The 72,089-nt window shown below is 40.7% G+C and overlaps 1 non-coding gene and 1 pseudogene across 1 annotated transcript; both read right to left on the reverse strand.

The window, feature by feature from the left end:
* Nucleotides 1-9,213: 9,213 nt before the first annotated feature.
* On the reverse strand, nucleotides 9,214-9,630 carry LOC113607231 (NADH dehydrogenase [ubiquinone] 1 beta subcomplex subunit 2, mitochondrial pseudogene; annotated as a pseudogene).
* Nucleotides 9,631-22,399: 12,769 nt separating this feature from the next.
* On the reverse strand, nucleotides 22,400-22,528 carry LOC113607342 (small nucleolar RNA SNORA19). Its single transcript, XR_003427917.1, has one exon. It is a non-coding gene; the product is annotated as a small nucleolar RNA SNORA19 (small nucleolar RNA).
* Between the last annotated feature and the right edge of the window lie 49,561 nt (nucleotides 22,529-72,089).

The following is a 72,089-nucleotide window of genomic DNA, read 5'->3' on the forward strand; positions in this document are numbered from 1 at the left end:
AGTATCAAAGCCAGGCATTCCAGAGCTATGAGCACAAAGGGAGCCAGAAAATATTTGATGTGCTGGGTGGAAGGTGGGCAGGCTGGGGAAGGGAGAAGACCCTTTTGTGCCACTGTCCTCAGCAGAGTCTTATGCTGGTGAAGCTCAGGGGCTCCCACTCATGGTCCCACTCACTGTATCTCATCTTTGTGCCCGCGTCATCATGATGAGAGTGTCTTATTTCTTCTCTGATGCTTGGTGAGCCTGCTACTGAGTTCTATGATTTTCCTTGAAAGAGGAAAACATTGTTTCCTCAGAATGTAATCACTAGTATCAGAATAGTGTAGGCAGTGGTTGATTGTAGTTGACGTATGTAGTGACACTAGCACTGCCTTACACCTAAATGCTGTATTTCTTTATTCTCGCTCTAAATTAGCATCCTGTAGATACTCAGGTAGCAATTAATACATTAGTTAATCTAAGGTATACCTAAATGAAAAGATTTATATTTTCTGATTTATAATTACAATGATGACCACATGAAAACCAAGCTTCTCTTTTAATTATTTTCTATCTCTCTCTCTCTTTTTTGTCCACAAGAGACAGCTCAGTGACAGAAAGGATATAAACTCTATAGTTATTCACACCTGGCTTAGAATCTTTGCTCTGCCAACTACTAGCTTTATCATCTTGTATAATTTAAACTGTATCTGAATTTCTTTATCTGTTGATGTATATTATAATACCTGTGTTCTAATGTGGAGGAATTACATGAGATGTTAAAGCAGCCAGCATAAAATTAGTGTTCAAAATAGTAATTCATCCTCCTCCTTTCTGCTTTGGGGTCTTATTATCATTCCCAGTTGATGGGTGAAAGCCTTCACCACTGAAAGGAATGATGATCCACTAATAGTTTTAGACACTTAACAGGGAAATTCTGGAACCCAATCTGTTAATACCAGGTGAGCTTCAGCCTACATATATTTTTATTCTGCTACAAAACTTCTAGTCAATGGTGAAAGTTAAACATACAAAGTAAATCCAATGTCAGAGAAAAAGCAATCCCTCAGTCTTGTTGCTTCATTCTTGAACGATTGTAATGTCTTCCAGAGCATGGCCTTACTTTCAGGCTTTTCCTCTATCCTGCGCTCACATCTCTACCAGATTAATATTCCTCCAGTTTTCTTCTCATAGTCCCTCTTCTTGCTCACAATCTTTCAATGGTTCCCTGTGCCTAAGGATAGATGTTCCAACCTGTTCACTTGCCATGTGAGGACTCTTCATTTGGTCAACTCAACTTTCTGCCTTTATACCCCATCATGTTTTATTAAAATATTCTGGTTTTGCAGGAATGAAGACTCTGACCTGTGACCACACATTTAATGTTCCTGTTTCATTGTCTTTGCTAATGTAATATGTGGCAGACCCTGAAATTTTAACACTCCATAGATAGTGTTCGTCACCTGACTTTAACCTTGGCAGGTGTCAGAGGTAGCTAGGTGCTTACTTATAACAGTAGCTGGATAAATGGGTTCTTGGATCAAAAATGTTTGCAGGGAATGACTGAACCTTAAAAAAGGTCACAATTGTACTGTTAACTCAAACAGTTATTACACAGCAAGCTAAATACCAGACGTGTGGGTAATTAATGGAAACTGAATTCCTTCTACTTGGTATTTAGTGGTAATTCTTGATCACCGTATCAGGGTGACAATAATCACTTTATTCCTACCTGGACCCTTTTCTCCATGTATTTACCTCATTCTGATAATTCTCTTCTATGAGTCCTTTGTGATTACAAATCTTCATGACTATTGTCTTGGCATTCTTTCTAGTTAGAATTTACATTTTAACAGATTTTACATTTTAACAATTCTTGTTATTAATAGTTACATTGAAGCAATTCATGTGGAGTTTGAATTTTGTAGTTCCTATTTCTGCCAAGGTTTCATCAAGTAGTATATGTACAGGAAGCATGCACATAGTAAACAGAGTTTTCCAATTTAACCCACGATTAAAACTAAAACCACCAGGAACAACTTATGTACCCTTTTTGCTCATCTTTTCCAGGTTATAATTAACAACTCCATTTTGGGGGACAGCATGCAGAAAGCTTGCTTAAAAAATGAGTTGTGCTTGGACCTAATGGCTAGGGACAGTTAATTTCTTGTAATCTCTGTGGTGGCTGTGTAATAGGGAAGAACAAATCTGACTCCGTATTAGATCTGTTCCTTTTACTTTAACCTCTATGCTCTGTTGTCTGTGCTGTCATGCTGGCTCTGCACCTTTCATAAAAGAATGTTGCCTATAGCCTGAAGTATACAGGATAGCTTATTCTCAAGGCTCTGACCTTAAAGAGTCCATTCATAAACATATAAAACATTTCAGAACAGAGAATAACATTTGTATTGTTCGAGGTTTACAGGAACATCTTGACCTGACCTATGTGGACAGCTGGAAAAACAAAAGATTCCTACACCAAGAAGGTCATAACAACTAACCACACCCTTCCCTCACTTTGCTTTGCCAAAACCTTCGAGGAGTTTGGGGCTTAAGCCACTGATCTCCTTGCATGGTCCTGCAATAAACCTTTCTCTGCTCCAAACTCTGATGTTTCTGTTTGTTTGGCCTCACTTTGCATGGAGCACATGAACTTGCTTTTGGTAACAGTTGGGTGGTTGGAGAAGTTTTCAAAGCTGCTGCTCCAGCCAGTCTCTAGATGTCTGAGGTAGTTTTCTCACTGTGTGCATCCCGGGAGGTATGCAAACCTCCAGGTTACTAGTCAGTAGGATCTGTGGGAAACAAATGTAACAATAGGTTGAAGGCTTCTGAAATACAATTTAAAAAAATAGACACTGAAGAACCTTGTCATTGAGAATGTAGACAGTAGTCTGAATGCTCTTACTATGTTTTGCACCTTGTAAATTTAGTTGTTAATTACATCATTTGGTAATACTGTTAAAAGAGTTTAATGAATCCTTTCAGCAGCAATGAGCTCAAATATTAAAATAAATGTTTGATGACAAATTAAGTACTAAAATTAGTCTCTCAAGAATGTTAACAAACATGCACAAAATTCAGACATAACAATTATGAGGGCTATATTAATAACCACATAAAAACTAGGGGACAGAAATCAGCAGATAATGCATCAATATCTATTTCAAAAGTAAGTTCTTATTTTAAGAAGACTGCATTCAAAGATGATGTTTTAACAAATGTATCTTCAGAAGGAACACTTATTACTCAATAAAGCACAACTTTTCATTTAGATCAGTTGACTCATTTTCCAAAATAATATATTTTTAATTCTAATATTTCTTGCATACATGCTAAAGGAAAAGTGATTGATGAAAATGAATTGGCTCTGTTATGAGAAAAACGTTTCTATCAGTTGAATAATATGAAAAACAGAGAGAATTTCTAACAAATAAGCCTATACCAAAAGGAGAAATCTAAGTGAAAAAAATTTTAAGCACAAGGATAATGACCCTACAGGGAAACACAGAACTGCAGGAGAAGATAAAGAACAATAGAAAAGGATATAAAAAAGAAACATGTTTTGAGGTTTTAGAACTATTGGAAAAAAGGTAAAATTACTAATTTTTGTTAAAATAAGTCAAGAATGCCTATTAGAATATCTAGGATAAATTCTGAATGAAAAATGAAAGCATGTATAAGTCATAAGTTAATAGAAAAAATAATAAAAATATCTAATTTATTTAGAAGGTAAACAGACAAAAGGGACCATTAAAGAGGTATATAGAAAACAAATAGTAAGATAATAGACCAAATGTGTCAATATTTATATAAAATTGTTTAAAGAGTCTATATAAAATAGCATGCTTTTCAGAAATGACTAAAGAAGGGAAATTTGATAACTTGGAGATTATTAATGTTAAAAAATTTTTTTGTTCTGCAAAAACCCATGTAGAGAAGATGAAAGACAAACTGGGTGAAAATATTTGAAAACCACATATCCAGCGGAGTACTAATACATAGATAAAGAACTCTAAACATTTAACAGGTTAAAAAATCAATTAGAAAATGACAAATACATGAACAGAAATTTCACCAAAGAAGTATACAAATGGCAAATAAGCCCATACTATGATGTTCAGCATAATTAGCCACCAAGGAAATGCAAATTAAAACCACAATGAGATATCAGTATAGATATATCAGATGGCTACAATAAAATTTAAAAAACTGTGGCAACACCAAATACTGGTGAGACTGGGGACTCCTATATTACTGTTGGAAATATAATATGATCCATCATTCTAGAAAACAGTCACTCAGTTTCTTGTGAAATTAAACATACAATTACCATACGACCAGCAGCTGCCATCTTGGGAATGAAATAAAATAAAAACTTAGGTTCACACAAAAAAATCATGCATGAATGTTCATGGCAGCTTTATTCATAATAGCCAAGAGCTGCAAACAGCCAAGCTTTCCTTAAACAAGTGAATGGTTAAACTATGTTAAAGGCTTACCATTAAATACTGTTCAGCGATTAAAAAGAATGAACTTGTGATAGGTGCAACGCTGGGTGAATCGTCATGGAATTTTGCTGGGTGAATAAAAAAGCTAATTCAAAAATGTTACATACTGTAAGATTCTATTTATGTAACTTTAAAAAAAGACATCATTTTAGAAATGAAGAACAGATTTGCTCTTGACAGGGTTCAGGGACAGGAGGAAGGTGGGTGTGAAGAATGTGAGTTTAGTTATAAACAGGCAACACCAGGGATCCTTCTGGTGATGGAGCTGTTTATTTCTTAGCAAAACAACAAATAAACAGCTGTGGTGGTGAATACCCAAACTTATCATGTGACAAAATTATATAGACCTCAATACACACACCACACAAAAGAGTACAAGTAAAACTGGGAAATGTTAATAAGTTTGGTAGATTGCATCTTGGCTGTGATACTATACTATAATTTTGCAAAATGTTACCTTTGAGGGGAACTTTGTAAATTGTACACAGGATCTCTCTGTATTATTTCTTGTAACTGCATAGGAATCTTCAACGATCGCAATAAAATTTTTCAGTTAAAAAGAGGAAATAGTAGTAAATGTCATGAAAGATGTTCTACTTCTCTACACTAGGGGCTATATAATACTATTACTATAAATGAAAGAAGAACAATGTAAATGGGGGGCATATCATGTTTATGGAAGGGAGGACTGGATATTGCAAAGATGTCATTTCCCCCCAAGTTATTCTATCCAAAGCAATCTTAATCAAAATCCCAACTTGTTTTCAGAAAATTGACACACTAATTCTAAAATGTCCAGGAAAATGCAAAATGCCAAGAACAACTTAGGCAATCTTGAAGAGCAGAAGGAATATTCTGGAGGACTTGGAACATCAGCTATTAAGGCATTTTAAAATTGCAATAATTAAGACTTTGTCCTAGTGGTGAAAGAACAGACAGATATATTGGAAAAAACATAGGGTCCAGAAATGGGTACACACATATACCATCATGTACTTTATGACAAAAGTGACACTCCAGTGTAGTGTATAAAAGTTATTTTTAACATATTGTATTAATTGGCTACCATGTGGAAGAAATAGTGTATCTTGACCCCCTACTTCCCAGCTTACACAAAAATCAATTTCAGTTGGATTGTTCACGTAAATATAAAAAGTAAAACTATAAAACTTTAAGAATATAACATAAATATTGGGATGGCCAAAATGTTTGTTCTGTTTTCTCCATAAGAGGGCTCTAATAGCACTTAGTTGTCTTTAACGTCATGGGAAACAATTTTGTTAGACTGTATGTGACAGCTGTCATATCAGCGTGCATTTAAAAAAAGACATCAAAATTGGTGAATTTTTGTAGAGCCCTTTTAATATTGAAGATGGAAGAAAAAAGCAACATTTTCGTTATATTATGCTTTATTATTTCAAGAAGGGTAAAAGCACAACTGAAATGCAAAAAAAGATTTGTGCAGTGTATGGAGAAAGTGCCGTGACTGAGCAAAGGTGTCAATGATGGTTTGCAAAGTTCTGTGCTGCAGATTTCTCGCTGGAGGATGCTCCAGAGTTGGGTAGACCAGTTGAAGTTGACAGCAAGCAAATCGGGACATTAATTAAGAACAATCAATGTTATACCACACAGGAGACAGCCAACATACTCAAAATATCCAAATCAAGCATTGAAAATCATTTGCACCAGCTTGGTTATGGTCATAACTTTGATGTTTGGGTTCCACATAAGCTAAGCAAAAAACACCTTCTTGACCATATTTCTCCATGCGATTCTCTACTTAAACATAAAGAAAACATTCTATTTTTAAAACAAATTGTGATGGGGGATGAAAAGTGGATACTGTACAAAAAAAATAATGTGGAACGGAAGAGATCATGGGGCAAGTGAAGTGAACCACCACCAACCACACCAAAGGCCAGGCTTCAACCAAAGAAGGTGATGTTGTGTATATGGTGGGATTGGAAGGGAGTCCTCTGTTATGAACTCCTTCCGGAAAACGAAACAATTAATTCCAACAAGTACTGCTCCCAATTAGCCAACTGAAAGCAACACTTGATAAAAAGCGTGCAGAAGTAGTCAACAGAAAATGCATATTCTTCTATCAGGATAATGCAAGGCCGAATGTTTCTTTGACGACCAGGCAAAAAAACTGTTATAGCTTGGCTGGGAAGTTCTGATTTATCCGCTATATTCACCAGACATATCACCTTCGGATTTCCATTTATTTCAGTCTTTACAAAATTCTCTTAATGGAAAAAATTTCAATTCCCTGGAAGACTGTAAAAGGCACCTGGAACAGTTCTTTGCTCAAAAAGAAAGTTTTGGGCAGATGGAATTATGAAGTCACCTGCAAAATGACAGAAGGTAGTGGAACAAAAGGGTGAATACGTTGTTCAATAAAGTTCTTGGTGAAAATGAAAAATGTGTCCTTTATTTGTACTGAAAAATCAAAGGCACTTTTTGGCCACCGATATATCTTCATGACTTGCTGGTAAGCAAGTATTCTTAAATTAGGAACAAAAGTGTTATTTTAAAAAGGGCTGAGGGCTTCCCTGGTGGCGCAGTGGTTGAGAGTCCACCTGCCAATGCAGGGGACACAGGTTCGTGCCCCGGTCCGGGAAGATCCCACATGCCGCAGAGCAGCTGGGCCCGTGAGCCATGGCCGCTGAGCCTGCGTGTCCGGAGCCTGTGCTCCGCAACGGGAGAGGCCACAACAGTGAGAGGCCCGCGTACTGCAAAAAAAAAAAAAAAAAAAAAAAAGGGCTGACTACATTAAAATTGAGAATTTGTGTTTATCAGAGGATACTGTTAAGTGTTAAAAGGCCAGTGCATAGAACAAAGATTATATATAATATATACATCTAACAATGGTCATTTGTCCAAAATATATAATACACAGCTTCACAGGGCAAAAGACATGAGCAAGCTTTGAAAGGGCCATAAACTTGTGAAAAAAGTGAAAAACCCGTTAATCATCTGGGGAATGTAAATTAACACACAATAATTGTAGTTAGATTGTTTGCAAACACAGCCTCATTAATTTCTTAGTCTCTGCAGGCATGGCTTTTTTGAAATGAGAATTTGCTTTTCCTCCCATGAAAAGATAATGTTACTTTCCACAAGTACAACATGTTTTCATACAAGACTCCAGAAGACCTTGAATCTGAGATGGCCTTGTAACTTGCTTTGGCCAGGAGAATGTGGAAGAAATGATGCTGTGGACCTCCTAGGAATGCTGCTGCCACCATGCAAAGAAGCCCAGGCCAGCCCCCTTGAAGATGACAGAATATCTGGAGAGGGAGGCAGAGGCGACAACAACTACCAAATGTCAGACATTTGAGTGTGGCCGTAGTGGACTGTCTAGTACCAGTTTAACCTCTGGATGACTACAGCAACATGAGTGTCCCCTGGAAAGACTAGCAAAAACACTGCCCAGATGACAACAGCCAAAACTTCTGACCCATGTAATTGGCCCATGTAGTAAAATAGTGGTTATTTTAAGCCTGTAAGTTTTGGTGTATTTTGTTACACAGCAATCACTAACCGAAACAATGATACAGCACTACACACCCACCAGAGTTGCTAAAATGAAAATCAGAGACAATACCAAATGCTAGCCCCAAAGCAGTGCATCTGTAACCCTTACACCCTCGTGGTGGAAATGAAAACTGGTACAGTCATTTTGGAACACCACTTGGCAGTATCTACCAAAGTTAAACATACACATACTAACTCTAAACATACACCATACTCTAAGCAATTCCACTCCTTAGTTACAGGCTCAAGATAAATGTATCCAAAACACGTGTAAAAATGTTTATTACAGCACTATTCATAAAAGAATATTTGGGATTACCCAAATATTCTTCTAAAGTAGAATGGATAAAAAAGTAAATTGTGATATATTCTTACATTGTACAGCCACAAGAACAAAAAAAACACAACTACACACAACTATATGCATAAGCATCACAAACATAATTCTAAGAGAAAGATGCATAATTGCATTTATATAAAGTTCAAAAGTGAGCAAAAATAGTCCATGGTGTTGGTAGTGAGGACAGTAGTTAAATTTGATGGAGGAGTGAGGGGAAGCAATACAAGGAGGCTTTCGGGGTGTTGGTAACACTCTATTTCTTGATGTGAATGCTGGTTACACGGACCTATTTACTTTGTGAGAATTCATCAAACTGTACACTTATGGTCTGTGCACTTTTGTGTATACATATACTTCAATAAATTTACAAAAACAAAAAAAGCATAATGAAAGAGAATACATTCTTCAGAAAAATACTAGTGTCTTGGTATTAGAGACAGATATGACTAAAAAATTGGTTAAACAACATGAATAGAAACCAAGGATAAGAATTTAAGATACTATTTTACGATGTCCACATAATCAATATAAATTTTGGGGGGTAATTTTTGCTTCCATGTTAATTTATATAGATTATACATTTTTTAAAAGTTGTTTTTGAATAGGACAGTATGGTGGCTCCAACAATATAATACAACTAACTTGTACTCAATAAACAGTTATCAAACTTTACTTCTTTTTAATGTTTTCTCTCACTCTCAAAGTTTTCCTATTTTGAACCAAAAATTACATGGTCACACACCTATCATGCTCCACCTGCTTTTTCATATACTAACATCTGGGGTTTTATTTCTATTTGCTGATGGTTGCTCAAAGTTTGCTCTTAGTTTTTTTTTTTTTTTTTCCTTGACCAAAACACTTTAATTTACAGCTTTAATATACAATATGACGTCTGTAATTTCTTGAAATTCTCACCTGGCTCTTGGAAAGAGTTGAGTCTACATTTTCAGTCTCATCATCAGGAAGGATACCTAATTCTTCATCCGTCCATTGGGAAGGATCTGGATATGGAAAGTGACCCAGCACGGCATCTGAGTCATGCCAAAATCGCCAGAGAATCCAGAACCACATGATTGCACTGAAGAACTCCACCTTGATCACCTGGGATCTGGTCAGCTGGGGAAACAGTCTGTACCGGGGCTCGATATGCACACCTCCCTCAGCATGACAGACTCCAGTGCCTTCTGCTACCCGCGCGCGGCAGCCCCTAAAGAAGTGGCCTCCAACGCCCGGGAAAGGCGTTTGCCGCGTCCGAGCCGACATGCCAACCCGCAACCGGACAGCAATCCCCAGGCCTCACCGCCGCCTCACGTCACTTCCCTTGGCGCCCCGCCCAGTCTTAGTTGATTTCTAAATAGTTTTTCTATAAAAGTTTTCTCTGTCTAATAAATTTCCTGGCTAGTTGCTCCACTTTCTAAACCCAGATGTTTTGGGGTGTGCCTCGTCTTTCAGCTCTCCCTCTGGTTCTTAACGTCTCAGAATTCAAGTTTCCCTACAAATCTCTTGAGGAAGTTGCATCTTCCCAGAGAAGACTGGGTTCTCCCTCTTCCACTCACACACAACACTTTCTTTCGGTGTTCAGGGCCATTAGGAGCCTTGGCCTGAAGGAATCCTATGGTGGTCCGTAGACCAGGTGCTGTTGGTGCAGCCCATTCCCTGGGCTGGGAAGACCCACTTCCCAGCAGAGCCTGGACGGTTGTAGGATGGTGTAGGGCTCTACGTGTGGCCTGGTAACCTCCTGGGTGGCCTCCTCCCACCCACACCCAGTGGTCTCCTCACCATTTCCATGTGTAGGGCTGGCTCTGCCTCTGGTCACCTCTACCTGTTCCCCCTGACCCTGAGGTTCTGGAGGAGCCCCACCAACTCCTTGAACTCTGCCTTGGCCAATGTGGAATGCTCTCTCCCTCCTCTGACTGTCTTTGCCGTTTGAACCTTAATGCATTTACCTCTTTGGTTTCTACTTATTTTTACCTGTGGGTTTCCTGTCTTACCAAGTTCCAGATTACAGCTGTGATTTGAGATAAACCCGTTTCAACAACATAATCACAATATCAAAAAGAATAGTTATATTTAGTGCTTAAAGGACACCTGACACTATACTTGATTTAAAAAATAACCCTTATGCCAACTCTTACTATGGTGATGATACTGGTCATGGATGAGGGAAGCGGTGAACAGAGAGGCTCAATTACTTGCCTAGGATGTCTTAGCAGGACGTGGCTAGAGCTAAAATATGTACTCTAGTCTGGGACTCAAGCACACACCCTGTTCTATCCACCCTGCCTCTATTTAGGCCATGGCTGTGTCTATCATTTCTTTTGTTTTTATATATATAAATTTATTTATTCTGACAGTAAGCCTAGCTGACTGTGGTGAATTAGTTCTTTCTCCCTGTATTGGTTCCTTTTCGTTGCTCCATACACCACAGCAGCCAACTGTTTGGCATCATGTGTTCAAAATTTTTAATTCCTGGGTTTACATGACACCTTTTCAGAACTCAGATAACATACAACGAACTGACCATCTCTTATAGAATTAATTAGTAAAAAGAAAAAAACCCAACAAATGTGCACGTGTACAGGTAATGCTGCATATTAGAGGCGGGGGGCGGGGCTTTATAAAAACCCCTAGGTGGAACCTGCCTCATACCGCTTAGATGGGCTCTCTGGGTGCAGGATCGGAGGTGTCCGTGTTACCGAACTCAGGTCCGGCTGCTGGCTGCTCGAAAATCAATCCCTAAGGGGCAAGTGTTGGTAGAAAGAAACATTGCTTTTAATCAGAAAGCCAGTAATCTGGGGAGAAGGTAGACTCATGTCCCCTGAAAACCAAATCCGAAGACTCTGCTCAGCCATGAAAGTTTTTAAAGGGAAAAGGGGAAGTAATCTAAGTTAATCACTGAGATAGGGATCAAACTCATAGCCATCCCCCACTACAAGTGCAGGCTTCTCTAATCCTTGTGATCTTGCTCTAGATGCTATGCTGTTCACACAGTTTGTTTAGGGGATTACTGAAGAAGAAGCTAGGGAAGAGATCTGATCATCTGTTAATGACTTATTCTTCATGTCTACTTCTTTGATCAAGGAAAGAACCAACAGTTTAGGCAAGGTATTGTGTGATCAAAAGTTTTGAAAATTGTGCTAGAGCAGGAGATGAGTAGAGCATGGGGATGCCTGATTTAAGGTTGGTTACAATATAGCTCTGCTAAAGTGATAAGACAGAAGGGACCTCCTGCAGAGAGCTCTTTCATGTAAAAAGCTGCTTATATCCATTGTGCAAACAGGGGTGGGAACCACCTGGGGGGGGGGTGTCTCATGGTAAACAGAAACTTCCGTGCCTCTGGTATCATTTCTTTCTTTTTTTTTTTTTAACATCTTTATTGGAATATAATTGCTTTACAGTAGTGTGTTAGTTTCTGCTTTATAACAAAGTGAATCAGCCATACATATACACATGTTCCCATATCTCTTCCCTCTTGCATCTTCCTCCCTCCCTCCCTCCCTCCCTATCCCACCCCTCCAGGGGGTCACAAAGCACCGAGCTGATATCCCTGATCTGGTACCATTTCTTGGAGTGAAATATTTCAACATAGGACAAAACTAATTGTGGTCCCACAGAGGTGCTACAGGAAACTTCTTTCTAGCGACTTTTAATGTTTTGCTTTCCCTGAGTGTTTTCCTCCCATAGAGGGAGAACACTCTGCAGGGGAAAAGTAGCTGCTAGACAGACACTTAGAAGAAGCTGAGTATCAGGCTTCCCTCCTTCATCAAACACACAGTAAGTACAGTGCAGTGTTCCAAACTCAGGGAGAAGCCCTGCAAAGAATACTGGAATTAAACTTATTTATCAATAAACTCTGCAGAAAATTCGGTGGGATTAGAGAGACAAGCAAAGCAGCATGTAAAATATATATTTATAAGTTCAGGATAGAACTTGGAGGTGAATTATGGAGGTCATAAACATGTAGCTATAAATCAGATCTGGCAAAAGGTCTAGCAGCAGAGGTGAGTGGGTGCCAGCCATCTGTGGCTCAGAGGCCATGCGAAAGAGCAAGGTCTGTGGGAGACGGGGAACCCTGCTGTCAGCATCTACTTTCTTGGTGCAGATGTGCAGAACCTTTCCTCCAAGGGCAAGATAAAGCAGCAGGTACAAGTACAGATTCCAGCAATGGAACGACTTGCTGGCTGTGTGAGCATGGCGAGTCCCATCACCCCTCTTAGCCCCTCTTCCCTGATCTGGAACATCTGGATGCTGATGGTACCTATGCTCTGGGGTTGTGGGGAAGTTAGACAAGAAGAGAGTCAGTCTTTTACATCAGAGAGCCTGGTGTGTTACCCAGTAAAGAGGAACCATGATAGCATTACTACCCATGGACATCACAGAATGAAGTTTTTCACACTGGATGGAAGGAGCTCGCTGCTCTTCCACACCAGAGACCCCATGGTTCCTCCAAGGGGGACTCTCAGTTTAAAGCTCGAAGGTCAGTGGAAGAAAAGGACACAGGACACAGAATCTGATCTCCTTGTTTAGCATCCTGGAGCAATCAAAACTCCCCTCCACCCAATCACTTTTGCATCAGCATTCCTAAATTGCCTGCTGTTTTCTCATTATCATCGTGATTCAAATTTTAATAATCTTCTTGTTGAAAAACAAATCAAGAAATGAAAAAAAAATGAGCTGGAGATATTGCATTTCTCTGGAAGGCTACCACTAATTAAGATGTTGAAAGCAATTTTCACACCGTTTCTCACCATGGTGAGGAATCTGACAGATTTACAAATTAGCATTCCGGGACTCTCACGCTGAATGCCCATGTTTTGTCAGATTCTCTGATGATCACAGACGTGCTTGGTAATTACTGCAAGTTGATACAATACCTTGCAAAAAATAAATCACACTCTCAGGTGATTCCAGGAAACTGGCCTTTTCATTTGCATTATAAACTATTGTTTTTGGCAGTTATGAGAAAAAGATGAATAGCATTTTGTAAGGCTAAATTACCAATTCTTCTTTCGATAAATTTCAGGTTCAAGAATTATTAGACACCAGTGTCTGTGCTAGGTACACAAGCCATGTTGTCTGCTTCGTAGGATCCTTCCAGTATATTTGGAACCCAAGACGTAGATGGAAAATATTTCACATGATGTGGGGTGACTCCAAATCGGTACTTTTCCAGAAAAGAAGCAGGTTAGGATAATTGCTCATCTTATTATGCACGGCAGCTGCTACTGGGCTCACTTAACCCCCATCTCCCACAGGAGAGGAATAATTCCAGGGGCTGTTCAGAAAGGTCATTTCCGTCAGGAAATTTTTGACAAATCAGCTAACATAAACCCTGGATTAGATTGCAACATTTTTTTTCTTTTCCTCCTCTTTCTTTTTCTTTTCTTCTCCTACTCAGGCTCCTCTTCCTCCATACCCCCTTTCCTTCTTCTTAGTATAAAGCTATCACGTGTTGGTAAATTACCAGTTAGGTAACAACTGAATAGGAAGAGAGACATTCAAGTTGAATTTCCACAACACCCAGGGCATTGTTAGAGGGTGAGCTTCAAAATAATTTTAGAAAGAAGAACCAGAAATAGACAGAAGCACCCCTTTTCCAACTATTGTCCCATTCCCATGTGTACAGCATTCTTCCTCTTGTGCCCAAGGTAAAGACTTATAGCCGTAGCACTTATAACATAATACTGACATCTAACGTATATTGAATTCTGCTATGAGTTGGAGAAATTACACCCATTATCTCGTTTAATTCCATCAATCATCGAGTAAATAGGTTTAGTCCTATATTTCAGAAGAAATAAAGAGGCTCAGAGAAGTTAAGTGACTAAGCACAGTTAAGCACTGCTAGCAATAAACCAGCTTTCATCTCAAGTCTGTGTGCTTCTGGGTCTGTGCCTTTACCCCCATTCTGTTTCACCCTAGCTTGGTTACCTGTATCCATTGGAGTCTGTAAAAGGCAAAGATTACATCTTTGCTCTGCTTCATAAATGCCTGGGCAGTGAACCTGCAGCAGCTGCTCAACATGGGTTTATTGAAAGAATAAACAAAGGAATAAGCAAATGAGTATATGAAGCTACTATTGCTTCAATCACTTACTCAACATTTCTCAAATGAATATCTACCATGAACAAGGCCAGTGTCTCTGGAAGTAGGCTCCTGAGACAGAGAATCACATGCATTTGATTTACTGTGAGAGTCATCTCAGGAGAAAGAGGATGAAGGAAGAAGGATAGAATAGGACAAGGAGCTCAACAAAGATGTGGTCTCAGCTGGAGGCGACTTCAGCCTGATCCCACAGGGAGCTCTGGAGCGGAGACTGTACCACAGAGTGCAATTAGGCAAGAAGCAGACTTTTATCAGTCAGCCATTAGCCGTGAGCTGCCCATAGGGAAGGGACCTTAACCGCCCAACCAGGCAGCTTCTATCAGCCAAGGGTTCTACCAGCCTTTTCTCTGGAGAAAAGGGCACCAGGAGTTGGGGATGGGTGAGTGAGTGAGGTTAAGGGGATCAGCAGGGGCCAACAGCATATTTTTGGGCAGACCTTATTAAAATCCTATGGACATTTCCCCAGGCAATCCCCATGGGCATGCATTTTCAATGCCTGCACTCCACTATCATTGCCATTCAAGGCCCATCCTAAGACCAACCTCCCTCAAGGAGTCTCCCTGGACCACTTCACCCAGGGATCTTTCCTTTTCAGAAATCCTACAGTGCTTCCCTGAGCAAAATGTTTATATAGTTAATCATTGCCTTTCAATGCCTTTAGATTGTTATACATGTATATAATTATGTCCTTATTAAACCTCAAAATTCTTCCAAGGCATGGATTGTGGCATCAAATGGCAATCTTTAGCTTTTTTTCTTCTTTTTTTTTTTGCGGTACGCGGGCCTCTCACTGCTGTGGCCTCTCCCATTGCGGAGCAGAGGCCCCGGACGCGCAGGCTCAGCGGTCATGGCTCACGGGCCCAGCTGCTCCGCGGCATGTGGGATCTTCCCGGACCGGGGCACGAACCTGCGTCCCCTGCATGGGCAGGCGGACTCTCAACCACTGCGCCACCAGGGAAGCCCGGAAATCTTTATCTTGATGCACTTGGCCATGCTAGATGTTGTCAAGGATGTAATAGAAGGCATTGATCCTGTATAGTAATGAATAATGATAGATTGTACAGTAATAAATAATAATAGTGTACATTTTGTAGTGCTTTCTATTTGTCACGCAATGTGTTAAGCACTCAACAAGTATCGTTTCATATAATCTCCACAAATTTTTGTCAAGGAGTTTATTATTAGGAATGCTAAGATAAGAGAAAACCTGGATACAGAGTGGCTTAAACAAATTAGGGATGTCTTCATCCTGTATCTGGGAAATCTAGAGATATAGTATTCCTGGCCTTGGCTTCATGGCTCTCTGTGACTCTCTTGGACTTTTCCATCTGCCTGTTACCCTATGGCCACACAGTGGCTGATGCTCCTCCCCCAGGCATCCCATTTAATTCAAGACAGGAAGGAAAAGCTGTTGTTCACTGCATCTGTCTTTTATCAGACAAACTAAAACCGTTTTCAGAAGATGCCAGGAGGACTTCCCTGGTGGTAGTGGTTAAGAATCCGCCTGCCGGGCTTCCCTGGTGACGCAGTGGTTGAGAGTCCGCCTGTCGATGCCGGGGACACAGGTTCGTGCCCCAGTCTGGGAAGATCCCGCGTGCCGTGGAGCGGCTGGGCCCGTGAGCCATGGCCGCTGAGCCTGCGCGTCCGGAGCCTGTGCTTCGCAACACCGGTTTGAGCCCTGGTCCAGGAAGATCCCACATGCTGCAGAGCAACAAAGCCCACAAGCCACAACTACTGAACCCACGTGCCACAATTACTGAAGCCCATGCGCCTAGAGCCCTTAGTCTGAAACGAGAAGCCAGTGCAATGAGAAGCCCGCACACCGCAACAAAGGGTAGCCCCTTCTCGCTACAACTAGAGAAAGCCCGCACACAGCAATGAAGACCCAAAGCAGCCAAAAATTAATTAATTAATTAATTAAAGAAAAAAAAGAAGGTGCCAGGAAACTTCTACTTCCATGTTATGGACAAAACTGTGTAATAAGGTTATCCTTTTCAGCAAGAAAGGTTGGCAAATTATGTATTTTGTTTTCTCTGATGCTTTCTCATCACAGTGGGGTGAACTGCAATAAGAGAGAACAGGAATTTGGAATGTCTGTCAGGTCAACCCACAGACATTATCTGCTGCTTGCAAGTACTAAATTCATCTCCGTTTCACAGATGAGAGAACTGATGCAATGAAGTAATTGTCCAAGGACTGGTAAGCAGTGGGTCCAGTATTCACATTCAATTCTGACTGCATAGCCTGCACTTCTGACTACTATGCTATATTATTTCTTTAGGTACTGCATCTCAGTGCCTCATTTCTATCTCAAAAATGATAACTCCAGGATAGGGATAATTTAGAGCACTACTTTAGAGCATTCATCATTAACAATGAAAACATCTAAACCCTGGGTTGATATGTTTTTCCAGAGAAGACTAGCTGTGAGAAAGCTGGATTTAGGTTAATATAGGAGAAGTCCTCATGATGTGAGTACAAAGAGGATGATGATCTCCATTAAGCACACACACACGTTGCATCCTCCATGCTTAATACAGAAGAACAGTCACCCAATAATCTACATTATTTTGACCTAAGAAAGACTATAACTATGTTTTGATCTCAGAATGCCAAGTTAAGTTTTGTACATTCCCATTTTTATAGTTCAAAACTTCCTGGCTGAGACAATTTATTTAATGTTGATATTTTCTGAATCTCTGTTACAAATGACACAGAATAAGGTTTCTTGGCAGAAGGTGTGGTATGAATGTGAAATTCATGAAAGGTAGGAGTCCTAGTCACCCACCTTCTAATTTGGAGATAAGAGCGACTCCCAGGACAAAAGCAGAGACAATACAGCCAAGACGGTGTTGGGAGGGTGCTGGTCCTGGGTGCACTGTGGTGTGCTAGGGTCAGCTCAGGCTGACTCACCAGAGCCCTCCACTAACATTTCTTCCCAATTCTGTGGTCAGTGATGTCACACTGACAGCTTGAAATCATGTATAGGGTAAGTACTTATATCACACACGTTGCAAGCACTACAAAACAAAGGTTGTTTTTCCTCTGAGAGCCAGTCGTTAAACATTGACCAGCACACCATTCACTGAGCATCTCAAATAAGTAAAATCTTGTTTCCAAAAAAAGAAAAAAAACACAAAGAAGAGGAAGGGAAATTGAATAAAACAATATCTAGCTTGTCTAGGATTTGGGGAACACCTCAGGTGTGCACCCATAACTGCGGACTCGCCCCCTATTATTAACACAAAAGCAATATCATGTTTCCATCAGTGTCCTAGGGCTCTGGGAAATGCTTTGTGAGCGACTGGCTTAGGCTCCTTTAGTCAGGACTTGTCTGTTCCCTGCTTTATACACTTGTTATTAGTAATCAGGAATCCAACGGCATGTGCTTACATTTGTGATAAGTTCCTTAATACTTGGGGGCAGCTCTAAATCTTATCAAGTTCTTGGAGGCAAACTTACAGACCTGTTCACCTTGCGTGTTGGCGCTCAGGTCTCCCATTCATCAGTCCTCTGATGCAATGACTTTTCACAGGTAATCAATAGCTAACCTGATAAATGGGAAGGCTCCTTAAAAATCTATTGCTTGATTGCCGAGACTGAATGTTTTATTCATTGACAGCTGTGATTTGTCACTCAGTGGCTAGGAGGAAAACGTTTGCTCCAACTGTTCTTACCGACGTCGCCCAGCAGTGGTGCTTTCGGTCTGTTTCCACAGAGCAGATTGACTTTCAGTTAGGAAGCTGTAGCTATATTTAGCATGTCAGGTCACTAGCTCTCTGTAAACAATCCAGATGCATTGTCCTTCCCATTGTTCATAATTAAACTCCTCATCATGGGAATTGCAGTGCAGAGTCTTTGATCTTACATTCAGATTCTAAAATCTATGAAGTATTTCTATCCATGTGGAAACTGCTCCTAAAACGAATCCAGTTTCCTAATGACACGGGGATAGTTACCATTATTGAGGACCTACTATGTGCTAGACATTAGGTTAAGTCTTCATTTGCATGATAGATTTTAAAATCTTTATAGTAACTATGCATGACTCTCTTGATGCCCCTCTGGTTCTCTGCAGGGGGGCACAGTGACAAACGATATCAGTCAGAGTTCCATACGAGTAATAGAACCACTAGAAGTGATGGGGAACAAGGGATTGATTACAGGAACTTGATCCTATGCCATTGTGGAAGCAGCTTAGCAGCTTAGGTGTGGCTATTTATTCTGCATCTGATGGTGTATCTGTGGTCAGCAGGGTTTCAGCAGTCAGTAGGGAAGGGAAGATGGGCATGAAGTGGAAGAGAGCAAGGATGAACAGAAACCTGCAAGGACCAGCTGGAACCCATGAGGATGACCTGGAAGCCACCTGCCATGATGGGGGTGTCCTACAGAATAGCTGGTGCCCTTATTTATGGAGCTACAGGTGGATCTGGCCCAGGTGTCCAAGAAGCTGAGTGAGGAGACTTCATAGGAGCTAGTGTTGCTGCCGGCCCAGTTGTGGCCACAGGAATGGCAGCAGCCCCAGGAGGAGAGCTTGCAGGGGCTGGGGAGCTGGCTGCATCCCCATGCCAATGAGTGAGCCAGCAGACCTGCAACAGCATGCTGGAGCTGCAACACAGAGTGTGGTTTGCAGGTTTAATTCTAGACGGGCCTCTGCTGTCTGCAGCTGTTTTGCGGTGTGTTGGTATTCTCTCTCCCGTGACGGCAGGTAACAAGCCTCCTGGCTCCCACTGTTCAAGCCTTCCTAGGAGGCTCTTCTCTCATCAGGCTCCAGAAGCAATCTGGTCAGTAGGCACAGGGGACTTCAGGAGTGCTGGATCAGGGGCACACACTTGGGAGCCCAAGCAGAGTTTGCACCTGACTTCAAGCCCTCATGATGATCTCAGGTGCTTGTTAACTCTGAGCCCAGTTACTTCAAGTGAAAACTAAGTTGTACATCAGTACTCTGGTTTGTGTGAGGATTTCATAAGAAAAGGTTGGCAGGGCAGCCTGTGTGCTATTTGGAGTGCAATATGTAATACCCATCAACGCATGCTGGTTCCTTCCGCTTTCCTCTGTATCTGGACTGGCCTTGGGTCCCCAGCCTGATACCCTAACCTTGCTTCACCGACTGTGTTTGAAGACCTCCCCCTCTCACCAATGTCCTGATTTGGAGTACAGTGCTCCCCACCCACAGGTCAGAGCATCCACCAGCGTTGATGGAAACCTTCCTGGGGAGCTGCTTTCTTGGAAATCTGAGTCTTTCCACTGCTCCCATAAGTGCCTTTATTCACTGGTCCATGAGTGAGAATATGAGGAAGGAGAGTTTTCTGAGCCCCGTGAGGACACGACTGCCCTTGAGGAGAATTATGAGGACATTGATGTGGGTTCTGTTGAAGGAGAGGGTGAGGAAGATCTCAGTGGCCCTGCTACGGACCCCTCTGTGCTGCCCCTGCTCTGGTGTCCTCACAGGTCCCCTGTAGAGGGTCAGACACCCTCCTGGAATCTGCAGCGGGCTCTGACCCTACCACCAACCCCACTCTATGATGGGATCCTATTTCAATGTCTAGACTGTCTCAGTCTTCTCCACTCTTGGAGTTTACCAGGCCAAGCCTATATGTTTCCTACGTTTATAAAAGATAATTAATCAATATTTGGGAGTTTTCTGTTTATACAATATTTTCTCCAAATTTTCTTTACCCATAGATTTTACAGACTTGCAGACAGTGAGCCCACCTTGGATGTGGATGTACTCTTTCCATTGCTTACTTCTCACTTCCCGAGGGCAGTTGCTCCCGTCCCAGTTAATTCTGCCAGCAACTTGTTAAATAAGTCATTCCAAATGTCACATTTTCTGTTCACTGACCTCCTGCAGCTCTCTGAGTATTCTTTCTAATGTTCTCATACTGTGGTCCATCTATTTCTATTTTTCAGTGGAAGAAAGACTTTGATATTGAGTACACAAAATGTACGAAAAAAAGTTATACACTGTCTGCTTGTCTCCAGTTTTGTAGATGAGGGAATCAAGAATCAGAGAAACAATGGGTTTCTCCCACTCTCTTGCAATCACTAAGATATTCTCTCTCCTGGGTCAGTTGTCTCTGACTACCTCTCCTCAGCAGCATGCACCCATGTCTCATCATAAACTAGATGCACTAGAAACTAAGTCCAAAGCCTCCCTGTAAACCACACCCCTTCTTACTTGCTTTGTTCTCGGTGGATGTGAAGAGAAACAACTCTTTGAGTACCATGTGCTCTCCCTTCCTATGTGTCTGTGATGCCCCTTGTCACCCTCAATTCTGTTAGGGAATTGGGGTGAATATTTGAAGCAATAGGATGTTGTTCCAGCAGGATTCAGGTTTTATTGACACTTTTCCTGAAACTCTCAATAGAGAGGTGTCCTCAAAGCACAAAGACCCAAGGAAGAGCAGTGGTGGGCTAATCACGACCTGGTTCCTAATGCCCTGTGTGGGGTCTCATCCAGGACTGGCTGGATCACGTGACCTAAGACTCTTATGGGGTTTCTTGCTCTCACTGCTCAAGCCTGCCCTCTAGTGGACCCTAATCGCAAAGAGACGACCGATGGTTCCACAGTGCCACAGAGAGAAGTGAACTGAAGGCAAGATGGCCAGCCTTGTTCCAAGGAGAGAGACAGAAAAAAAGAGGGAGGGAGGGGGCAGAGGGGAAGGGGAGAAGAGAGAGAGAATGAGAAGAAAGGAAGGAATAGGGAAAAGAGGACTTGACCTCCCCATTTGTTTTCTAAGTTCAAGAAGGCATTTCTTTAATAGAAGTTCTTTTAAAATGCTCCATGACAGTGGAAAATTTGAGTGTGAGTTGTGTCTACCAAAAATGTGAAAGGCAGAAAGAAAAGAAGGGCAGAAAAGGGAGAACAATATAAAAGGGTAAGAGAAGGCAGGAGGGAAGGAAAAGTAAGGGAAGAGAGCAAATTAGATGGTAGGGAGGGCAGAAGAAGGGAGGGGAGGAATGGGGGAGGGGAAGGGGAAGAGCTGCTACCAGAGCCTGAGGGGCTGGCAGTGTTGGTGATGGAAGCATGTAGGCGGCGGGAGCCACTGCAGGTGGAGCTTGCTTTCTAGTGGAAACAGGGACTAGCTGCTGGCATTGTCATTTTCCTTCTCTGGTCTACTTTTTGTGTGCATCTCTGTTACCTGCCACATATTCTGGGACAGAGTACATCTCTGTGACCTCTATACCTAACTAAGTGCCTGCAATACAGAAGATGCTCAGGAGGGAAAAGAATGATGGATTTTGCTCAACACCTAAAGTGAAAGACTAACAACCACAGACCCATATTTGTTAAGCCTGCACAGATAAAGCCTGGTTGTGTTCTATGTTTGGCATCAAACCATAGCAAGTAAAGGTGGGATCCAAGGTCAACAGGAGGTCATTTCAGTCTGCTCAAGACCATTTCCTTGAAGACATGGGTGACAGTAGCTGAAATCCACACTTGGAAACCTCCCTCTGAAGGCTCCCTTGTAGCACAGAGGAAATGGTGTGGGTTAGAAGCCGCTTTATGCATGGTTGACGCCCATATCAATTCCAAGACCAATGCAAGTCAGACTAGACCATCATCACACTGCTTGGTCCCAGCTGGGTTCTTCATGTTTAGAAAAAACAAGGAATGAAGCAGTCCTGGTCTTCAGGTCTCCTTGTCTCTGGAACAGCAGGCCAGGTTCAGGGTTTGGGGGTGCAGTCTCTGAGCTTCTCTTGCTCCCCAAGATCCTTGTCCTTCATACCCTTCAGAACCCTCCAACTCCAGCCTCTCTCTTGGTCTCACATTTGAGTGTCCTTGTGTCATAGGTCTTTGTAAGGTCTGTGGAGAGTCCTTAAACTCCTCACCAATCATCTCCGATGTGATTTAGGGGGCAAGACCCAAACTGCACTCTCTGTGGTAACCCCACAGCTTTACAAAGAGAAGATTTTTTTTTTAATTTGTGTGAAGGAGACTAGCAGTGTTACTATTTAGTTATACTGCTAATTAACCTTCAACTTTTGTATAGCACATAAGAAATAACACTGCTCATACATGCAAGGGAAAGCAAGTCAGTAAAATGTGCATGACAAAGAGATTATTTAAGTGAATGCCTCTAAAACATACCAATTTAACAAATAGCAAAAATACCATTTCACCTTTATTTTTTGGGTCACCATTACAGACCATCACATCCTGCTGCCAGTTGTGTGACTTTCTTCAACCACAGTTGCCCTGGATAATCTAGCATGTATGTATGTCAGGCATGTACACACTTACATATATCAATTTGTTTAAGCCTCATAACAACCACTCAGCCCTTTTACAGATGAATTTGTTTTTTTTTTCAACTTTTTATTTTATATTAGACTATAGGTGGTTAACAATGTTGTGTTAGTTTCACGTGTGCATCAAAGTGATTCAGTTATACATGTACATGTACCTATTCTTTTTCAAATTATTTTCCCATTTGGGTTGTTACATAATATTGAGCTGAGCTCCCTGTGCTATACAGTAGGTCCTTGCTGGTTATCCATTTTAAATATAGCAGAGTGTGTACACTTCAATCCCAAACTCCCTAACTATCTCTCCCCGCCTCCTTTCCCGCTCTGCTAACCATAAGTTCTTTCTCTAAGTCTGTGACTTACAGATGAATTTGTTAATGCACAGATCAGTAAAGCAGCTCAGAGCATCTAGTGCATGCGTGACAGAGAGAGGATGAAGCTACACTCTTATGTGCTCTGGATTTCACGCTCTGCCCGCTGGGCTGGGCCCCTGTTTCTCGTGTTATTGGTCAGTGTCTTTCCATGTACACTTGCTGTGAGTCTATGTTCTTGTCTGCAGAGCTTCCAGATTGCCAGTCTCTTGATGGCACAGGGCTACTCTTACTGTAATTAATATTTCTTTCATTAGTTCATTCATACTATTGATACAGAGACTTGGAAAAGAAATGTTTGGAAGAAAACCCTCAAAATGACCTTTTGGGGATTTTCAAGGAAATTCTACTTCCCACCACTTAATTTCATACCCCTAAAAAAGAAATGTCTGTTGATGACTGCCTCTTGTTACACAACCAATTCTGTTCGTGATCACTCCTTCCTATAAAACAGTGCCTCCAGATCTGAAGACAACTGGAGGGAGCCCTCATGAGAAGAATGAGAAGGATACTCAGACCTGCAGTTTCAGGATAGAGAACAAGGATAGTGGGATGGAAGGCATCCTGTGAATGTGGGTCATGTGGGAGAAGAGTGTTATTGATTCAGTGGCTATAACATCTCTAAACTACAGTGGTTTCCTCTGTTAGCTTCCCATTAATGATTTCTAATTTAATTAGTTCACGTTTTATACACGTTCTGTGCACAAGATAAAATACTGCAGGCTTGAAAAGCGGAGAATTTGGAAACAGAATGAGTATAAAGAGAGAGCTGACAAAAAGGCAGCCAGAGTGGGGTTGGCGGGCCATGGGCAAGGCCAATCGACCTCTCATCACAAAAGGGCTGCCGTCTCTGATCTTGCATGTGTGTTGCATGCCAGGCCACTATTCAGGCAGTCCTGCACAGTTTGTGTGTAAGTAACTTTAATAATCAAATAGCCAGGAAGCTGATTCCTTGAGCAGAAGTATTCCATTAGCTTAAGTGCCTGTGTGCTGGCCAAGAAGTAAACCACTGCTACAGAGTAACCCGTCTCAGAATACTTAGGGTTTGTAGGCTAGAAGAGATTTTCAGTAAGAAAACTGAAGCTCAGGGTGGAAAAGGAAGATCTGCTCAAATTCCCATAGGTGGTTTTTGGCAGAGGCAGGGCTACAATTCAGGTCTCTTGATCAGATTCTCTTTTCACTGCCTTCTGTGATCCCCCAACATCAATGTCAGGGAATCTTCCCAGGTCTAGGCTTATTGTTTCTGGTGTGTGCAGTAAGCCCCAAGATCTGATTTTGGGGAAATAGTACTACAGAGGCTACCTAGTGCCTCCTAGGAGTCAGTGACTGCAGACAAGGGTGAGCTTTCCTCAGGAACTTTGGTGAGGTTGGAGCTTTTCCCCATTTCATGAGCTTGATTAACTGGAACAAATCCCAAATGACCTCAAACACCTACGTAAAATTAGGCTCTCTTTCCACTGATTTCTAGCTAATGTTAACCATCCCTAATGTAGTTTTTGTATCAAAATACGTTAGAACAGCTTTAACACACTTTAAACTTACCTCGTGAAGGGAATCTGGATTGGGTCTTAGACCTTTGGGAAAGATGGCTCCTGAAACTCCTCCTGAAAATATTTTATTGTCTTTTTTCCCTCTTGGGGTGGTATGATGCTAGCTGCAAATTTATAATTTCTCAGGTTTGGACACCTATTTACTTCTGATTCTCCTGCCTGTTTTATCTTCATTTCAAAGCAAAGAGAAACCCAGGAAACACTAAGACTAAAGTTTTGAGAATAAACCCATTTGATTCTGGATAGGCTAGATCATGCTGTAGTAACCAACAACCACCAGACCTCAGACTTACACAACGTAAGTTTACATCTCACTCCTGCAAACCCCACTCTGGAATGTAGGTGGCTCTCTGGGGCTGCTTTGACTGCTTCAGCCCAGGAGTGACACCCGGGCCTAATGCTCATATTCCGTTGATGAGACCTAGTCTATGGCTCCACTTCATTCACACTGCAGAAAGCTGTGACTGGAGCCATGCATGTGCCTGGTCAGGAAAGGAGACCTGGATACTATGAGCACTAAGGTACGTGTTTGCCCCAGCAGATAATTTCTAAGCTTTTTAAATTCACAGCCAAGTTTTTGCTGACTGATGGAAGACATTTTAGCAAAGATGGCAGTGGGAATACATGCATTTACCTCTTCTGCGTCTTATTTTAGCTCTTAGTCTCACTAAGCACATATAAAAATAGGAGGGAATGGCTGTGCCACCACTATTTTCCACTGCTTGGAGGGTTGGCACCCATAACCCCCATATTGTTCAAGGGTCAACTGTATTCTTCAATAAAAATATATTACTTAAAATAAGATAAAATTTTGCTTAAAACAAGGAATAAGGTTTGACAATAAAAAAACCTAAGACCTGAGCCCTGACCCATGGAGCCTACTGCCCTTTGCCCTTCTCTACCTGAGTGTACAAGAAATACCACAGACTCAACTGAACCAAAACTCTCTTGTGAAGGCTGCCTCATTCCAGCATCCTGAAAGTGTTGATCTTTCCTCTAACACTTACTCTCCCCATCTGATGGGAAAACTGGTCCTGTCAATCCCACCCCCTTGATACCTTTGGTTACATCTTTTGTCCTTATTGCTAATAAGTTATCATCTCTTGGCTAGAAAGTATCTCTATTAGTCATGTTCCCTTCCAATCTATTCTCCCTTCTGCAGCAAGCACAGTTTTTTTTTTTAATGCAAATCTGATCTTGCCTTTCATCTTCTCAAAACCCTTTAGGGAACCCCTATAGCTTTAGGCACTGGTCCAAACTCCCTAGAGGCTAGGCCTCCATGGCATTCCCTCTCATCCTCCACCACTCCCCATCCTTCCCTTTAGACCTGGACATGTGGGATGAATTACAGATGTGAAAACCCCTTGAAAATCTCTATGCCTTTGCACAAATCTCCTCTACGTTCTAGAGAGTCCCTTATCTTTTCTCTACCTCATTCTTCAGAACCCAGCTCACATATAAACCCTTTGTGAAGCCTTGTATGGCTCCCAAGCTGAGGCAGGTGCCCTCCTCTGTGATGTTGTTTTTGTTAATCACTGTTACAGATTGTCCAACTACATTTTAATTATTATTCCAATGGCCTCCTTCAGTGAACTGAGGGAGATAACTCGAGGGCAGGGGTTGTGATTTACAGCTGTGTGTCTCTTGGGACCACATGGCAGGAAGTCAGTGAATGTGGAATGAAAATCCCTGGAACACATTCTACTAAAGGGAGTGAGAATTTTGAGTAGTCACAGCCTCACTGTGTCTGTGTGTGAATTGTTTATGTGTGAGCATCTATGTGTAATGAATATTTTCTTAACTTTCTAGATCATTATAATGTACCCACCTTGAAAAGGTATCTCCAGTATGATGGTTATGGAATGAGAAAAGACAATGGCCCCCAAACCTTGTGCCTGTTCAGGGAAGGGTTAGAGAAATTCGCTCCAAGAAGCTTCAGGGCCCACATCTCTGTGGCTGGGCAACTGGGACTCTTTGGGACTATGGATGAAAAGCTTTTTATCAGCTTGAGAATTGTCTCATGCCACACCTGGACTTTAAGTCTCTGCCATTAGGCATGGGGAAGACCCTACAGTGAAGGAGTTGCCCTCACTTGATCTAGTCAGATTTCTTGCGGCCTCTACTGGACTAAGGTATGGCAAGTACAGATGACAAGACAGCAGTGCTCCAGCTGAGCAGAGGGACAAGGGCAGGGAGCGAATTGGAGTCCTCTCTTACCTGGAGATTCCTTGCATGACACGTGAGCAGCCACAGTTCTGTTCAGAGAGTCTGTGCATCAAACTCTCCAGCATTGTATCACCGGGTAATGAATAGTACCAGCCAAGATAGCTGTACAGTCACTTGAGAAGCTGCATCAGAGCCTTTGTCTCTGGCGGAGGTGGGGCTCACATGGGCACAGACCACAGATGCTAAGTGCTCATCCTCTGGGGCCAAAGACCAATCTATCTTGAAGCAGGGAGCCAAGAGTCTCTCTTCTGTTCTGTGAGAGCTCAGCAGTCATTTATGAGGATACCCTTCAACCCCTCTTGTGTCCCGTTCTCCCACCAACCTTAGAGATCTCCAAAGTGGGGTCATTCGAAGGGTCTGGGAGACCACAGACTGATGAGGTAAAAGCCCTGATTGTGTCATCAAATCTGCAATGGATCCTTCCTGCCTAAAACACATTGATCGCTCCCTGTTGCCTCCAGCCTGATCCCTAGTCCGTCTAATGACCCCAGACTCCTCAGGCCAGCAGGAGCTGCTCCCGGTGGCCCCTATAGACTGCCGCTTGTCCCGTCCCCACCACCCCCATCCCCTTACTCTAAACTCAGGCATTTCCTCAAGACGGGGAGCCCCATTCGTGCCTCCTAGCCTCGTCCTTCCTCACTTGGTGGTTCAGCTCTTGGATCTGAGCTCCTCTCCTCCCTGCCCCAGGCTGGTCACTTCTCTCTCCTCTGGTCCTGTCCCCCTGGCTCTCCCCCATCACTTACTCTCAGTGCTGCTGCCACTGTTCCTCTCCCACTGGCCCAGAAGCCCTTCTCAGCTGGCTACTGAGACTGATTCCTCTCTGTCTCCCCCAGTGAAGCCCATGGCTCCCAAAGAGTCAGAGGTCAGTAGCCTTTTGTGAGAAGGAAGGGGGCAGGTGGGCAGCTTAGTGAGTGTGGGAGTGGGTGAGGGTCTACATGGGTGGAAGTGGTGAGAAGGGAGGGGGTGAGTAGCTAAATATGTGGGGTGGGTGGTTAGTGAGTGCAGGGGTGAGGGGTGAGTACATGAGGGAATTGGAGTGGGCAGCAACCAAGTGAGCAAGTAGGTGGGGCAGTGGGTGTGTTGACGAGCATCTGAGTGAGTTGGTGGGTGGGTGGTGGGTCGGATGTGGAGAGCAAGAGACAGTGGATAGGAGGCGAGGGCAGCATAACAAAGTCAAGGTGGGAACCAGAGCCCTCACCTCCCTGCCAGGGGCTCTTTCCAGCACCTACGCTGCCCCCAACCCTCTCTCTGAGTATTGGCTCTTGTCACCTCACACCCTCACTGCCCTTCAGTTTACTCAAATATGTGCCATGGACTCATTTGGAAGTAGAAGGTGCAGACCACATGGTGCCTCCTTCAGCCCAAAGACTGGTGTGGAGGAATGCAGCTTCTGCTGGACTCCCTCACCAAACCCGCTAGGCAGAGAAGAGGTGACTGGGGCTGGGGGCATGCATCTCCTTTCTTGCAGAGCCCTCACACTCAGGTGCGGCACCAAGAGAGACCTGTAGATGGCAGGGGGACATGTGCTACACAGGCCCAGTGATGTAATGATGGGCATGAGTTTTCTGAGAGCAGAGGCAGTGTCCATTTCATCTGTGAGTCCTCAGGACCCAGGTCAGAGCTGGCAGATTGGGGCTCAAAGTGAGGGGTTGCAGGCAGGGGTCAGCTGAAGTCTGAAAATGCACTGGAGAAAGTTACCACCTCTCAGAACTTAATGTTCTCATCCACATGCTGAGAACCCTGTGGGGACCTAGTACTGTATTACTTTTGGATTTGGAAAATAAATTGTAACTGAAAAACTGAGGGCGTTAAAAAGAATTATAACAAGTTGGGTGGTGTTTGGAGTCTCAGCTCATAATAAGGCTGAATTCACAAGTGGTGTCAGTGGGCAAGAATGCTATTTCCCCAAAGGTGGAACCTTAAGGAAAACACATTTTGAAAGTTAATGAGGGGGGAAGAGACAAAAAGAAACAAAATTCGTTTAAAAAATGTATGGAGGAAGAATTCTTAACAGATTCACAGGCAGCATTAGAAATGCTGATTGTATGATATGTGTGTGGCAGGGACAGACCACCGGCTGATTTATGAAATCACATTTATCAGTAGTTACAAATTTCATTGCTTTTAACTGCTGCAATGCTATTAACTTGATTGAATTACAGTTCTGGCCATTAACACTTTGGAACAACAGCCCAGTTAATTAACATGGAATTACCTTGGCAGTGCCATGACTATCCTTGGAGGACCACATCAGCACCAAAGTGCCCAGGGTGATGGATGCTCCTGAAGTAAATGCCACAGAAAGAGTAATGTTGGAGCATCACTTAAATGGGCTGCACACCTTAGCTTATGGGCCTTCTCACCAATCCATCTTCCACGTAGGGGATAAGACCTCTTTCAGGGCTCTCAGCACCCCTTCAGTGGACCCCAGGTCTAAAGGAGGATGGACCCAATGTTTCCTGAACAGCTGATGTGCACCAGGTGGCTTAGGTAAGGTATCTTGTCGTAACCTTGTTACAAGAGGGTGCATATTTCTAGTCTATATTTACAAACGAGAAAGTGATTCATTGACATGCCCACGTCTTACAGCTCTGAGGCAGCTGAGTGGAGTTGGACCCACATTACTCTGGCCCACCAGCCAGCACACCTGTCATCAGCTACCCTTTCTGAAGCCTCAAAATAGGAGGCTTCACTGAAGGGCGCAAGTTCCATTTCCACAACTTGGCAGTGCTGTGGCCTCCACCACCAGCCAAGCCGCCATGGGGGTCTCACATGTTTTGGATCACATATAGAACTATCAACCTCCTCACAAGGAAACTTCCCTCTGGTACAGAGCCAAGCCACAAGTTGTCTGCATGAGCTGAGACTTTCTTTTGATGAACTACTTCTGCTATAGTCACCTTTAGAATTTTTTTTCTTTTGCAAGAAACACACACAATGTAATAACCATCTGGCCCCTTTATTCCTCAGTGGAGCTGTGTGTGTTCAGCACTGACCTTGCTGGCCTTGCATTTGGCTGGAAGCAATCTTCTTATTAAATCAGAAACCAAAGAGGACCCCTGCCCCTTACTCCTGACCCCAAGACAAACCTGATGCTGGCCTCATCCTGACATCACCAGTCTGGCATTTAAATGCCAACATTTCTCCAAAAAGCTGTGATGAAGGCAGTAGGCAGTGCATGACTTTTTATACTTCAATTCCCATTTATAGGAAGAAAAGAAAAGGGAAAATGTCAGAGGAAATTCAGTTCTGACATCCAGGGCAGATTTCTCGTTGGGCAGAGAGGGAGACTGCAAAGGGGTGGATTTCAGGAGAAGCTGGAACCCCTCCCAAGTCACTCCATGTCCTCAGACTGCTGCCTGCAATCTTGCCATCAAAGTGGCTGGCCTTTGCTGAATATCTGTTGTGTGCCAAAGACTGTGCTTGACTTTTGCATGCCCTGTCTCCATTCCTCCACCCCCTTACTTATCCTGCAAACAAGGTGGTATAGCAATTCTGAGAAAGACATGCTTGACAAAGTGAGGAGAAATCCAGATCCTGCCAGGTCAACCCTTGACCGCTCTTGGTGAAGGGTGACCCAAGGTATTAATTCTGTGACATCTCTAGGCTGTGCAAGCATTGAGGCTGAGACACACAGATGGCCCCAGCTGTGATACCAGAAGAATCCCAAGGCACTAAGGGAGAGGTCTAAAAGAGAGGTCAGAGGTAAGACGCTGTCAGGTAGCATCTGCCCTAAGGGTAATGTCTGGAGTGAGATGGAACAGAGAGAACTTGGGTGGGGCAGAAGAGGTGTCCTGCACATATCATTAAACCCCTCTCATTTTTAAGTCAAGACATTAACTTGGGATTTGTCCAATATCCTACTTTAAGCAGGTACTCTTTAGTTAGCTTTTACTTGCTTGGTGGTTGTTTCATTTGTTGAGGCTGATTTGGCCTATCCCTGCACTTACACACACAAACTTAGCAGTTTATTCCTACTAAGGCAACCAGAGCCTCCAATTTAGAGATGTCCCACTACAACAGATAAACAAAATGAGACTCAGAAACATTAAGGAATTTGCCTCAGTTCGCCAAACCCATAGGTGCTGAGCGAGGTCTCAAACCCAGAGTTAATTATTTTCTTGCTACATCATCTTGCATCTTGGCCTGTTAAATTCAGAAATTTTACATATTTTTATTTGGATTGTATCAAAAAACTCTGTTTTTCATTTTTATTAATCTAACCAAAATTGTTTGCTTGTTAGTCTTAATAACCTTCTGACACCTCTTCGTTGCCTGCAGAAGAGGTTGCAAACACTTTGCAATGGTTTTCAAGATTCTACAAGGTCTTCTCAACCTACTTTTGCTTCCTAATAAATACTCCATCGAGTGGTGTGGAAAAATTGGCTGCTCTTGGAAACTTTTAAGAGCTTCATAGTCCCCTGCCTTTACTATTTCTGGAACTTGGCATTCCCTCTACTTCTATATCTCCTAAAGTTGTGGAAGTGGCTTGAAATCAGGCAGTAGGTGGAAGTTGGACGAATTTGAAAAACATGATGGAGAAAGCCTAGGTTACTTTGAATAGAGTGATATATATGGACCCTGCTGAAATGAATGAGGAGAACTTTAGAAAAAGTTCTCAATCATCTTAGAAAAAGCCTAAACTTCAGTGAAGAGACTATTCATAGACATGTGTACTTGGAGGATACTCAAGGTGAGGACTCAGAAGGAAGTGAGGAACACATTATTGGAAACTGGAGGAAGGGGCATCCTTGTTATGAAGTAGTAGAAATCTTAGCAGCATAGTATCTTGCACAGTCTCAAGAGATTCAAAGAGTTAGGAGGATCAGCAAACTATTGGTTGTTTGAAGATGGATGCGGCAGTATGATGGGGAATGCAGCTGGTCTAAAGAGTTGAAAGAGAATCCCAGCTGATAGCCACAGGAATGAGGTTCTTATCTGCAAGGGACTGAAATCTGCCAAAAACCTAACCAACTTAGATAAGAGACCAAGCTAGCCAACACCTTGTTTTCAGTCTTGTGAGACTCTAAGGAGAGGAACTGGGTGAACCCAACCTACAGAATTGCATGTTGTTTTAAGCCACTGTTTTTGGGTAATTTGTTCAAGCAACAATGGGAGAACACTACACTAAAACTCATCTCATTTCTTAAATCTGTTGTGTGTATCTTTCGTGTTTTGGGAAAATTCTCATCCACTCTCCCATACATTTCTTCTAACCCATTCTTTCTGTCTCCCCTCCTGGCCCTCAAATTAGATGTATGTTAGATATTTTCACTGTGTTCCTTAGGTTTCTTTTGTTTTCTTTTTGTTTTAAGTGTATGTTCATTTTTTTCTCACTAATATTTAGACAGATAGGAAAGTAGAGTTTATTTTACTAGCCTATCTTCCAATTCACCAATCCTACTTCCAGTTTTGTCCAGCCTACTGAGTTCTTAATTTCATTTTTGTATCTTTCAATTTTTATAAATTCCATTTGATTCATTTTGCTATATTCCAGTTGACTAATGAATTTATGCAACTTGCCATCTATTTTCTTGACCCTGTTATTAGGGCTAGGGTTAGGGTTATATTTCTTGGTATATTTTCCATTGCTATATTCCTATTGTTGGCTTTTTTACTTGGTCTGGATTTTTGTACCTCATACTGTTAGATTAAAAGCCAGTCACTGTGTATCAAAAGTTAATGAGACTCTAGATGATGTCATTTTCCTTCAGGTATAGTTCACTCTATCCCCTGGCAAGTGATTAGAGTAGAGGCAAATCATTTCAACCCAGTAGGTGACTGAACACTCTTGAGCCTGGTTTTCAATCTTTGTAAGACCTGGTCTATTTCTTGTTTATGCTCACTGCTAGGGTATAGCCCACCAAGTGTCCCAATAAGATCCTTCAATTTTTTTACCCTTCTGTTTTTCACTATTTTATGCTAACCTTGTTAGGCTCTTATGTTACAGCTTAATCAGGAAATCCCTTGCACTTCTCTGCACTTCCCTTCTTTCTGGGGCTTTAGTGCCTTTAGCAAATTTTGGCTAATTTTCCTCTGCCATTCTTAGAAGTCTCCAAAGGATGTGCTGAGTCACTGTTTTCTGTTTGACTTTCTCCTGGGCTGTTCCTCCTTTCACCCAGGGCACTTAATCAGCATAACCTCCAGGATGTTGAACTTATCTCAGAGAGCTTCCCTTCTCTTCAGGATGTTAGATCCTAAAGTCCAGGCTTCTTGGAAACCTTTTATTCCACCTTGAAGAGAAGGAAACAGGAGGACCTTCAGTTATAGGAGGATTTGATGGGCCAAGTCGGGAAGTAAACCATATCACTATTGTTCATAATCCATTGGCTACACATGATCACTTCAACCACAAAGAAGGCGGAAAAGTGTGGTCTATGCCTGTGCCTGGAAAGAAAGGGGATTGGAAACCTGTGTGATGTCATGGTCTAGACTTAATAGGCATTTGGTGAGTTTAATAACAATGGAAATCTTGCAAGATGAACCAAATGACCTCTGAATGTGACTTCAGTCTCAGTCATCTCTGTTCAATTCCTGAATGTGATTTTTTTAAGAATTTCCTTCAGCACAGATGATACACAAAAATATAAGAAGACAAAGACATTCTGCTCATTCTTTTAGGAATTAAATGCTGCAATCATAATATCAGGGAATTTTCTTGTCTGAAGTGCCAAGATAGTCCTTATGACTTAGAATTTACAATGGGTTCTCTTAAAAATATCATTCCTGCACAAATTAATTCAGGTTCAATGAGCTGGAATATACGTTCACTGGGTATTGGATACTCAAAACTTCATCTAGCATAAGACTGAAGTGCTTTTGTATCCAAGGAGAATATGAGCTTATTTTAATTTTTTAAGTTTTCATTATTGATAAATTATGGTTTAAGCCTTAACTCTATGAATTTACCACCTCAGGACTTTTAATAGGTATTTGGGGAATGCAAGAAGAGCAAAATCAAAGTACCTTTTCTTGAAGATATTGTACCATAGCTAATGAAACGTAGACCAAGAAAATGATGATGAAATAGTAGAGTTGGAAAACATCAACATTTGGATCTGATTACAAGAATCATGCAAAGAGGGCTATTATTAGTCATTTTAAAAAATAGTCTTTATTTTTAGATCAATTTTAGGCTTACAGGAAAACTGAGCAGAAAGTACAGAGAGCTCCCATACACCTCCTTCTTCCTAGTTCGCACTATTATTAACATCTTGCATTGGTGGGATACTCTTTTTATAATTGATGAACAGATAGTGATTTATCATTAACTAAAATCTATAGTTTACATTAGGGTTCACTCTTTGGGTTTTACAGTTACATAGGTTTTGGCAAATGCATAATGTCATGTATCCACAATTTATAATATCATAAAGAATAGTTTACTGCCCTAAAAATCCCCTGTGCTCTCCCTGTTCATCTCTCCTTCCTCACCCTGGAAACCCTCTTGAACAATGATTTTTTTTTTTTTATCCCTATAGTCTTGCCTTTTCAAAAATGTCATGTAGTTAGTATCAGAGCATGTGGCCTTTTCAGACTGACTTCACTCACTTACCAATATGCCTCTAAGTTTCTCCCATGTTTTCTCATGGCTTGATACCTCATTTCTCTTTATTATTGAGTAATATTCCACTGTATGGATGTACCATAATTTGCATATCCATTTGCTTATTTGGAGGATATTCTGGTTGCTACCAAATTTTAAAATTGCTATAAAAATTTGTTTGCAGGTTATTGTGTAGACATAGATTTTCAAGTCATTTGGGTAAATACCAAAGGGTGCAACTACTGGATCATATGGGAAGACTATGTTTAGCTTTGCAACAAACTGGCATGCTGTGTTCCAAAGCGGCTGCATCATTATGCATTTGCACCAACATTGAACAAAAGTTGTTGTTGCTTCACATACTCACCAGCATTTGGTGTTGTCTGTGTTTTGGATTTTGGCCATTCTGGGAGATGTATATCATTTTAGTAGTATCTTGTTTTAATTTTCATTTCCCTGATGCCTTCTTATGCTAGTTGCCATCTGTTTACCTTCCTTGGTGAGCCACCTGTTAAGATCTTTGGCCCACTTTTTTTTTTTTTTTTTGCAGTACACGGGCCTCTCACTATTGGGGCCTCTCCCGTCGTGGAGCACAGGCTCCGGACGCGCAGGCTCAGCGGCCATGGCTCAGCGGCCATGGCTCATGGGCCCAGCCGCTCCGCAGCATGTGGGACCTTCCCGGACCGGGGCACAAACCCGTGTCCCCTGCATCGGCAGGCGGACTCTCAACCACTGCGCCACCAGGGAAGCCCTGGCCCACTTTTTAATTGGGTTGTTTGATTTCTTATTGTTGAGTTTTAAGTGTTCTTTGTATATTTTGGGTGACAGTCCTTTATCATATTTGAATTTTTCAAACATTTTCTCCCAGTCTGTACTTTGTCTTTTCATTCTCTTAACCATGTTTTCACAGATCAGAAGTTTTTATTCTTACTGAAGTCCAGCTTATCAATTTTTTTTTTCTTTCATGGACTATGCTTTTGGTGTTGAATCTAAAAAGTCATCACCAAACCTAAGGTCACCTAGATTTCCTCCTATGTTATATTCTAGGAATTTTATAGTTGTGTCTTACATTTAGGTCTATGATCCATTTTGAGTAAATTTTTGTGAAAGATGAAAAGCCAATGTCTAGTTTTATTTTATTTATTTATTTTTTTGCATGTGAATATCCAGTTCCTACAGCACCATTTGTTGAAAAGACTATATTTTCTCTATTGTATGGTCTTTGGTCCTTTGTCAAAGATCAGTTGGCTATATTTATATCGATCTATTTCTGTCTCTATTCTGTCACTAAGCAATTCAATGAATCACACTGTTTCTTGATTACTGTAGTTTTATAGTAAGTTTTGAAGTCAGGTAGTGTCTACCACCCTCCAACTTTGCTCTTTGATTAGTGTTTTTCTTTTTTTTTTTTTTTTCCTTTTATTCATTTTTTTGTGGAGGGTTGTTAGAGGTTAATTTTGACTTTAATTTTCAGGGCACATGCAAAATTCTTTAGAGGTGTTCCATATCTATAGGATGAAGCCCAGATGCCTGAGTATTTAAAAACATTTATAGTCCAGGTCCTGCTTAGTTTTTTTAAAACATCATCTACTACTCTAGGCATACCTATCCACTCTTTGTTCCTCAAACTCCCCTCAAACTCTCATACCTCTCTTCCTTGAGCACATTGTCCTGTATGATTGGAATTCCCTTCTGTTTGTTTCCACCTGGATAAATCATCTAGTCCTATTGAGTATGTCTCTGAGATATCTCTATAAATGTGTTTCTTGATCTTTCCCAGTCTAGCTTAGTACTGCCCTCCACTTATTCTTCCATCACAGGCACTCTATTCCAGGTACTGTACTTGCCCTTGGGATACAATGATCTAGTCTAGGATGAACCTTATATCTTGATGAAAGACCAGCTAGAAGTATTTAGATAACATAAACCCAGGTTATGATAATCATTATAAAGAAAAAAGTAAAGGGCCAAGATAGAAACTAAAAGATAAAGGAGGTCCTACTTTAGGAAAGAAGGTAAAGAAAGACTTTTCTGAGTAGGAACCATTTGTACTGAGATATGATGGATGATGAAAACTTGCCTCACTGAAAAAGCATCTCTTTCATGAAAGGGCCTGTGCAAAGGACCCCAAGGGAGAATTGAGCTCAATGTACAGAAGAACAAGCTCAATGCATTGAAGAACAAGCAGGGAGCAAGGGGATGGGGCATGAGATGAGGCTGGACATGTAGTCAATGTTCAAACCAGGCAGTGCTTTAGAGCCCCCAGTATAGACGATCAATTTTATTTTAGGCACAATGGGCCCATTGAAGGATTTTATGTAAGGCAGTGAAATTATCTGATCTACACTTAAGCGCTCATCGACTGCTGTATAGAGAATTATATGGAAGCAGTAATTACGGTTGTCATGTAATTTATCACCCATTGGGGCACTTTTAAGTGTGAAAGGGGGATTATTAATAATTATGCCGAGTCAATAGATACACACTGTGACATATGGTGGCTCAAGCAATAACAGATACAAGGCAAAGCTAATAGTGGTTTCTGGATTCTGAAGAAGGTTGATAGCCTAAGAAATAGTAAATGAAGGTTTTAAAAGATCAGATGGTTTCATGATACGTTTTGGAGGTAGAATCAAGAGTACTATTGCTGACATGCAGCTAGAGGATGGAGAATAATCAAGTACCTCTAGTTTCTGATTTGAGCATTTGAACTGCATTCACAGAATTTCCTGAGTAGGGAAAGGAGCTTTGGGGGAAATTTGTTTGGCATAGAGGCAGGGAAAAGGTCTATGTCGATGTCTAGTCCATAATAGAGCTCTAAACTCGAATGTTGCTGAGATATATGGTGGAGATGATGGGTAGGGTATTTGTATCTGTCTATTTAGGAACTTAGAGATGAAGAATGGATAAGAGATATATGTGTGGACATCATCAGCAAGTAAGTGAGTTTAAATAAATATTAGTATGAGTGGTCACATAGAAAGTGTGAAGAAAATGAATACAAAAGAGATAGGTTCAGGCCCAGAGAAACAGAAGTATAGACAGTAGAGGAGGAATTCTCAGTGAGGTTGAGAAGAAATAGCCTTTGAGATGGAGGACAATTCAGAAGACTGTGGACACATGGAATCTGAGAGAGGAGAGTGTTTCATGAAGGATTTAACTCTGTAAAGTGCTGATGAGTGAAGGGGAGGATATGAGGATTGGGAGGTACCTACTGAATTACTACATTACGAGACATTGTGATCTTAAGAACAGAAGTTTCTTTAAGTGGAGGCAGAAAAAACCTGGTTGGAAAATAATAAAGAGTGAATTGCAGGCTTGAAGGAAAACATAGTTTATTTAAATATCTATCTATCATCTATCTATCCATATAACTATCTATCGATCAATAAATATAATATCAACAATTTTGCCATAAAGGGAAAAGATGGAGTGAGAGGGAAGCAATAGCAGGATGGGGATGCGAGGCTTAAGGGAAGATTTTTTTTTAAAATTTTTCTCATATAATCTTTTTTTTTAAACATCTTTATTGGAATATAATTGCTTCACAATGGTGTTTTAGTTTCTGCTTTATAACAAAGTGAATCAGTTATACATATACATATATCCCCATATCTGTTCCCTCTTGCATCTCCCTCCCTCCCACCTCCTTATCCCACCTCTTTAGGTGGTCACAAAGCACTGAGATGATCTCCCTGTGCTACGTGGCTGCTTCCCACTAGCTAGCTATCTTACATTTGGTACTGCATATATGTCCATGCCACTCTCTCACATAGTCCCAGCTTACACTTCCACCTCCCCGTGTTCTCAAGTCCATTCTCTAGTAGGTCTGCATCTTTATTCCTGTCTTGCACGTAGGTACTTCATGACCTTTTTTTTTTTTTTTAGATTCCATATATATGTGTTAGCATATGGTATTTGTTTTTCTCTTTCTGACTTACTTCACTCTGTATGACAGACTCTAGGTCCATCCACCTCACTACAAATAACTCAATTTTGTTTTTTTATGGCTTAGTAATATTCCACTGTATATATGTGCCACATCTTCTTTATCCATTCATCTGTCGATGGACACTTAGGTTGCTTCCATGTTCTGGCTATTGTAAATAGAGCTGCAAAGAACATTGTGGTACATGACTCTTTTTGAATTATGGTTTACTCAGGGTATATGCCCAGGAGTGGGATTGCTGGGTCATATGATAATTCTATTTTTAGTTTTTTAAGGAACCCCCATAATGTTCTCCATAGTGGCTGTATCAATTTACATTCCCACCAACAGTGAAAGAGGGTTCCACTTCTCCACACCCTCTCCAGCATTTATTGTTTGTTGATTTTTTGATGATGGCCATTCTGACTGGTGTGAGATGATATCTCATTGTAGTTTTGATTTGCATTTCTCTAATGATTAATGATGTTGAGCATTCTTTCATGTCTTTGTTGGCCGTCTGTATATCTTCTTTGGAGAAATGTCTATTTAGGTCTTCTGACTATTTTTGGATTGGGTTGTTTGTTTTTGATATTGAGTACATGAGCTGCTCATAAATTTTGGAGGTTAATCATTTGTCAGTTACTTCATTTGCAAATATTGTCTCCCATTCTGAGAAAGGGAGAATGGGAGCTCTTCTCTAAATATTTGATAGAATTCGCCTGTGAAACCATCTGGTCCTTTTGTTTGTTGGAAGATTTTTAATCACAGTTTCAATTTCAGTGCTTGTGATTGGTCTGTTCATATTTTCTATTTCTCCCTGGTTCAGTTTCAGAATGTTGTGCATTTCTAAGAATTTGTCCATTTCTTCCAGGTTGCCTATTTTATTGGCATATATTTCCTTGTAGTAATCTCTCATGATCCTTTGTATTTCTGCAGTGCCAGTTGTTACTTCTTTTTCAATTCTAATTCTATTGATTTGAGTCTTCTCTCTTTTTTTCTTGATGAGTCTGGCTAATGGTTTATCAATTTTGCTTAGCTTCTCAAAGAACCAGCTTTTAGTTTTATTGATCTTTGCTATTATCTCCTTCATTTCCTTTTTAATTTATTTCTGATCTGATCTTTATTATTTCTTTCCTTCTGCTAACTTTGGGGTTTTTTTGTTCTTCTTTCTCTAATTGTTTTAGGTGTAAGGTTAGGCTGTTTATTTGAGATGTTACTTGTTTCTTAAGGTAGGATTGTATTGCTATAAACTTCCCTCTTAGAACTGATTTTGCTGCATCCCATAGGTTTTGGGTCATCGTGTTTCATTGTCATTTGTTTCTAGGTATTTTTTGATTTCTTCAGTGATTTCTTGGTTATTAAGTAGTATATTGCTTAGTCTCCATGTGTTTGTATTTTTTCCAGATATTTTTTGTTTAACTGATATCTAGTTTCACAGCGTTGTGGTCAGAAAAGATACTTGATACAATTTCAATTTTCTTAAATTTACCAAGGCTTGATTTGTGACCCAAGACATGATCTATCCTGGAGAATGTTCCACGAGCACTTGAGAAGAAAGTTTATTCTGTTGTTTTTGGATGGATTGTCCTATAAATATCAATTATGTCCATCTTGTTTAATGTATCATTTAAAGCTTGTGCTTCCTTATTTATTTTCATTTTGAATGATCTGTCCTTTGGTGAAAGTGGGGTGTTAAAGTCCCCTACTATGATTGTGTTACTGTCGATTACCCCTTTTATGGCTGTTAGTATTTGCCTTATATATTGAGGTGCTCCTCCATTTGGTGCATAAATATTTACAATTGTTATATCTTCTTCTTGGATTGATCCCTTGATCATTGTGTAGTGTCCTTCTTTGTCTCTTGTAATAATATTTGTTTTAAAGTCTATCTTGTCTGATATGAGATTGGTACTCCAGTTTTGTTTTGGTTTCCATTTGCATGGAATATCTTTTTCCATCCCCTCACTTTCAGTCTGTATGTGTCCCTAGATCTGAAGTGGGTCTCTTGTAGACAGCATATATATGGGTCTTGTTTTTGTATCCATTCAACCAGTCTATGTCTTTTGTTGGGAGCATTTAATCCATTTACATTTAAGGTAATTATCGATATGTATGTTGCTATTCCCATTTTCTTAATTGTTTTGTTTTGTTATTGTAGGTCTTTTCCTTCTCTTGTGTTTCCTGCCTAGAGAATTTCCTTTAGCATTTGTTGTAAAGGTGGTTTGGTGGCACTGAATTCTCTTAGCCTTTGCTTCTCTGTAAAGGTTTTAATTTCTCCGTCAAATCTGAATGAGACCCTTGCAGGGTAGAGTAACTTGGTTGTAGCTTTTTCCCTTTCATCACTTTAAATATGTCCTGCCACTCCCTTCTGTCTTGCAGAGTTTCTGCTGAAAGATCAGCTGTTAACCTTATGGGGATTCCCTTGTATGGCATTTGTTGTTTTTCCTTTGCTGCTTTTAATACTTTTTGTTTGTATTTAATTTTTGATAGTTTGATTAATATGTGTCTTGGCATGTTTCTCCTTGGATTTATCTGGTATGGGACTGTCTGTTCTTCCTGGACTTAATTAACTATTTCCTTTCCCATATTAGGGAAATTCAACTATAACCTTTTCAAATATTGTCTCAGTCCCTTTCTTTTTCTCTTCTTCTTCTGGGCCCCCTATAATTCGAATGCTGGTGCACTTAATGTTGTCCCAGAGGTCTCTGAGACTGTCCTCAATTATTTTCATTCTTTTTTCTTTATTCTGCTCTGCGGTGGTTATTTCCACTATTTTATCTTCAGGTCTCTTATCTGTTCTTCTGCATCAGTTATTCTGCTACTGATCCCTTCTAGAAAATTTTTAATTTCATTTATTGTGTTGTTCATCACTGTTTGTTTGCTCTTTAGTTCTTTTAGGTCCTTGTTAAACGTTTCTTGTATTTTCTCTATTCTATTTCCATGATTTTGGATCATCTTTACTATCATTTTTCTGAATTCTTTTTCAGGTAGACTGCTTATTTCCTCTCCATTTGTTAGGTCTGGTGGGGTTTTACCTTGCTCCTTCATCTGCTGTGTGTTTCTCTGTCTTCTCATTTTGCTTAACTTACTGTGTTTGGGGTCGCCTTTTCACAGGCTGCTGGTTCATAGTTCCCATTGTTTTTGGTGTCTGCTCCCAGTGGCTAAGGTTGGTTCAGTTAGTTTTGTAGGCTTCCTGGTGGAGAGGACTAGTGCCTGTGTTCTGGTGGATGAGGCTGGATCTTGCCTTTCTGGTGGGCAGGTCCACATCTGGTTGTGTATTTTGGGGTGTCTGTGACCTTATTATGATTTTAGGCAGCCTCTCTTCTAATGGGTGGGATTGTGTTCCTGTCTTTCTAGTTGTTTGGCATAGGGTGTCCAGCACTGTAGCTTGCTGGTTGTTGAGTGGAGCTGGGTCTTGGCATTGAGATGGAGATCTCTGGGAGATTTTTGCCAGTTGCTATTATGTGGAGCTGGGAGGTCTCTGTTGGAACAATGTCCTGAACTTGGCTCTCCCACCTATGAGGCACAGCCCTGATGCCTGGCTGTAGCACCAAGAGCCTGTCATCCACACGGCTCAGTAGTAAAGGGGGAAAGAAAGAAAGAAAAAGATAAAATAAAATAAAATAAAGTTGTTAAAGTGAAAAATAAAAAGAAATATTAAAAAAATTTAAGTAATAAAATAAAAAAGAAAGAAGAGAGCAACCAAACCAAAAAATAATTCCACCAATGATAACAAGCACTAAGAACTATACTAAAAACATAATAATAATAATAAACATAAAAATGGACAGACAGAACCCTAGTACAAATGGTAAAAGCAAAGCTATACAGACATAATCACACACAGAAACATACACATACACACTCACAAAAAGAGAAAAAGGGAGAAAACTATATATATCATTGCTCCCAATGCTCACCCCCTCAATTTGGGATGAGTCATTTTCTAATCAGGTATTCCACAGATGCAGGGTACATCACGTTGGTTGTGGAGATTTAATCTGCTGCTCCCGAGGTTGCTGAGAGAGATTTCCCTTTCTCTTCTGTTTTCACACATCTCCTGGGGTTCAGCTTTGGATTTGGCCCCACCTCTGTGTGTAGGCTGCCTGAGGGTGTCTGTCCTTTGTTCAGACAGGATGGGGTTAAAATAGCAGCTGATTCAGTGGCTCTGGTTCACTCAGGCCGGGGGGAGGGAGGGGTACAGAGTGCAGGGCGAGCCTGAGGCAGCAGAGGCCAGCGTAACATGGCACCAGCCTGAGGCACGCCGTGTGTTTTCCTGGGGAAGTTGTCCGTGAATCACAGGACCCTGGCAGTGGTGGGCTGCACAGGCTCCTGGGAGGGGAAGTGTGGATAGTGACCTGTGCCTACACATAGGTTTCTTGGTGGCTACAGTAGCAGCCTTAGCGTCTCATGCCCGTCTCGGGTCCACGCTGATAGCCATGGCTCATGCCCATCTCTGGAGCTCCTTTAAGCGGTGCTCTTAATTCCATCTTCTTGCACACCAGGAAAGAAAGAGGCAAGAAAAAGTCTCTTGTCTCTTCAGCAGCTTCAGACTTTTTCCTGGACTCCTTCCCAGCTAGCTGTGGTGCACTAGCCCCCTTCAGGCTGTGTTCATGCAGCCAACCCCAATCCTATCCCTGGGATCCAACCGAAGCCAGAGCCTCAGCTCCCAGCCCCCGCCGGTTCCGGCGGGTGAGCAGACAATCCTTTCGGGCTCGTGAGTGCTGGTCAGCACTGATCCTCTGTGTGGGAATCTCTCTGCTTTGCCCTCTGCACCCCTATTGCTGCACTCTCCTCCATGGCTCCGAAGCTTCTCCCCTCTACCACCTGCAGTTTCCACCCGCGAAGGGACTTCCTATTGTGTGGAGACCTTTCCTCCTTCACAGCTCCCTCCCACTGGAGCAGGGCCCATCCCTATTCTTTTGTCTGTGTTTTTTCTTTTGCCCTACCCAGGTATGTGGGGAGTTTCTTGCCTTTTGGGAGGTCTGAGGTCTTCTTGCAATGTTCAGTAGGTGTTCTGTAGGAGTTTTTCCACATGTAGATGTATTTTTGTTGTATTTGTGGGGAGGAAGGTGATCACCACGTCTTACTCTTCTGCCATCTTGAAGCTCTACCAGATTTTTTTTTGTAAAGATGTGAGTTAAAAGAATATGTGTGCATTCTGATGGGTACCCTTCTTTCAAATATCCATAGCAATCTCTTTACTTGCTTGGCTTCCCTACTTTCATTTAAAGGTGATTTATCACAAGGCTTCAAGGGTCTACCAGAAAGCCTAGTACAAAACATTCTCTTTATAAATGCCATTGAATGAGGACTAGTGCCTGAGAGCACCAGCACTTGTTTTTTGTTGTCTTTCTGATACTAGCTATTCTGACAGGTGTGAGGTGATATCTCATTGTGGTTTTAATTTGCATTTCCCTGATGATTAGTGATGTTGAGCATCTTTTCATGTGTCTATTGACCATCTGTGTGTATTCTTTGGAAAAATGTCCATTCAGATCCTGTGCCCACTTTTTACTCAGATTGTTTGCTTTTCTGATGTTGAGTTTCTATATTTTGGACTTTAACCCCTTATTGGATATATTGTTTGCAAATATCTTCTCCCATTCAATATGTGGCCCTTTTTCTTGTTGATAGTTTCCTTCACTGTGTGAGAGCTTTTAAGTTTAATGTAATTCCATTTGTTTATTTTTGCTTTTGTTTCCTTTGCCTGAGGAGACATATCCAAAAATATATTGCTAAGACCAATGTTAAAGAGCATACTGCCTATGTTTTTTTCTGCCTATGTTTTTATCATCTTACATTTAAGTCTTCAATACATTTTAATTCATTTTTGTTCATAGCATGAAAGAGTAGTCCAGTTTGATTCTTTTGTATGTACCTGTCTAGTTTTCCCAACACTCCTTATTGAAGAGACTGTCCTTCCCCCATTGTATATTCTTCCCTCCTCTGTCATAGGTTCATTGCCCATGTAAGTGTGGGTTCATTTTGGGCTTTGTATTCTGTTCCATTGATCTATGTGTCTGTTGTTTTTTTGGGGGGGGGGCAAGTATCATCCTGTTTTGATTACTGTAGCTTTGTAGTATAGTTTGAAATCAGGGAATGTGATACATCCATCCTTGTTCTTCTTTCTCAAGATTGTTTTAGCTATTTGGGGTCTTTTGTATTTCCATACAAAGTTTATAGTTATCATTCTAGTTCTGTGGGAAATGCCATTGGTATTCTGATAGAGATTGCATTGAATCTGTAGATTGCCTTGGGTAGTATCATCATTTTAACAATATTAATTCTCCCAATCATTGATTATTGTATATCTTTCCATATGTTTGTGTCATCTTCAATTTCTTTCATCAGTATCTTATAGTTTTCTTAGTACAGGCCTTTTATCTCCTTAGGTAGATTTATTCCTAGGTATTTACTTTTTTAGATGCACTGGTGAATGGAATTGTTTCCTTAATTTCTCTTTCTGAGATTTCATTGTTAGTAAATAAAAATGCAACAGATTTCTGTATATTAATTTTGTATTCTAAAAGTTTACAGAATTTCTTAATGACTTCTAGTAGTTTTTTGGTGAGGTCTTTAGGATTTTCTATGAATAGTATCATGTCATCTGCAAACAGTAACAGTTTTACTTCTTCCTTTCCAATTTGGATTTCTTTTATTTCTTTTTCTTGTCTGACTGCTGTCCTAGGACATCCAATATTATGTTGAATTAAAGTGGTAAGAGTGAGTATCCTTGTCTTCTTCTTGATCTTAGAGGAAATGCTTTCAGCTTTTCAACATTGAGTGTTATGTTAGCTGTGGGCTTGTCATATATGGCATTTATTATATTGAGGTATGTTCCCTCTATACCCACTTTTTTGAGAGTTTCTATCATAAATGGATGTTGAATTTTGTCAAATGCTTTTTCTGCATCTATTGAGTTGATCATATGATTTTTATTCTTCAGTTATTAATTTGGTGTATCACACTGAATGATTTGTGGTTGTTGAGCAACGCTTGTATCTTTGGGATAAATACCACTTGACCATGGTGTATGATCCTTTTAACATAATATTCAGTATGGTTTGCTAATATTTTGTTGAGGATTTTTGCATCTATGTTCATCAGTGATATTGGCCTGTTGTTTTCTTTTTTTTAAAAAAAATCTTTGTCACTGGTGGATGAGGCTGGGTTCTGGGGCCAGTGCAGGGCACTGGTAGGTGGAGCCAAGTCTTGGGTTCCCTGGTGGACTGGACAAGGTCCTGGGGTGGCTGTGGGCTCAGAGAGTCTTAAGGCAGCTGGCTTGCTGGTAGGTGGAGCTGTGTCCCTGCCCAGATAGTTGCTTTCCTGAGGCATCACAGTATTTGTGCTCACAGGCTGAAGGTAAGCCAGGTCCCAACACTAATAAGCTAGAGGAAGGACTACAAAATGGCACTTGCTAGCACCAATGTCCTTGTAGTAGAATGAGCTCCTCAAAGTGGTTTCCACTAGTATCTGTGTCCCCAGTGTGAGCTGCAGGTGCCTCCTGCCTCTCCCGGAGTCTCTCCAAGACCACAGGTAGGCCTGACCACGTTCCTTTCAAATTATTGCTTCTGCCTTGGGTCCCAGAGCATGTGAGATTTTGTGTGCACCCATTAGGACTGGAGTTTCTATTTCCCCCAGCCATCTGAGTCTCCTAAAAGTAAGCCCTACTGGCCTTTGAAGCGAAACATCCTGGAGTTTCATCTTCCTGGTGCAGAACACCCAGGCTAGGGAGCCTGATGTGGTGCTCGCATCCCTCACTCCTTTGGAGAGAACATCTGCAATTGAAATTATCTTCCCATTTGTGGGTCACCCACCTGAGGGTATGGGTCATGACTGTACTGTGTCTCCACCCCACCTACCCATCTTATTGTGGTTCCTTCTTTACATCTTTGCTTGTAGAAGATCTTTTCTGCTAGATCCTGGTATTTCTCATACTTATTTATGAGAAGTAGGTCTTCCTACTCTGTTATCATGGCCACTACTCTCTTCTTGTACACTTTAAATCATATCTAGATTATTTACAATATCAAACACAATACAAATGTTGTATAAATAGTTGCCAGCATGTGGCAAATTCAAGTTTTGCATTTTGGAAATTTCTGCTATTTTAAAAAAATGTATTCCATCCATTGTTGATTGAATCCTCAGATGTGAAACCTACAGATACATAGGGTCTACTGTATATTTAATTTTTATTCACTTATAGCTTAAGCATTCTAAGATTATGTTATAAAAGGTACTTCAGGTTTTCTGAACAAATAAAACACGTGTTGACTTGGTCAGAGAGGAAAACTGGGTACTTCTGTTCAAACACAGCTTTAGCCCCAAAAGGGGTCAGATTAGAAATCAGGGCAGTTCCTGACAGCCAGGAGAAGAGAGTGCTTTTGTTCTAAAATAAGAAGAGTCCGAGTTGTGTCTTGATCAAGCATGAAGATGAGCTTATCTCGACTTTCTTCTCTAGTAAGTAGAAGGTCAATTAAGGAATCTCCTGATTGAGTGAGCATGAGTTTTTCCTTCAACGTTTTCTGACCAAATAACAGTGGATTGTGCCCCATCTAAGAGTGATGATGAGCAAGCAATCTTAGTTGGGGGTCTCAGTGTATGTCCCAGGCTGGCAAAATAACCCAAGACCATGGTCTTTCTCCCTAGGCTCATTGATGCCACAGTTACAATCTCAGCTCTTAAATTTTTTTTCTGCCCTTCCTAACTTGTGACAACTTTCCTCTTTGTGGCTAAAAAGAAAGTAATGACTCTAATCTTAATTTTAAGGGAAAAGTGGCTTATTAATAATAGATACAGTGCAATTAGGTTATGGTGTGTGAAGATGAGGCTATGACTTCATATTCAGTCACAGTGACCACTCTTCTGACAGCTCATTCCTGGATTTTTCCTCTGCATATATGAAAATTACATTGAGCCCCAAGCAACATGAATGAAAATAAATCCAGAGCAAGAAACACTGTAATGAAACTGCAACACACAAGAGAAAAAAGCTAGAGTGTCCACAAAGAAATGATAACTGTGCTAACAGACTTCTCTTTACAATAACAGAAACCAAAAAGTAGTATCTACAAAGTGATCATGAGTAATTGAAGCTTACTGAAATAAAGGCTTTTCAAATAAACAAAGGCTAGGTTAACAACCAAGAGACTGAAGAACTTGCCTCATGGAGAAAGAATCCAAATCCTGAAGAAAGAACCAAGATAAATAAGAAATAGAGAAAAAGGAAGTGATCCAAATAGGATACATCGAATATGAACTGGAAACAAAGTGGAATGGAAATGGTAAGAACATGCAAAATGGGAGGGGTGACTATTCAGAGCTTCAAGAAACAGGTTTCAAATTTCTTGCATTTTTCTGACTGAAGGTGGAAATTATTAGGTGAGCTTTATACGTTTTGAAATGAAGTATACCTCTTCAAAGCTTAAATGTGACCTCCAAAAGAACAAAACTGAGATTTATAAAAACTAAATCCATAGAAGTTATAGAGGAAATCTAGAAGCCTTAATCAATCTAGTAGAAGGCCAAAAAGGAGAAAAGGAGGAGCTATAGAAATTTCAGGGAAAATAGCTCAGAATAACATAGTCATAAGAATAGTTATAAAATTATCAGTAATCAAAGTAGATTAAACTTTCTAGTTAAAAATAATGTCTTAAATTATACATTAAAACAAAATCTATTTTCTAGTTATGAAACATACCTAAAACATAAGGACAAAGAAAAGTTTAAAATATTATAAAAACATAGAAAAATGTATTCAAGTAAATCACCAATAAAATTGCTGAGCAATACTAACATCAGCAAAGTATACTTTATTTTGAGAAAACAACATTAAGGATAAAGAAGCTTGCTAGCTGATAAAAGGAAAAAGTATCCAGGAAGATATAAGAATTCTGAACTTGTACTTGTTAATTTACATAACCTTTAATTGGAAAAATCAAGCATTGATAGATTTAGCAGAAAATTACAAATTCAAAACAACAGTGAGAAATTGTAACAAATCTCTCAGTAGCTGATATGCTTCATGGGAAAAAAAGTAGCAAATTTACAGGATTAAAAAATACAATCAAAAAGCTTGATTTAAAGCCATCTCACCTCAGTAATGTGAGAATGCAGCTGCTTCTTTTTTTTTTTAACATCTTTATTGGAGTATAATTGCTTTACAATGTTGTGTTAGTTTCTGCTGTATAACAAAGTGAATTAGCTATATGTATACATATATCCCCATATCCCTTCCCTCCTGCATCTCCTTCCAACCCTCCCTATCCCACCCCTCTAGCCAGTCACAAAGCACCGAGCTGATCTCTCTGTGCTATGCAGCTGCTTCCCACTAGCTATTTTACATTTGGTAGTGTATATATGTCAGTGTTACTCTCTCACTTCATCCCAACTTACCCTTCCCCCACACTGTGTCCTCAAGTCTATTTTCTACATCTGCCTCTTTATTCCTGTCCTGTCCTTAGGTTCATCAGAACCGTTTTTTTTTTTTTTTTTTTTTTTTTAGATTCCATATATATGTGTTAGCATACGGTATTTGTTTTTCTCTTTCTGACTTACTTCACTCTGTATGACAGACTCTACATCCATCCACTTCACTAAAAATAACTCAATTTGGTTTCTTTTTATGGCTGAGTAATACTCCACTGTATATATGTGCCACATCTTCTTTATCCATTCATCTGTTGATGGACACTTAGGTTGCTTCCATATCCTGGCTATTGTAAATAATGCTGCAATAAACATTATGGTACATGTCTCTTTTTGAATTATGCTTCTCTCGGGGTTAATGCCCAGTAGTGGGATTGCTGGGTCATATGGTAATTCTATTTGTAGTGTTTTAAGGAACCTCCATACTGTTCTCCATAGTGGCTGTATCAATTTACATTCCCACCAACAGTGCAAGAGGGTTCCATTTCTCCACACCCTCTCCAGCATTTATTGTTTGGAGATTCTTTGATGATGGCCATTCAGACTGGTGTGAGTTGATACCTCATTGTGATTTTGATTTGCATTTCTCTAATGATTAGTGATGTTGAGCATCATTCATGTGTTTGTTGGCAATCTGTATATATTCTTTGGAGAAATGCCTTTTTAGGTCTTCTGCCCATTTTTGGATTGGGTTGTTTGTTTTTTTGATATTGATCTGCATGAGCTGCTTGTATATTTTGGAGATTAATCCTTTGTCAGTTGCTTCATTTGCAAATATTTTCTTCCATTCTGAGGGTTGTCTTTTTGTCTTGTTTACAGTTTCCTTTGCTGTGCAAAAACTTTTAAGTTTCATCAGATCCCATTTGTTTATTTTTGTTTTTATTTCCATTTCTCTAGAAGGTGGGTCAAAAAGGATCTTGCTGTGATTTATGTCATAGAGTGTTCTGCCTATGTTTTTCTCTAAGAGTTTTATAGTGTCTGGCCTTACCTTTAGGTCTTAATCCATTTGGAGTTTACTTTTGTGTATGGTGTTAGGAAGTGTTCTAATTGTATTCTTTTACATGTAGCTGTGTAGTTTTCCAGCACCACTTATTGAAGAGGCTGCCTTTTCTCTGTTGTATATTCTTGCCTCCTTTATCAAAGATAAGGTGACCATATGTGTTTGGGTTTATCTCTGTGCTTTCTATCCTGTTCCATTGATCTATATTTCTGTTTTTGTGCCAGTAACATACTGTCTTGATTACTGTAGCTTTGTAGTATAGTCTGAAGTCAGAGAGTCTTATTCCTCCAGCTCCATTTTTCTTTCTCAATATTGCTTTGGCTGTGAACATAAATGCAAAACTCCTCAACAAAATACTAGAAATCAGAATCTAACAGCACATTAAAAGGATTGTATGCCATGATCATTAGGATTTATCTCAGGAATGCAAGGATTCTTCAATATATGCAAATCAATCAATGTAATATACCATATCAACAAATTGAAGGATAAAAAGCCATGTGATCATCTCAATAGATGCAGGAAAAGCTTTCAACAAAATTCAACACCCATTTATGATAAAAACTCTCCAGAAAGTGGGCATAGAGGGAACCTACCTCAACATAATCAAGACCATATATGACAAACCCACAGCCAACATCATTCTCAATGGTGAAAAGCTGAAACCATTTCCTCTAAGATCAGGAACAAGACAAGGTTGCCCACTCTCATTACTATCATTCAACATAATTTTGGAAATTTTAGCCAGAGCAATCAGAGAAGAAAAAGAAATAAAAGGAATCCAAATCGGAAAGAAGTAAAAGTGTCACCGTTTGTAGATGACATGATAGTATACATAGAGAATCCTAAAGATGCTACCAGAAGACTACTAGAGCTAATCAATTAATTTGGTAAAGTAGTAGGATACAAAATTAATGCACAGAAATCTTTTGCATTCCCATATAACAACAAAAGATCAGAAAGAGAAATTAAGAAAATTTTTTACCATTGCAACAAAAAGAATAAAATTCCTAGGAATAAACCTACCTAAGGAGACAAAAGACCTGTTGCAGAAAACTATAAGATACTGATGAAAGAAATTAAAAATGGTACAAACAGATGGAGAGATATACCATATTCTTGAATTGGAAGAATCAACATTGATTTGGAAGAATCAACATTGTGAAAATGACTATACTACCCAAAGCAATCTACAGATTCAATGCAATCCTTATCAAACTACCCATGCCATTTTTCACAGAACTGGAAGAAAAAATTTTACAATTTGTATGGAAATATAAATATTTTTTACAATTTTTTAACTAGAGTTATTAGGTTGAACAATATGCAATGCCAATACTATACTGTGCTATGCCTTCAAAACAGCAATTTCAAAGATTTCAAACTTGTGCATCTTTGAATATATTTAAACTTATTATATATTAAAAAATTCTACTGAGTGAAAAAAGTAAATGCAAAATAATACTTAGAGTACCATACTATGTATTTAAAACTTTTTAAACTGCAAATTAGCACTTTATGTTTTGAGGATAGTAATATATGCAGGAAAGTTGTTTATTGATATTTGACACAAGTCTACACTCACACAAGTTACTACCTTTGGGATGAAGGTCAGGAATGGCCTCAGGGTGGGATAAGCAGGCGCCTTGGATTACTTCATTTCTTAAAACTCTGAAGCTGGTAGGCAGCATATTAAAACTTACCAAGGCTGGTGGTGGGTAAATGGGTTTCATTATATCGTTCTCTACAACTTCTCACACGATTGCAATATTTCATAATAAAAAGAGAAAACAATGAGGAGAAGGAACAAGAATATAAACACTAAAGTCCCTGGTGCTCTGTTTCCAAAACCTCTGATGTAGAACCTCCCGGTGAGCTCATCAGTGACGCTCCTGCTGTGGAGACTCATTGGATGTAGCAGGCAGAGAGCACATCTTAGTCTCCTACTGAGTAGAGCCCTTTGGAGGGTCAGGAGGGGCATGAGGAAGCAGTAGGGCAGGTATGGATGGGCTGGACACCTCCTGGATATCCACCTGTGGTGTTTGCTGGGAGACCACAAGGAGGGTTTCAGGTCGCCTGGCAGAATTTCACATGACAGTGAACAACCTGGCCAGGCCTGACACCAACCTAGAGAGAATCACCTACATCATAATAGCTTGGAGTCCTCGACCTATAATACACTTGCTATCCAGTGAGGCCCAGCCCAAGCTGTTCCCTTTATGAAATTATTTTCTGCCCTGCAGGCCTCTCCCTTCCCCAAAGTCTCCAAAGGACCTGTTCAACCTCCACTTGTCAAAGGCACCTGGCCCTCTACCCATCTCACAATGGAGACCATAGCAAAGCCAGCTCAGGGCCACACCCCTGGCTGTGACAGGGCCCACACCACCACCTGCTGGCCTCTTTGGTGTAGAGTTCCTCATTCTTGTTTTCTCTGGACGGGAGAGGCGTCTCTGAACGAGAGGGAAGCTGTGTGGATGGACATAAGAGTGTCAGCTGGCAGTGATGGAGCTGTTGGTGAGGGCCGTTCTCACGCTGAATCCTGGGTTGGACTGACCCACTCAGTTGCAGGAAGGAGTCAAGCTTCACGACTCCCTTCCTGGGCAGAGCCTGTGTCTGGAAGCCACGGCATGAAGGGCTGGAACCAAATAACAGCTCTCACAAGTGGGCAGATTCCCAGGAGAAAATAATTAAACTGCACATGACACGCCCAGTTCCTGCTCCCAAGTTTACCAGTCAGTCAGCTAATTCACTTCTTTCCTTGCAGGGGCTAACTCATAACTCAGTGCAGGCCCTTATGTCTGAAAGGAGCAGTTAAGGGCTTCCCCCCAAAAGATCTTGTGGGATTGTTAAGAGGAAAAAATGAGATAATAACTAATGAACTTGCAATGATAAATGGCACATAGTAAACTTGGAATGGTTGCTGTTTTCACTGTTGTTGTTTTTATGTACTATGACCAGGAAATGTGCTAGGCAATCTGCATTCATTCCTCCTTTGGCCTTGTCCTCAATGGAATGAGTGGAGGAGTTTCCTTCCCCATAGTAGACACGACAATAGTGAGTGACCAAGCTATGATTGGAATCCAAGTCCACCTCAGAGCCAGAGCTCCAGCCAGTAAGCAGGCGTGGGACTGCAGATGTGATGTGCAGGGATGAGGGGCCATGGGCACGTGGCCCACACTCCATGTATGTGATTGGGGTGGTCCAGCCGCAAGAGGGGTGATGCAGCTGTGAGTTGTTCTGAATTGAGTCCCTTGAATGCAGCAGTGGCAGGGGGATAGGGAAAGGAGAAAGACACGATAGCAGAGCCCAGCGTGGGAGCCTCACCCCACTCCAACCTCTCTGGAGACAGGTCAGCACTGGGTGGGATGCAGGACTGAACTAACACATTCCTCTTTCCACAGTAGGTTACACCGATGGTCAGTTGTTCTAGTAGAGTGACTGTGCCCAGAGCCTAAGATAAATGATCCCACAACAAGTCTGTTTAATGAGCACAGACATTTGGTTTAGAGCATAAAGAAAATAAATCTCTGCAAAGCATTTTCAGCTGATTTCCCCATTTAGGTTCTATCATGTTAGCATGGCTTTCTGGTTTACAAAATAAACCTCTACCAAGGCACAATTAGAACCTCCTGAAAAATCTTTTTCTCCTACCTTGTTGCTTTCAAAGTATGGTATTTCCTCATTCTTCACCAGCAGCCTGACATAGATGCACGTGTGCTCTGTGGAGTCCATGCTTTTTACTCAGCACATCAAGGGTGTCTGGAGGTAAGGGCTAGGCTCTGCCAGCTCCTGAGCAGGGTGCAAGGTGTTTGTGGGTGTCATCCTGAGTGTGTGGCTGCCACCTTCAAATACCTGTGTGTGGGTAAAAATACCACCTGCCTGACTATGAAGTGAGATACCCAAAGAGGAAACACGCTTCCTTCTCCACAGCCTAACACAAACTTGCAACATACAAGACACTCATAGAGCTGACAATAGCACCCCACACATTTTATGTATAAAGTGCTTTCCTTTCTCAGAAACCTTTTTAAAAGTGCAAGTGCAGCAGCACCTGTGAGACATGCAGATTCCCAGGCCCCTCCCCTGGCCTGTTGGAACTGTGGGATGAGGCCAGCAATCTGTGTTTTGGCAAACCCTTAGGGTGACTCTGATGCAGGTTCACAGTGGAGAACCACTGCCTCTGTCCAAAACTCCTCTCAGCTGGGGTAATTTGATCTTTTGATAGCCCAGCCATCAAGTCTAAGATGCTGTTCATCATAAAATTATTTTGTGTGTCAAAAAGAAAAGGTTATTTAAGAAAATGCCTATTTCAGAGATGTTCAATGTGGGAAAATGTGCTTATTAGAGTCAGTGAACTATGTCATTGCTAATTTACTAGGACACAGGTGTCAGGGTCAAAGGGAGGACGGGAAAGTTTTCTAACCAGGCTTCAGGTAAGGGTGAATTTCAAAGATGACCCTTGTTCATATAGCGAGTCCACTGCCTGTCACAAGGATTTCCCCCTGAGGTCCTGAGCTCAGTGTCACTGGGAAGCATGGGGTGAATGTGGGAGAGCCCATCAGGTCTGGAACAATGAAGTGTATGAGTCTGTATGAAAGCAGAGGTCAGGGTCAGATGGAAGGGCCTTTTGTCATATAGACCACCTACTGATACAGGCCCTATAGACTTATACCTGAGTCCAAAGGAGAGAAGGCTGACAGCAAAGCTCACTCTCAGAACAGTATCTTCTAAAGGCACAGACTACACAGAACAGCCCATGAAAGTCCCTGAAACGGAGTGTGGAGTGTGAATGAAAGAAATCAAGGCTCTTTTCTGATCCTGGGGCCACAGTGCTGCAGGGGCTAGTCTCACCTCCACTCTGAACCATAACAAGACAGAAGGCGTTTCATTCCGGTAGAGGGTGTCAGGAGGTGTCTTCACCAGCTGTTGTGTGTGTGGGGGGGAACAGGGAAGAGAAACAGGACAGATGCCATCACAAAGTAATCAGACGGGATCCTCTCTCCCACCGCCACCCCAGGATGCCCAGAGCTTGCCGGAAAGAGCTGGAAGGAGTTGGAGTCAGAGCACCATGCTACCCGACTGTGAGGTAATGTCTGCTGCTCCCTGCATCCTGGGTGGCCAGGCTCACTGGTGACATGGCATCCTGGGCACGCAGGCAGCACCAGGCCGTGGGGCCTCACCTGCCCACCAGTGTGGCCTGGAGGAGATTTCTGACCCAACGCATGCTCTGCCACCATGAGTCAGCCCAGAGGGTAAGGGGTTAAGTGGCAAGCCATTCTTCCCCCATTGAACCTGTGGTTTCAGCATCCCCTGACTCCACAACTTTTAGGCTAGTAAAAACAAGAAGGAGCCACCCTAACCACTGTACTTCAATCACAGCTGAGTTGTTACATGTATCCAAATACTCTTGAGCAGTAACAGGGCACACAACACGGGCACCATCAGCCATCTGACCCCCAAAGATTCCTTTTTCTAACACTGCACCCAAAACTTAGTGGCTTGGGAAATTGTTTATTATTATCCCCCAGACGTCTGGGGACTGGCCAGGCTCAGTGGTGCTTCTATCAAGGTCTCTTGAGCCCATGAAATCGGGTGGTGTCTGGGACGGAGGCATCTTAAAGCCTTCCTCACTCACTTACATGCCCAGAGATGATGCTGCATGGCACCTCGGCAGGGGACAGGGGAGGGGTCTGTTGGCCGGAACGAGACTTCTGTGTGTGGCCAGGGCTTCCTCGTAGCATGGTGGCTGGGTTCCAACAGAAGTATCACAGGGTGGAGAAAGCCAGGTGGAAGTGGTACCCCTCTTGTGATCCAGCCTTAGATGTCACCCAGGGTCACACATTCTATTCAGTGGAAGTGGATGACTGAAGGCAGCCCACATTCAAGGGGAGGGGACTTAGACTCCACCTCTTGTAGGATGGCATGGCAAATGATTTTCAGGTGTGTTTTAAAGTCCTCAGAGTTCTTACAAAGCCCGTGCACTATAAATCCACAGAGAAAACAAAACAGGGGTTCAGGAGCCAGGGCCATGCTGCCAAGAATGCATGTGTCCAGAGAACCTGGCTTGCAGATCACGCCAGATCTGTATCTTCTACAAGGTCCTGCAGAATGGGAGAACAGGGTCACCATTAAACAGGATCACCATCCCTCAGGCTTTGGTCTGTCTGGGCAAATGCTGTGGTCACATCCCAAATCATTAATAAGCCCAGAGGATCAGTGTCATCCACTGTTTGCCATATTTTGCACAGCAAGAGGAAGTGGACAAAAGAAACTGCTCACTCCTTGGTGAGGGCAATGGTGAGCCTGTGAATGGGCTTAGTGACCAAGTGGGCATTGGGGCTTGACACTCTGTGTAACCTTAGAGAACCCAAGTCAGGGCTGGGGGTGACTGATGTGAATCAAACCTAAGGGAACATACCCGGACTCATTGTCACTTTTGACATTCCCTAACTCTCTAACCCTAAATCCAATTCATGAGGTGGTGTTTCTCCTGGTAAGAGGAGGCACTTTCTAGGACAATGACAGCAAATGCCTTTGTCCTGTGTTGCTACTCCCCCTCCTTCTGAGTTTTGGGTAGATATTACTAACTGAGAAGGTCATTTTTTTATCTGGCCTCACCCAAAAGAGCGTGTGTATGTGTGTGTAAGAGACAGTAGACAGAAACTGTCAATGGGAAAAAGAAAAAACATATTTTGAGCAAGTAACTTTTCCAAATCCCATTTTACTTACCTGTAGAAGATGTCTACCTGTGGACTTCCATGTGAACTCAGTGAGTGGCTTGGGATTTGGGTTTGGAAGCAGTAGGGGCTGTTGCTATTTGTGATCAGCACTACACCCGAGAAGGGGGCAGTGGAAGCCCCATTGCAGGCTTTCTACAAGGAAACTTCTGCCTAAGGGACCCCGGTGTAGAAATAGCTGGCACTTTTTGTCCTCTGGAAGGTTCAGATCCAGTGAAAATACCCAAGGCCAAGCCTTCAGCCCCTCTGTCCTATTCCTCAACTGAATAAACGCCTTTCTTTTCTTAATTACCTCCCTGAGGGCTGAGCAGGCTGGGTTCTCAAGCTAGAAGCCTAGAGAATTGAAAAATGGGAATTTTAATAAAAGGAAACCTAGTCTTTGAATGATACTTTTTCATAATGATAAAGGCTCTATGCATGTCCTTCACCTGTTAACGACTTCTGCCTGTGCCCTACTCTCCTCATAAAATCTTTTCAGGGGTTTTTCTGGGAAAAAAAATGCTACAAAAGTGGAACTGAGAGACCAACAAGGAATTGACTGATTAACTGCTTTGTTTCATTGTTTTTTTCTAGTCAGGTAGGAGGTTGTAGGAAGAGGATGGGCAGAAGAAGCAAGTCGGCCAAGCTCCAGGTTTTAAACAGCTGAGAAAACGACAGGGCCAGCTGGGCAGTGAAGGAGGCAGGACCAGGCAGCTTACTGGCTGCCAGGTATCCATCTCAGATGGGACTGCTTCACTTTCAAAACCTGCCTGGGCTAGTCTCCACCGAGCAATGACAGATGTTCTCTCCTTGACCAGACTGTACTCAGGCTCTCACAAATTTTTCAACTGGGCCTCAGCTTTTGGACTTCCATGTTCACCTCTGCATTACCCAATTTTAGTAAGAATTTGGTTCAGCTGTTTTTTAGCTAGAATCCCTCCAGCCCCATATCACCGTAGATGTTTAATCAGTTCCTCATCCTCTGCTATCTCCCAGCTGATGTCTGATCACCTTGGCCCGTCTTCAGCAAGAATCCTGTTAGGTTGGTTTAGCCAGAATCCATCTTTACCCCCAAAGTTTCCTCTTAGTAATTTTCCACCCATTGGCCTGCAACCTGCTCCTTGGCTATAACTCCCACTTGCCCAAGCTGTATTTGGAGGTGAGACCCAACTCTCTCCCCTACTGCAACACCCTATTGCAGTGGTCTCTACACCCATCATGATGGCCTCCCTTAAATAAAATCTGCTTTACCATGCTTTAAATGAGAACCTACTGTATAGCACAGGGAACTCTACTCAGTGCTCTGTGGTAACCTAAATGAGAAGGAAATCTAAAAAAGAGGGGATATATGTATATGTATAACTGATTCACTTTGCTGTACAGCAGAAACTAACATAACATTGTAAAGCAACTATACTCGAATAAAATTTTTTTTAAGTGTCATGAATAATTCCTTTAACAGTTAGAATATTACTTTTGCTTTACAAAAGACACAGAAGGACGTTTGGAAATCCTCTACACCATCTAAGCCAAAGGCCTCTGTTCACAGATGGAGAACCTGGGGTTTTGAGTAGAGAGAGTCTGGCCCACGGCTACTTGGCAGCTTCGATGAGGCATCTGATTTGGAAAGCAGGTCTCCAAACTCCAAATGTAGGAAAGAGACTTGAAGACAATTACAACTAACAGTTTTGAAGTATTCACTTTTTCTAAGCATGGGGCTGAATGTATCAGACCATACAAATCTTTTTTTAAGAGCTCAATATGGTAATCTCATGCTTTAACCTCATTTCACAGAGGAAAACCTCAAGCACAGAAAATTTGAAGCAATTACTTGTGTTTAGATGCTATGAAGTAAGAAGGCCAAGATTACTTCAGAAGTTTGTGCCAGAGCTTGCATCTTTAACCACTGTTCTATAATAATGGTCATACGAACAGCTACTACTACTAATATCCTGCTATGTAGCAGGCTGTATACTAGGGGACCTACACGCACTATCTCAGTCTTCATATCAGCCCTGTAAAGTGCACCTTTTACACATGAGAAGAACTGAAACTCAAAACTTGAAATCCAGGAACTTCTTCCACTTGCTCTGATGCTCCATAAGGCAGGCTGCCCTGGAATGACAATGGCACATACCTGCATCACTGCTTTTTTCTTGTTTCTTTGTTCTCAGTTGTACATGAATATTTCTAATGCACAAATGCTCCTTTGAGTTGTATGACAGGTGCCTCCCAGGATCAAGGAAAGAAAATACTGAAAAAATAAATAACTACCCATGTAGTATCTGGCTAGTTAAGGTCTAATTAAGTTTGACTTGGGTACCAAGGAGAATAACCATAGCCTATTTGGAATATTAAGGAATGAGATAAAGTTACTCAACAGGAAAAAAAAGAAATCTGTTGTATAATAAAGAATTTGGCTGACCTTTGTCCTGGGAAGTAACCTCTTAAGTCCTTGAAATTACTTGAGTGACAGGAGTGTTTGTTATTTATGCTGGGCCCATCAGATCCCTGTCACCTGAGTGTATGCTAATGAGCTAACTCATGATGGGCCCCTAGATAGTTTTAAGTTTGGGACTGGCCACACCAGAAGGACCAGCTGTGTGATTAGGGGATTGGGGCTTTGAACCACAGATATCAGCCTTACCTCCTGGGAGAGGAGGAGGCTAGAGGCTGAGTTCAAACATGTGGCCAATGATTCAGTCAATCGTGCCCACATAATAAGTATTCTGGACACTTGGGCTTGGGTGGGCTTCTCTGGTTGGTGCTATGCAATGATTTGCCAGGAGGATGACATATTCTGGGGACATAGAAGCTTTGTGTTTGGGACCCCACAGACCTCGAATTATGCATCTCTCCTTTTTGGCTGGTAGACATTTGTATCCTTTTGTTGTATTAAAACTAGAATGGTACATAGAGTACTTTCCTGAGTTGTGTGAGTTGTTGTAGCATATTATCAACCCTGAGGAGGTGATAGGAGCCCCCAGATTTTTAACCAGTGGTCGGAAGTGCGGGTTGCCTGAGAACCTTTGAGCATGAGGTTAGAGTTTGAGGTAAGGGGAGTCTTGTGGAGAACTGAACCTTCAACCTGTGAAGTTGGGTCTCACTCTGGGTAGGTAGTGTCACAAATGAATCACACCTCCTTTTCTTCCCAAAGTGGAGGTGAGAAGAACAAAGGGCAAAGGCTGGAAGTTCATTTTCCTTGTCCCCTGGAGATATTCTCTCCACAACAACAAGGCTGAGAGGAACTGTCCTGCAAGCTGAGAGGAGGATTAATGTAGACAATGGATGCTATGTGCCTAATAGATGGCCAAGCACAGAGAGTAGGGACTTAAATGAAATATTGGCATAAAAAACAGTGCTCAACCCTCATGGCATAATGAACTCTGTGGCGCCATAAATTCTCCTAAAATTCTGCTTGTCAAAGACCTTTGTCTGAACTTATGCCGCTCTGGGGCCCTGAAGAGTCAGTCCATTGGAAAGAGTGACGAGGGGCTACTGCTTCAGAGGCAACGGTCAGAGCTAGACTGCAAAAGGCACGCAGTAAGGGTGCTGAGGTTGTAGGTTAATGTGTAAGCAACTCCTTCCAGACATGTGACTGAAAACAGGGTGGTGGCTTACGATAGGAGGAAAATCGCCTTTTAGTTCAAAAACTTTCAACTCAAAGATTAAGTGAATTCTTATAGTCAAGTGGTTACTACAAATGAAAGACTTTCTCTAATAATTCCCAAGACTGCTTTCCTATGAGGATACACATTTCCAAATTGTTTTGAAATGAGGAGACACAATCTTAGCATCATACAAACCTGGAACATCTATGCCTAGAATTATTTGTTCAAGCACACCCCCATGAAATCCCAGTAAGTGACAATTACTGATCACCTACCACGTGCCAGAAGTCTCACATGCTTTATGCCATTAGGTGATGCCAACAGCTCTTCCAGGCAAGAATTAACAGTCCCATGTTGTGGGTGGTAGCCCTGAGGTTTAGAGGGGACCCTTATAAGCTCATGATAGCAAAGGGAGCTAGAAGAGGGATCTAGCTAGTTGGATTTACTTCCAACTTTCTACTACCTTACAATATTTCTCTACAGTTGCTTGGAGGAAATTTGGGTACCTGAGTAAAGAGTTCAGACTTTTCAATTCATGAGGAAGGAGGAGGAAAGAGGTTTACAGAATTATGCAGGACATAAAGAGAAGGACATGGGCTTAGAGTCCTTTCCTTATCCCAAATCTTAGAGTTCCTATTCTACCCATTTTTTGATTGGGTTGTTTGTTTTTCTGATATTGAGCTGCATGAGCTGTTTGTATATTTTGGAGATTAAACCCCTGTTAGTCACTTCATTTGTAAATATTTTCTCCCATTCTGAGGGTTGTCTTTTTGTTTTGCTTATGGTTTCCTTTGCTGTGCAAAAGCTTTTAAGTTTAATTAGGTCCCATTTGTTTATTTTTGTTTTTATTTTCATTACTCTAGGAGGTAGATCAAAAAAGATCTTGCTGTGATTTGTGTCAACCAGTGTTCTGCCTATGTTTTCCTCTATGAGTTTCATAGTGTCCAGCATTTACATTTAGGTCTTTAATCCATTTTGAGTTTATTTTTGTGTATGGTGTTAGGGATTGTTCTAATTTCATTCTTTTACATGCAGCTGTCCAGTTTTCCCAGCACCACTTATTGAAGAGGCTGTCTTTTCTCCATTGCATATTCTTGCCTCCTTTGTCATAGATTAGGTGACCATAGGCACATGGGTTTATCTCTAGACTTTCTATCCTGTTCCATTGATCTATATTTCTATTTTTGTGGAAGATTTAAATCGTCAAAAAGCACATGAAAATATGCTCAACATCACTAATCATTAGAGAAATGAAAGTCAAAACTACAATGAGATATCACCTCACACCTGTCAGAATGGCCATCATCAAAAAATCTACAAACATATGCTGGAGACGGTGTGGAGAAAAGGGAGCCTCTTGCTGGTGGGGATGTAAATTGATACAGCCACTATGGAGAACATTATGGAGGTTCGTTAAAAGACAAAAAATAGAACTACCATATGACCCAGAAATCCCACTTCTAGGCATATACCAGGACAGAGCCATAATTTGAAAATATACATACACCTCAATGTTCATTGCAACACTATTTACAATAGGCAGGACATGGAAGCAACCTAAATATCCATTAACGGGGGAATGAATAAAGAAGATGTGGTACATATATATCATGGAATATTACTCAGCTATAAAAAGAACAAAATAATGCCATTTGCAGGAACATGGATGGACCTAGAGATTGTCATACTGAGTGAAGTAAGTCAGACACAGAAAGATAAATATATGATATCACTTATGTGTGTAATCTGAAAAAAGAGTACAAATGAACTTAATATTTGCAAAACAGAAGTTAAGTCACAGATGTAGAAAACAAACTTAGGGTTACCAGGGGATAAGGAGGGGTGGGATAAATTGGAGGTTGGGATTGACATATACACACTACTATTTATAAAAGAGATAACTAATAAGGACCTACTGTATAGCACAGGGAACTCTACTTAATACTCTGCAATGGCTTATATGGGAAAAGAATCTTTAAAAAGAGTGGATATATGTATCTGTGTAACTGATTCACTTTGCTGTACACCTGGGACTACCACAACATTGTAAATCAACTATACTTCAATAAAAATTAGTTTTTGATTTAAAAAAAGAAGTAACAGAAGTTGGAAACCATTAAGAGATGTAAGCTACTGTACTAAACTAATTGATAACTGAATTATCAGGAATCGTTAAGAGAAATTTGTCTGTGTTTGAGCTAGATGCCTGAACTGTGCATGGGTCACGGGCATCCACATAAGGCTTATGTAAACTATTCCTCTGCCCCACTCACAGATGGAATTTTTAACTGCCAAGACTAGTTAAATGTAGATGTGAATAGTTCAACACAATCTGCTTATGTGCAGCTAAACATTCTGGTCTCTATATTCAAGACCTAAAGAGAGTTAAGTATGATGGCGAATATCTAATACTTTCCATATCTAATGCTGGCTTTCCATTAAACTCTTTCCTTTCTCATCCAGGTTTTGGGTGACCCACCTGACATATTCCATTCTGATCATCCCCAAGATATTGTCCGTCCATGAGGTTTGGTTCCAAGATAGTCAAAGTGAGAAGAGAACACACACAAAGGCTGGAGGAGGTATCAAAAGCTATGTGCAAGCACAGAGCAGGACTGTGAACCAGAAAGGTGTCGATCCTCAGGAAGGATGCAGGGCCCGGGCTGGTCAGGGTGAGTGGGATGAGGAAGAAGAGCTGAGGAGACTGCTGTGAGTGTAGGGAGCAGGCCAGCTTCATAACCCAGAGCTCTCTCATGCGTGCTGGGCAGGCTATACTCACCTGCCCAAGCTACAGTATTCCATCCATCAGGACACACTGCTTCCCCCCTTTATAAACATTTCTGAATTGGGGATGTATCTTACTTCTATACTAACCATGACTTTTGTTTCTCAATGGTTCATAAAATAATAGTATGTCTTACAATTGTTGGTATCAACTTCAATGGACAAGGGAGCTGAGCCTCAATTTCCTTACATGTAAAATGTGGGAGGTGATACTTAGCTCACAAAACCCATAAGAGAAATAAAATAAGACAACATAAGATGACATATATGCCAAAAAAGGAAAACATGGGTATTATTATTAAGCATTCCATATTTTAATCATTGGAGTGAGTATAATTGACATGGAAAACTAGCTTAAAGTCCCCATTGTTGAAAGGGACAATTTTTGACAATTTTACTCTTAACCTAAACTTCTTCTTTGTCACCCCAAACATAGTCAATTTTCTATCAGATTTCAGATGTGATCTCCATCTCTCCACCCATCCATCTATCCATCTATCCATTTATCCATCCACCCATCCATTTGTCCATCTGTCTGTCCATCCAACTATCCAGTCATTGTGCTGATATTTTGGGAGTTCTCCTTTCACTTTCTTTTCATATTTAACCTCAAAGCATACTTATTCCTATAAGCCAATTCTTACAAGTCCATTTCCACTTCCTAATGAGAACAAACAGCCTCTTTGTCTAACCTCTCTTGGCCCTTATAGATAGTTACTTTTCCACACTCTTTCTTTTGTCACCCTCCAGATTGAAAGAAGTCTATTCCTTTCACCTTCTTGGAGAGGTCTTTTCTCACAGCCTATTTCTCATTTTGAAAAATAAGCCCTTGGAGTAAAGGTAAAGAGAAGTAATATCAGCGGCAGCTCAGCTCCTTGGCAGAGAGAAGCACTGTTTGCCTGGCACCTGGTCCATCCAGAATTCCTTCTCTGAGCTGAGAGGGAAGCTCAGCAGGAGTGCTCATAGGTTAATAGCCTGGCAGAAGAGGCAGCTCAGTAGCTCATTCAGGATTGTTATTACCTGGGGGGATGAAAAGAAATTAGAAAATTCCCTTTCACTCTTCCTCCTAGATTTTGAAATTGCCCCAAACGAGAACCTTCATAATGGGAAATATCTGAGGGATGCATTTGACATTTTCAGGGAAGGACTTTCTTTCCCTGTTTCAAAGCCAGAAATTAAGCATTGTCTCCAGGGCCCCTTCTTGCATTTTTAACTTTGAAAGTATTCTTTGAAAGTATTCTGTTCTCACCTGCAAGTACAATATGCAGAGGTAAAAGAGGAGGGAGAAAAGTTCTTAGCTACTAAGAACTACTTAGCTCTTAGCGTGAGCCACCTACTCCATCACTGTAGCCTTAACAGCCCACTGCAACCATATTGTGTAACACTGCATTAGAGACAGAGGCTTGTTTGTGTTGGGCAGTCCTTAGAAGGGTTTTCTGGCTCCTTGGCACACAGCTCTATGGGATGATTGTATGCGCCATACTAAAGTAAATTAAGAGGTGCTGAGATGAGTGTAATTCCACAGGCATTTTCACTGGAAAAATTCTCAGAGCTGTTAATATGCCAATGCACTTTTAAAACTTCTGGGAAGAAAATATAATATAAAACATCTTGTAAACTTTTTTAAACATTGGCCACTTTTCTGGCACTCCTATTAACATCTCTTAAGAGCAACACAGTAAATACTGTGTAAACCAAACTTGTACTTTTATGTATGGGGAAGCTGAAGCCTGACTTTTCAGAAGGTATGTTAGTTGGCCAAATTCATACAGGCAGAGCCATAATGAAAACTCAACTTACTGTATCATGATCGGCTTATTGGGTAATCTGAATTTTTGTCAAATATTTTACCAATATGCTTTATTTATTTATTTTATTATTATTATTTTTTGCGGTATGCGGGCCTCCCACTGCCGTGGCCTCTCCCGTCACGGAGCACAGGCTCCAGATGCGCAGGTCCAGTGGCCACGGCCCACGGGCTCAGCCGCTCTGCGGCACGTGGGATCCTCCCAGACCGGGGTACGAACCCGCGTCCCCTGCATCGGCAGGCGAACTCCCAACCACTGCGCCACCAGGGAAGCCCCTGCTTTATTTTTTTATTTTATTTTTTTACATCTTTATTGGTGTATAATTGCTTTACAATGGTGTATTAGTTTCTGCTTTATAACAAAGTGAATCAGTTATACATATACATATGTTCCCATATCTCTTCTCTCTTGCGTCTCCCTCCCTCCCACCCTCCCTATCCCACCCCTCCAGGCGGTCACAAAGCACCGAGCTGATCTCCCTGTGCTATGCGGCTGCTTCCCACTAGCTATCTACCTTACGTTTGGTAGTGTATATATGTCCATGCCACTATCTCACTTTGTCACAGCTGACCCTTCCCCCTCCCCATATCCTCAAGTCCATTCTCTAGTAGATCTGTGTCTTTATTCCTGTCTTACCCCTAGGTTCTTCATGACTTTTTTTTCTTAAATTCCATACATATGTGTTAGCATATGTTGTCTTTCTCTTTCTGACTTACTTCACTCTGTATGACAGACTCTAGGTCTATCCACCTCATTAAGACATAAGAAATTCAGAGAAATATGCATACTTCTCTCTAACAGCCAAAGAATGTCCCATTTCTTTGGCTGTTTTTATATGTTCTTAGTTAGTTGGCTGTTTTGAGTTGGCTGTTTTTACACATTCTTAATAATGTCCTATATTCACAAATACTTCAATCCAAGTCCAATTTATCTACTTTTTCTTTTGATGCTCATACCCTTTTGTCACATCTAAGAATTCACAGCCATAGCCAAGCTATTGACTTGTCCCTATGTTGTCTTCTAAGAGAATTATGGTATTAGTTCTTATAGTTAAGTTGTTCATCCATTTCGAGTTAAATTTTGTATATGATATAAAATAGGGATCCAACTTCATTCTTTTGTGGGTGGATATCCAGTTGTCCTAGTACAACTTGTTGAAGAGACAGTTCTTTACCCCACAGAATGGTCTTAACACTCTTGCCAAAAGTCAATGTGTTATAGACATATGGACTTATTTTTGGATTCTCAATTCTATTCCATCGATGTATATATTTATCCTTTGGCCAGTACCACATGGTTGTGATTACTGTAGCTTTGTAGTAAGTTTTGAAATTGGGAAATGTGAAGTCTGTTTGCAGAATTCCCTCTTCCTTAAGGTAGGTCAACTGTTTCCTTAATGTTTTCAACTGGTTGGGTGTGGCCCATCAATATTATAAAGAGCAACTTGCTTTATTCAAAGTCTACTGATTTAAATATTTATCTCATCTAAAAAATGCCTTCTCAGCATCAAATATCTAGGTACTTAGATACATAAGTATGTATGTATCTAGGTACATACATACATACTTACATACATTTTAAGTTGATACATAAAATGAACAATCTCAAGTATTGATATGTGCTATAAATGGATGAATCTTAAAAATGATTGAGCTCCCATGATCACTGCAGCATAATTTACAATAGCCAAGATAAGGAAACAGCCCAAGTGTCCATGGATGAATGAATGAATGAATTGTGAGATCTATCTATCTATCATTTCACAATTTATTTATCATATATATAAGGGAATATTATTCAGTCTTAAAAAGGGAGGAGGTCCTGCCACTTGTAAGAATATGGATAAACCTAGAGGACATTATGCTAAGTGAACTAAACCAGACACAGAAAAAAAAATGCATGATCTCGCTTTTATAGTGGATATTAAAACAGTCAAATACACAGAATCAGAAAGTAGAATAGTGGTTACCAAAGGCAGGAAGGTGGGAGAAATGGGGGGGATGTTTGTTAAAGGGTACTAAATTGCAATTATGTATAATGAATAAGTCTAGAGATTCAATGTACAGTGTGATGACTATAGTTAATAACATTGTATTGAATGCTAGAAATTTGCTAAGAGATTTCAGGTGGTCTCACTACCAAAGAAAAAAGTAAATATCTGAGAGGATATGTTAATTAGCTTGACTGCAGTAATCATATATATGATTTATGATACATATATGGCATATTAGTATGTTACAAATCATAATGTAAACTTAAATGTATACAATTTTTACTAAAATATGCGAATGATTTTCATTATAGTCTTTTATTGTCAAAATGCTATTTATCCACTTAATATTTTAATTCCATGTGCAAATAAATAGGGCATCTTTTCCAAATTACATCTTTTTATTCAGGATATCTGCATATCAGGAAACAAGGACTAGCCAAAGTGTTTGCACTGTGATGGTACTTAGATAAAAGCCTTTAATCATCCACGAAACTCATGGAGTCACATAAGACAAGGATTTGTCTTGACATAGTGATAACCCAAAGATAGGCTTCCATGAAACAATCAGTTTTACTGTGGCACATTTTAAAAAAGCGTAAGTATACATTTTATTATCTTTATATTCTATTTATTTAATTGTCATGAAAATAAGGATCTACTACTAAGGCATATTTTAAACTCAAGTATTTTTTTAAATACTGTGACTCTACAATTTTTGAAATTTGTGTTAAGAAAATAAACCAATGAGGACAAAATGTAAAACATATATTCATCGTAGCATTATTTTAAATAGTGAAAAACTTGAAACTCTGTATATAGCCCATAATAAGACATTGATTGATTCATTTATGACAATCTACTTGCTGAAATATAACGAATTCGTTACAATCCATAATTTTGAAAACATATGTCGACTTAAAAAAAGCACAACCTAAAAGTTGAGAATTATGTTTCATTTGGCAGAATTTCTGAGGATTCAAGCCTGGGAGGCTGCCTCTCAGATGCTCTGAGGGACTGCTCTGAAGAACTAAAGGAGGAACCAGGGTATATAGAGGTTTTTGCAAAAAAGACCAGGTAGTAGGAACATCAAAATATTACTATTAAAGAAAACCAGGCATCTCAAGTTAAGGAATTTAGCGCTTTTCTATATATGGGAAGATGCAAGAGTCTGGGCTCACTGAGCTCATTCCTTTGATATGCACCTTAGCTATCTCGTACCAGCATCCTGTGCTTTCCCATCCTGAATCCCTCTATGGTGCACAGTTGGGGGTGACTGCAGTGGCTGACGGCTTGACAGTGGGCAGCCCATTTGTCTCCATCCTGAGTTCCCTCAGGACTCATCATCAGGAGCTGTGGCTTGATATGGAAGGCAACATTTTTTCATTCACACATATTTCATGGGATGGGAAAACTATTGATAATATTAATGCTAAATAATAATGCAAGATTTCAATTTTCTATACATATGTGAGAGAGGGAGAAATTGAGAGAGAGGAAGGGAAGGGGAGGCAAAGAAAAGGAAGAGAAGTAATTCATTCCTGTGCTTGCTGTACTTCTACTTCAAAATTAGCCACAAACAGACACAGCAGCTGTGAGATATCTCTGAAAAGGCTAAATAGAAAATCTGGACCTCAGAACAATCCACAAGAAGAAGGAAAAAACGTACCAGCCAGCTCCTTACCATCTCCTGTTTCCAACTGGTAGGAGTTTTTCCCCGGGACACCTAGTTTGTCAACTGTACCTAAACCTGCTGAGTCCAGAAGTAGTCATATGAGCAGAGTTCCGTAGCCTCCCAGATGGAATCAAATGGTTCACAAATACTCTGACATCACAGTGGAACTGACAAAGAGCAATCAGCCAAGACTCCAGGGGATGTGAGAGACAGAGAATCTGAGGAGTCCATGATCTATCACTGACATATCTGTTCAGCTCAGACACGTCTTCTTAGGCACCCCCTTGCAAACCAGCTCTGCTATCAAGTGGTGGAATATCACTGGGAATGCTATTGATTGTGTAAGGTTGCCTGCAAGTCAGGGCATTGCTTCTCAGGGACCCAGAAAGGAAGCTGAACACAGACTCTACTCCTTTTGGCTCTCCAGTCATTCAGGATTTCCATACTCCCCAAGCATATGACTTGTCTAAAAGAAGTAGTTTCCTCTTACTTTCCAGTCTAGAGAAAAACTTTGTATCCTTCCTTTCTAGAAGCTGTATCTAGGCAGTGACCTTACAGGTAATTGTTTTTTAAACATCTTTATTAAGATATAATTCATGTAACATATAACTCATCCATTTAAGTGTATAATTTAATGATTTTTTAGTATATTCAGAGAGTTGTGCAACCATCACCATAATTAATTTTAGAATATTTTCATCACTCCAAAGAGTAACATTATGCCCAATAGCATTTACTCATCATTTGCCCCAAACTCCTCAGCTCTAAGCAACGACTAACCTACTTTTTCTATAGATTTAACTATTCTGGACATTTCACAGAAATGGAATCATATGCTATGTGGTCTTCTGTAACCGTCTTCTTAGAAAACGTTTTCAAAGTTCACCCATTTTGTAGCATGTATAAATACCTTATCCATTTTTAATGTTAAATAATATATAACTGTATGGATATACCTCCATTTTATTTACTCATTCATGAGCTGATAGACATTTGAGTTTCTTCCAGTTTTTGGCTATTGTGAAGAATGTTCTGTACAAGTTTTTGTGTGGATGTATGCTTTCATTTCTTTTGAGTATGTACCTAGGAGCAGAATTTCTGGGCCATATGATAAATCTATGTTTAGCATTTAATAATTGCTGTGCCATTAGAATCTGACTGGCAATATATGAGGATTCATATTTCAATTTTTGCCAACACTTGATATTTTATGCTTTTATTTATTTTAGCCATCTTAGTGAATGTGCAATGGTATTTTGTGGTTTTATTTGCCTTTCCCTAATTGTTTCAGGAAAATGGAGCATGAGAGGATGGTCATGTCCCAGGTCTCTGGTGAGTCCCTGTGATGGTCTGCCAAGTGAGAGTCCTTGGTTTCACACAGGAAAGAATTCAAGAGTGACCCAGAGTAAACTGAAAGCAAGTTTATTTAAAGAGATACATACTCCTTAGACAGAGTCTCAGAAGGCCAAGAGGCGCCCTGAGGGCATGGGCCATCTTGGAAAGTAAGAATGCCCCCAAAATCTAGGGTGGTTAGTTTTTATGGGCTGGGTAATTTCATAGGCTAACAAGTGGAAGGATTATTCCAACTATTTGGGGGAAGGGCAGGGAGTTCCAGGAATTGGGCCACAGCCCACTTTTTGGCCTTTTATGGTCAGCCTCAAAACTATCATTGTGCCTGTGGGTTTGTCGTTTAGCTAACGTATTACAATGAGCATATGATGAGTCTCAAGCTCTACTGGAAGTCGGATCTTCCGCCATCTTGGGCCTAGTTGGTTCTAACCAGTCTATGTCTTACCCTGTTCTCAATGGTTGTGTCATTCTTTTAATGGTTGTGCCCTGCCCCCTTTCTTCCTGTCTCATAATGACTAATGATAGTAAGCATCTTTTCATGCGCTTATTGGCCATCTGTATGTCTTCTTTAGAGAAATGTTGGTTCATATCCTTTGCAAATTATAATTGAGTTATTTGTTTTACTATTGAGTTGTAAGTATTCTTTGTATATTATGGGTAAAAGTCCTTTTCAAGTGCTACTCTCTGTTGGTTGTTTTTAACTTCCTTTGGTGGTGTAATTCACAGCATAAATATATATATTTTAATGTTTATGGAGTCCAAAATTTTAGGTAACCCTGAGACAAGTTAGAACAGATATACACAATAGTTTGTATATAAGATCTTCACTTTTTCCTCTGATTTGAGGGAGGGAACTGAAAACTGGGCTACTGCTGCTCAAGACAAAGACCACCATGGTTGCACTATGAAGCATTGAGGCAAGTGTGAGTAAAACACCACAGTGTTGAACATGGCTTTTTCTTGCTTGGGTGTCTGCTTGGGTGCTTTAAGCCTTTGATTGTTTACCAAAGGTCCTACAAAGTTGATTCAGATGGTTTTTTGTGTAGGGTGGTGAACTTGGACCTTGCTAGCCCAACATTTTGATGAAGTCCTGGTCCTCCAATTTTGATATCCTTTTTTCAAGATTGTTTTGACCATTAGATACCCCTTGACTTTCCATATGAATTTTAGAATCATTGTGTCAGTTTCTGCAAAAAAATTCCAGCTGGTTTTTGATAAAGAAGTACTGCATCAGTAGATCAATTTGGAAAGAATTGCTCTCTAAACAATTTCAGAACTTCCAGTCCATAAACATGGGATGATTTTACAGTTATTTAGATTTTTAACTTCTTTCAATGATATTTTATACTTTTCAACATATTAGCCTTGTACTTCTTTTGGTAAATTTATCCTTAAGTGTTTTATTCATTTTGATGCTATTATAAATGGAATTGTTTCTTTCATTTCATTTTCTGATTGTTCATTTTTAGTGTATAGAAATACAATAAACTTTTTATTAATTACTGAACTTGTTGAACTTATTTTCTTTCTGAACTCATTGTTTCTAGTAGTGATTTAGTGCACTATTTAGAATTTTTTGTATACAGGATCATGTCATATACAAATACAGATAGTTTTACTTCTTCCTTTCAAATCTGGATGCATTTTATTTGCCTATAGCCATCCCGACTGGAACTTCCAGTAAAATGTTGAATAGTGGCAAGAGTGGACATTTTTGTCTTATTCCTTAACAGGAAAGCATTCAGTCTTTCACCATTAAGTATGATGTAGCTCTGGGCTTTTCATAGATCCTCTTATCAAGTAGAGAAAGTTAATTGTTGAAATTTTTCTCATGAAAAGATGTTAGATTTTTTTTTTTCAAATGTGTTTCATGGATCTATTTAGGTGATCATGTGGTTTTTGTCTTTATAGTTATGGGGTATTACATTAATTGATTTTTGGATTTTGAACACACTTTCCATTCCTGGGGTAAATCCCATTTAGTAATGGTGTAAGACCCTTTTTATATGTTGCTGGAATTGCTTTGCTAATATTATGTTGAAGATATTTGTGTCCAAATTCATAAGGGTATTGGTCTATAGATTTTTTTTTAATTGCAATATTTTTCTCTGGTTTTGATATTGGGGTTATATTGAATTAATATATACAATTAAGTGAAAAGTGTTCCATCCTCTTACATGTTTTGGAACATGTTGTAAAGGATTGTGCTAATTATTCTTTAAATAATTGGTAGAAATCACTAATGAATCTATGTGCACCTGGGTTATTCTTTGTGTGAATATTTTTAATTACTGTTAATCAGTTTCTTTCCTTTTTCAATTTTATTCAGATTTTCTATTTTTTCTTGAGTTGTTTGTATTATTACCTTTATTGTC

Source organism: Aethalodelphis obliquidens, unplaced genomic scaffold (genome assembly GCF_003676395.1).
Source record: "Aethalodelphis obliquidens isolate GAN/ISIS:26980383/991018 unplaced genomic scaffold, ASM367639v1 scaffold47, whole genome shotgun sequence".
Lineage (NCBI taxonomy): Eukaryota > Metazoa > Chordata > Mammalia > Artiodactyla > Delphinidae > Aethalodelphis > Aethalodelphis obliquidens.